The 71,808-nt window shown below is 47.7% G+C and overlaps 1 long non-coding RNA gene across 1 annotated transcript; it reads left to right on the top strand.

The window, feature by feature from the left end:
- The first annotated feature begins 32,792 nt into the window (after positions 1-32,792).
- LOC129627613 (uncharacterized) lies at positions 32,793-37,610 on the top strand. Its single transcript, XR_008702643.1, has 3 exons — positions 32,793-33,468; positions 33,805-33,897; positions 35,034-37,610. It is a non-coding gene; the product is annotated as an uncharacterized LOC129627613 (long non-coding RNA).
- Positions 37,611-71,808: the final 34,198 nt, after the last annotated feature.

Genomic DNA, 71,808 nt, shown 5'->3' with positions numbered 1-71,808 from the left:
AGTGTTAGAAACTTGCAAACACATTATGTAACACAAAAAAAGAGTCTGGGAGACAGAGGGCAATAAAGGTTTCATTGCCACTTGTTTAAGGAAAAGAAAAAAACCTCCACAGTCCCAAACTGAAAGGGGTTTCATGATCATATTTCTATTTTCTCTTTTAATTGCTTTCCCCATTGATGGCTTTCCCCCCCTCCCCCGCTTTCAGGCAGACCCTAGCAAACCACAGTCCAGGAGCCTTGCTGAACACATGACCAGCCCTGCAGTCTTGGTGTTCTTCTTACACGTCCTGTCATTTAAGTGTCTTCTCGCTCAGAGTCCCTGAAGCTTCCTGAGCATCCTGATTGCACAGGTATCATCAACCCTGCTTTTACTTCCTAATGTCAGGGCAAAGTAGAGCCAGAGAACAGCGGTATCCTCGCCACCTCTCCAAGGACTGTAGTCCTCATGCTGATGGCAACCCCCCTTGGGCTTACTTGGTCTCTTAATTCTAAAATCCTTGGATGGTGGGAGACTTCTACTTTTAGCCAAGAGAGAGTAAGAGATTCAGAACTGCCCTCAGGTTGAAAACATGAAAAAAAGAAAAAAAAACTGGGCAAAATATATGAAACAACTGTTTTTCGAACGTTGGACAGAAGATGATGTAGGACTGTGAACCTCAAGGGAAGAAGGGAAACAAATGAGGTGAGCCCCTTGATAGCCCAGCAAAATGCTTGGAGGCACTTTTCAGGGAGCAGAACAAGAGGGAAGGAATCTGAACGGAGCCCAGCTGTTTCTGCTGACTAGACGAGACAGAGATTGGACTCTGTGGAAGCTGAAGCCATTAGCACTTGCAGGACTTAACACAGAGAGTAAAAAGTAGGAGGGAGTGAGGGTGGGGGAGGGAGAGAGAGGGAGCTGCAGCTATCTATAGAGGGATGGTTCCAATATCTGGCAGAACACTGGTTTGCGAATGTGTGGGGTGAAACCCCATGCAGTTGGGATAAGTACCCCTGGAAAGCAGTAGGCAGAGAAATTCCCAGAGCTCAGGGAAGGCTGGGAATAGTTTATATTCCCCACTATCCAGAGTGGCTAGACCTCAAAATACATAGAGCATCAGACAGAGTCTTCTGAAATACTTAATAATAGAACTAAATCAGCCTTAGACTAAACACTTCCCTGGACTCATCCCAACAAGGCTTTAAAAGCAAGACTCAGAAGGATCAAACTGATCTCAAATGCTTTAACTTCATGCCTCAATATTCTTTAAAGAAATACAATAAAATCTGGCACCCCTAAACATAAAATTGACTATGTTTAACATCCAATGTGGTCTATTGCCCCTGAGAAAAACTAACCAACTGAAACAGATCTGAAAATGACACAGATAATGAAATTAGCAAGTGGTGATGTTAAAACATGTATTAAAATTTGCTCCATATATTCAAGAAGATAGAGGAAAACATGAATATAGGATGAGAAATGGAAAATACAGAAAGACACAAATGAAGCTTCTAAAGATGAAAAATGCAATATATGGGATGAAAAATACACTGAGTGGAACTAACAGCAGGTTGGAAATGGCAGAAGAAAAAAATTAGTGAAATTGAAGATAAAGCAATACAAGCTTAAATATAGCACAAACTTGTAAAAGATTTAAGAAAGAGAAGCAGAGAGGGAGGGAGAGGGGGCACTGGAGGCCTATGGAACCATGTTAAGCAGCCTAACTTTCGTGAATTAGAGACCCAGAGGAAGAGAGAAGAGTGGTGGAAATAGAACACAAATAGCATGATGGTAGATTTAAATTCAAACACACTGGTAATTACTTGAACTGTATATGGGTTAAATGACCCAATTAAATGGAGACATGATCATTTTCTCAAAAAAAAAAAAAAATCAAGACTTGGTTTTATGCTGCCTTCAAGAAGCCATTTTGGATGTACTCAGATTAAAAGTAAAAGAGTGGAAAAAGATAAACTATACATACACTTATCACAAGAAAGCTGGAGCAAATATATCAATAGTAGACAAGGTAGACTTCAGAGCAAGGAATGTTAACAAGGCAGCTCATCAGGAGGACACACTAATCCTCTATGTGCATATGAGAGAGTCTCAAAATACATGAAAATAAAACTAATAGAATTGAAAAGGGACAGAATGAAAGCTACATGTATAACTAGAGATTTCAGTACTCTCAACTTAGCAACTAAACAACAACTCTTAGCAATTGATAGAACAAGTAACACAAAGTCAGCAAGAATATAGAAGATCTAAACAACACTATTAAAATTGACTTAATTGATCTTCATAAAATACACCACCCAACAATATCAGAACACACATTCCTTTCAACTGAATATGGAATGTTCACCAAGATCAACCATATACTGGGTCATAACACAGGTCTCAATACAATTAAGAATGTTTCAGATCAAATCATTCGCTCAGTCATGTCCGACTCTTTGCGACCCCATGAATCGCAGCATGCCAGGCCTCCCTGTCCATCACCAACTCCCAGAGTTCACTGAGACTCACGTCCATCAAGTCAGTGATGCCATCCAGCCATCTCATCCTCTGTCGTCCCCTTCTCCTCCTGCCCCCAATCCCTCCCAGCATCAGAGTCTTTTCCAATGAGTCAACTCTTCTCATGAGGTGGCCAAAGTACTGGAGTTTCAGCTTTAGCATCATTCCTTCCAAAGAAATCCCAGGACTGATCTCCTTCAGAATGGACTGGTTGGATCTCCTTGCAGTCCAAGGAACTCTCAAGAGTCTTCTCCAACACCACAGTTCAAAAGCATCAATTCTTCGGCGCTCAGCCTTCTTCACAGTCCAACTCTCACATCCATACACGACCACTGGAAAAACCATAGCCTTGACTAGACGGACCTTTGTTGGCAAAGTAATGTCTCTGCTTTTCAATATGCTCTCTAGATTGGTCATAACTTTCCGTCCAAGGAGTAAGCATCTTAATTTCATGGCTGCAGTCACCATCTGTAGTGATTTTGGAACCCAGAAAAATAAAGTCTGACACTGTTTCCCCATCTATTTCCCATGAAGTGGTGGGACCGGATGCCATGATCTTTGTTTTCTGAATGTTGAGCTTTAAGCCAACTTTTTCACTCTCCACTTTCACTTTCATCAAGAGGCTTTTGAGTTCCTCTTCACTTTCTGCCATAAGGGTGGTGTCATCTGCATATCTGAGGTTATTGATATTTCTCCCGGCAATCTTTTTTTTTATTTTATTTTATTTTATTTTTAAACTTTACATAATTGTATTAGTTTTGCCAAATATCAAAATGAATCTGCCACAGGTATACATGTGTTCCCCATCCTGAACCCTCCTCCTTCGTCCCTCCCCATTCCATCCCTCTGGGTCGTCCCAGTGCATCAGCCCCAAGCATCCAGTATCGTGCATCAAACCTGGACTGGCAACTCGTTTCATACATGATATTTTACATGTTTCAATGCCATTCTCCCAAATCTTCCCACCCTCTCCCTCTCCCACAGAGTCCATAAGACTGTTCTATACATCAGTGTCTCTTTTGCTGTCTCATACACAGGGTTATTGTTACCATCTTTCTAAATTCCATATATATGCATTAGTATACTGTATTGGTGTTTTTCTTTCTGGCTTACTTCACTCTGTGTAATAGGCTCCAGTTTCATCCACCTCATTAGAACTGATTCAAATGTAGTCTTTTTAATGGCTGAGTAATACTCCATTGTGTATATGTACCACTGCTTTCTTATCCATTCATCTGCTGATGGACATCTAGGTGGCTTCCATGTCCTGGCTATTATAAACAGTGCTGCGATGAACACTGGGGTACACGTGTCTCTTTCCCTTCTGGTTTCCTCAGTGTGTATGCCCAGCAGTGGGATTGCTGGATCATAAGGCAGTTCTATTTCCAGTTTTTTAAGGAATCTCCACACTGTTCTCCATAGTGGCTGTACTAGTTTGCATTCCCACCAACAGTGGAAGAGGGTTCCCTTTTCTCCACACCCTCTCCAGCATTTATTACTTGTAGACTTTTGGATCGCAGCCATTCTGACTGGTGTGAAATGTTACCTCATAGTGGTTTTGATTTGCATTTCTCTGATAATGAGTGATGTTGAGCATCTTTTCATGTGTTTGTTAGCCATCTGTATGTCTTCTTTGGAGAAATGTCTATTTAGTTCTTTGGCCCATTTTTTGATTGAGTCATTTATTTTTCTGGAGTTGAGCTGTAGGAGTTGCTTGTATATTCTCGAGATTAGTTGTTTGTCAGTTGCTTCATTTGCTATTATGTTCTCCCATTCTGAAGGCTGTCTTTTCACCTTGCTAATAGTTTCCTTTGATGTGCAGAAGCTTTTAAGGTTAATTAGGTCCCATTTGTTTATTTTTGCTTTTATTTCCAATATTCTGGGAGGTGGGTCATAGAGGATCCTGCTGTGATGTATGTCAGAGAGTGTTTTGCCTATGTTCTCCTCTAGGAGTTTTATAGTTTCTGGTCTTACGTTTAGGTCTTTAATCCATTTTGAGTTTATTTTTGTGTATGGTGTTAGAAAGTGTTCTAGTTTCATTTTTTTACAAGTGGTTGACCAGATTTCCCAGCACCACTTGTTAAAGAAATTGTCTTTAATCCATTGTATATTCTTGCCTCCTTTGTCAAAGATAAGGTGTCCATATGTGCGTGGATTTATCTCTGGGCTTTCTATTTTGTTCCATTGATCTATATTTCTGTCTTTGTGCCAGTACCATACTGTCTTGATAACTGTGGCTTTGTAGTAGAGCCTGAAGTCAGGTAGGTTGATTCCTCCAGTTACATTCTTCTTTCTCAAGATAGCTTTGGCTATTCGAGGTTTTTTGTATTTCCATACAAATTGTGAAATTATTTGTTCTAGCTCTGTGAAGAATGCTGTTGGTAGCTTGATAGGGATTGCATTGAATCTATAGATTGCTTTGGGTAGTATACTCATTTTCACTATATTGATTCTTCCAATCCATGAACATGGTATATGTCTCCACCTGTTAGTGTCCTTTTTGATTTCTTTCACCAGTGTTTTATAGTTTTCTATATATAGGTCTTTAGTTTCTTTAGGTAGATATATTCCTAAGTATTTATTCTTTCCGTTGCAATGGTGAATGGAATTGTTTCCTTAATGTCTCTTTCTGTTTTCTCATTATTAGTGTATAGGAATGCAAGGGATTTCTGGGTGTTGATTTTATATCCTGCAACTTTACTATAGTCATTGATTAGTTCTAGTAATTTTCTGGTGGAGTCTTTAGGGTTTTCTATGTAGAGGATCATGTCATCTGCAAACAGTGAGAGCTTTACTTCTTCTTTTCCAATTTGGATTCCTTTTATTTCTTTTTCTGCTCTGATTGCTGTGGCCAAAACTTCCAAAACTATGTTGAATAGTAATGGTGCAAGTGGGCACCCTTGTCTTGTTCCTGACTTTAGAGGAAATGCTTTCAATTTTTCACCATTGAGGATAATGTTTGCTGTGGGTTTGTCATATATAGCTTTTATTATGTTGAGGTATGTTCCTTCTATTCCTGCTTTCTGGAGAGTTTTGATCATAAATGGATGTTGAATTTTGTCAAAGGCTTTCTCTGCATCTATTGAGATAATCATATGGTTTTTATTTTTCGATTTGTTAATGTGGTGTATTACATTGATTGATTTGCGGGTATTGAAGAATCCTTGCATCCCTGGGATAAAGCCCACTTGGTCATGGTGTTTGATCTTTTTAATGTGTTGTTGGATTCTGATTGCTAGAATTTTGTTAAGGATTTTTACATCTATGTTCATCAGTGATATTGGCCTGTAGTTTTCTTTTTTTGTGGGATCTTTGTCAGGTTTTGGTATTAGGGTGATATTGGCCTCATAGAATGAGTTTGGAAGTTTACCATTCTCTGCAATTTTCTGGAAGAGTTTGAGCAGGATAGGTGTTAGCTCTTCTCTAAATTTTTGGTAAAATTCAGCTGTGAAGCCGTCTGGACCTGGGCTTTTGTTTGCTGGAAGATTTTTGATTACAGTTTCAATTTCCGTGCTTGTGATGGGTCTGTTAAGATTTTCTATTTCTTCCTGGTAGAGTTTTGGAAAGTTGTACTTTTCTAAGAATTTGTCCATTTCTTCCACGTTGTCCATTTTATTGGCATAAAATTGTTGATAGTACTCTCTTATGATCCTTTGTATTTCTGTGTTGCCTGTTGTGATCTCTCCATTTTCATTTCTAATTTTATTGATTTGATTTTTCTCCCTTTGTTTCTTGATGAGTCTGGCTAATGGTTTGTCAATTTTATTTATCCTTTCAAAAAACCAGCTTTTGGCTTTGTTGATTTTTGCTATGATCTCTTTTGTTTCTTTTGCATTTATTTCTGCTCTAATTTTTAAGATTTCTTTCCTTCTACTAACCCTGGGGTTCTTCATTTCTTCCTTTTCTAGTTGCTTTAGGTGTAGAGTTAGGTTATTTATTTGACTTTTTTCTTGTTTCTTGAGGTGTGCCTGTATTGCTATGAACTTTCCCCTTAGGACTGCTTTTACCTTGTCCCACAGGTTTTGGGTTGTTGTGTTTTCATTTTCATTCATTTCTATGCAAATTTTGATTTCTTTTTTGATTTCTTCTGTGATTTGTTGGTTAATCAGCAGCGTGTTGTTCAGCCTCCATATGTTGGAATTTTTAATAGTTTTTCTCTTGTAATTGAGATCTAATCTTACTGCATTGTGGTCAGAAAAGATGCTTGGAATGATTTCTATTTTTCTGAATTTACCAAGGCTAGCTTTATGGCCCAGGATGTGATCTATCCTGGAGAAGGTTCCATGTGCGCTTGAGAAAAAGGTGAAATTCATTGTTTTGGGATGAAATGTCCTATAGATATCAATTAGGTCTAACTGGTCTATTGTATCGTTTAAAGTTTGTGTTTCCTTGTTAATTTTCTGTTTAGTTGATCTATCCATAGGTGTGAGTGGGGTATTAAAGTCTCCCACTATTATTGTGTTATTGTTAATTTTTCCTTTCATACTTGTTAGCATTTGTCTTACATACTGCGGTGCTCCCGTGTTGGGTGCATATATATTTATAATTGTTATATCTTCTTCTTGGATTGATCCTTTGATCATTATGTAGTGACCATCTTTGTCTCTTTTCACAGTCTTTGTTTTAAAGTCTATTTTATCTGATATGAGTATTGCTACTCCTACTTTCTTTTGGTCCCTATTTGCATGGAAAATCTTTTTCCAGCCCTTCACTTTCAGTCTGTATGTGTCCCCTGTTTTGAGGTGGGTCTCTTGTAGACAACATATGTAGGGGTCTTGTTTTTGTATCCATTCAGCCAGTCTTTGTCTTTTGGTTGGGGCATTCAACCCATTTACGTTTAAGGTGATTACTGATAAGTATGATCCCGTTGCCATTTACTTTATTGTTTTGGGTTCGAATTTATACACCCTTTTTGTGTTTCCTGTCTAGAGAATATCCTTTAGTATTTGTTGGAGAGCTGGTTTGGTGGTGCAGAATTCTCTCAGCTTTTGCTTGTCTGAAAAGCTTTTGATTTCTCCTTCATACTTGAATGAGATCCTTGCTGGGTACAATAATCTGGGCTGTAGGTTATTTTCTTTCATCATTTTAAGTATGTCTTGCCATTCCCTCCTGGCTTGAAGAGTTTCTATTGAAAGATCAGCTGTTATCCTTATGGGTATTCCCTTGTGTGTTATTTGTTGTTTTTCCCTTGCTGCTTTTAATATTTGTTCTTTGTGTTTGATCTTTGTTAATTTGATTAATATGTGTCTTGGGGTGTTTCACCTTGGGTTTATCCTGTTTGGGACTCTCTGGGTTTCTTGGACTTGGGTGATTATTTCCTTCCCCATTTTAGGGAAGTTTTCAACTATTATCTCCTCAAGTATTTTCTCATGGTCTTTCTTTTTGTCTTCTTCTTCTGGGACCCCTATGATTCAAATGTTGTAGCATTTAATATTGTCCTGGAGGTCTCTGAGATTGTCCTCATTTCTTTTAATTCGTTTTTCTTTTATCCTCTCTGATTCATTTATTTCTACCATTCTATCTTCTAATTCACTAATCCTATCTTCTGCCTCTGTTATTCTACTATTTGTTGCCTCCAGAGTGTTTTTAATTTCACTTATTGCATTATTCATTATATATTGACTCTTTTTTATTTCTTCTAAGTCCTTGCTAAACCTTTCTTGCATCTTCTCAATCCTTGCCTCCAGGCTATTTATCTGTGATTCCATTTTAATTTCAAGATTTTGGATCAATTTCACTATCATTATTTGGAATTCTTTATCAGGTAGATTCCCTATCTCTTCCTCTTTTGTTTGGTTTGGTGGGCATTTATCCTGTTCCTTTATCTGCTGGGTATTCCTCTGTCTCTTCATCTTAAATTGCTGAGTTTGGGGTGTCCTTTCTGTATTCTGGCAGTTTGTGGAGTTCTCTTTATTGTGGCATTTCCTCGCTGTGTGTGGGTTTGTACAGGTGGCTTGTCAAGGTTTCCTGGTTAGGGCTCTAGGTTGTTCTGCCGGGAACAATCAGAGGCCGGCCCTGGGCTGACCTCCCAGGTCCAAGCCGCTCAGGTTCAGGCACTCAGGTAGTCCTCAGAGGCGCAGATTCGGTTGGGCCTGCGTTTTGTGTTCTTCCCAGGTCCGAGCAGCTCAGGTGATGAGGTGTTTGGCGGGCGCCAATGCTGCGACTTATCGCCTCCCCGCCACTCGGTTATCTGGGTGTAAAACCGGCGCACCTTCTCAGGCAGATGTTGACCGTCCAGACCCCCAAGAAGTTTTAGTTATCAAAGAAGCCTGCTTACAGTTTTATAGATAGTGTCTCTCTGGGGCTACGATTGCCCCCTTCCAGCTCTGGCTGCCTGTCACTGGAGGGGGAAGGTCTGCAGCCGGCTATCTCTGTTCAGTCCTTTGTTCCGTGCGCGGGCCTGGCGGTGTCTTAGGTTAGGGCTGGCTTTTCGCATGGTAGATATCCCACAGTCTGGTTTGCTAGCCCAAATTATTTCGGTCAGATAGCGCTCAGGACATTCGGGCCAGATTCTTACTCGAAGGGACGCAGCCCGTGCAGCGCTTCCCTGCCCAGCCCCTGCTTGCTAATGGCGTGTGCAGGCATCTGCGCTGCTTCTCTGCTGGGGGAGTTACCGTAGGGCTCACAATCTGCGATTTTTAATTGTTTATTTATTTTTTTCTCCCTTTTATGTTGCCCTCTGTGCTTCCAAAGCTCGGCACAGATTCTGCAGTGAGAAGGTTTCCTGGTGTTTGGAAACTTCTCTCTTTTTAAGACTCCCTTCCCGGGACGGAACTCCGTCCCTCCCTCTTTTGTCTCTTTTTTTGTCTTTTATATTTTTTCCTACCTCCTTTCAAAGAGTTGGGTTGCTTTTCTGGGTGCCTGATGTCCTCTGCCAGCATTCAGAAGTTGTTTTGTGGAATTTACTCGACGTTTAAATGCTCTTTTGATGAATTTGTGGGGGAGAAAGTGTTCTCCCCGTCCTACTCCTCCACCATCTTGGCTCCTCCCTCTCCCGGCAATCTTGATTCCAGCTTGTGCTTCTTTCAGTCCAGCGTTTCTCATGATGTACTCTGCATATAAGTTAAATAAACAGGGTGACAATATACAGCCTTGATGTACTCCTTTTCCTATTTGGAACCAGTCTGTTGTTCCATGTTCAGTTCTAACTGTTGCTTCCTGACCTGCATACATATTTCTCAGGAGGCAGGTCAGGTGGTCTGGTATTCCCATCTCTTTCAGAATTTTCCACAGTTTATTGTGATCCACACAGTCAAAGGCTTTGGCATAGTCAATAAAGCAGAAATAGATGTTTTTCTGGAACTCTCTTGCTTTTTCCATGATCCAGTGGATGTTGGCAATTTGATCTCTGGTTCCTCTGCCTTTTCTAAAACCAGCCTGAACATCAGGAAGTTCACGGTTCACATATTGCTGAAGCCTGGCTTGGAGAATTTTGAGCATTACTTTACTAGCATGTGAGATGAGTGCAATTGTGTGGTAGTTTGAGCATTCTTTGGCATTGCTTTTCTTTGGGATTGGAATGAAAACTGACCTTTTCCAGTCCTGTGGCCACTGCTTTAGATCATGTAAAATATTCTCCTTGACAACATCTTCAAATGTTTCAAAATTCGAAAACACATTTCTAAATACTTCATGGATCTAAGAAGAAATCACAAGCAAATATAAAAATATTTAAAGCTGAATGGAAATGAAAATTTCCATTGATATTATGTCAGTATTTGTGGGATGTAGCTAAAGTAATGTGTAGAGTGACATTTATAGCAACAAATGACTACGTTACAAAACACGAACGATCTCAAATCAAAGATCTGAGCTTCCAACTGAAGAAGCTAGAAAAGAAAAAAGCACAAACTAAATGCAAATAGGCAGATGCTAGAAAATACTAAGGATAAGAGCAGAAATCAATGAAATTGGAGAAATGAAAACATATGCTCACAGAAACACTTGTATGCAAATGTTAATAGTAGCTTTATTTATATTAGCCCCAACTGGAAACAACACAAATAACCACTAATAGGAATGGATGGGCTTCCCTGGTGGCTAAATAAAGCATAGTGTATCCATAAAATCAGATGCTGTGCTCTGCTTAGTCGCTCATCGTGTCCAGATCTTTGCGATCCCATGGACTGTAGCCCACCAGGCTCCTCTGTCCATGGGATTTTCCAGGCAAGAATACTGGAGTGTGTTGCCATTTCTTCATCCAGGGGATCTTCCTGACCCAGGGATTGAACCTGTATCTGCTGTGTCTCCTGCATTGAAGGATTCCTTACGTGCTGAGCCATCGGGGAAGCCCAGATGGGGTGCTACTTAACAGTAAAATTGAATGACTTACTGATATACGCAAGACATAGATGAATCTCAAAACTGTTATGCTAAGAAGCTAGTCACAAAAGGGTACAGGCTGATTTCATTTATATGGTATTTAGGAGAAGTTAAAACTGTAGAGATAGATCAGTGGGTGCCATGGGCTGGAGAGGGCAGGGGCCTTACTGCAAAAGAGTAAGAGGGGACACGTGGAGGTAAAGGAAATGACCTTAACTGTTGGTAGTAGTTACATGACTCTATTTGTCAAAACTCATTGAATAGGACACTTAAAATTAGTGAATTTTATTATCTGCTCACTAAACCTAAACAATACTGATTTAAGAAATCCTATAATGGTGAATCTGGAAGAAATCTTGGAGACTTTCTAGTCTAACACACTCTTTTTAGAAGAGGTGACAGTGACCAGGGAAGTGGATGGGGCTGGGAGTGTCAGGAAGCTCTCAGACGAGGCATGTAGAGAGAGTGACACCTATTTGGCTGGAGCCCCGGGGGTGGGAGAAGGGGGCCATGGGGCGGATGGTGCTGGGAGACAAGGCAGGTCACGTGGGGAGGGGGCCGAGTGTCCCAAACATCAGACTGCTGTTAGTGCTGTGACTTCTTGGTGCAAATTAGATAAAATAGGAATCCCTCTGGGTGGATCGGTTAGACCAGAGTCACCTACCTCCTCTGGGTTGCCCAGTTAGGAAAAGAGGGCAGATGAATCAGTGAATGGCACCAGAGCACACAGCTTGGGAAGCAGATGTCACTCCCTCTAGTAACCTCTCAGCCAAATGCCCACATGCAGGGCACGGCTGTGAAGCAGGCCTGTGAATGCCTGGTGATGTCACCTGGGCAAGCGTCACTCAGCAGCGACAACAGTTTTCTGAGCAGTCGCCCCATCTATACACACTCAGCTGCCGTCCCTCCCATGGGGTGTGGCATGTGGCTGAACCCCTGAGCTTGCACTCCAGTTGTTTGTCTTCCAAGTGTACATCTCCCTGTTCACATGGCAGGTAAGAGTATTTCTGGCAGATACACAGCAGTGTGTGAACTCTACAAGGTCTCCCTCTATGGCATGTGTCCCTTTTAGCAGGGGTCCCCAACCTCCAGCTATGAGGCTTCCCTCATAGCTCAGTTGGTAAAGAATCCGCCTGCAATGCAGGAGACCCCGGTTTGATTCCTGGGTCGGGAAGATCCCTCCTGGAGAAGGGATAGGGTGGGATAGGCTACCCACTCCAGTATTCTTGGGTTTCCCTTGTGGCTCAGCTGGTAAAGAATCCGCCTGCAATGTGAGAGACCTGGGTTCAATCCCTGGGTTGGGAAGATCCCCAGGAGAAGGGGAAGGCCACCCACTCCAGTATTCTGGCCTGGAGAATTCCATGGACTGTATAGCCCATGGGGTTGCAAAGAGTCGGACACGACTGAGCGATCTTCATTTTCACTTTCACTTTCTTTCCAACCTCCAGGCCACGGACAAGTACCTCCTGTCAGATCAGTGGCAGCATTAGATTAGAAATAAAGTGTACAACAAATGTAATGCACTTGAATCATCCCTAAACCATCCTGTATCCCCACCTCCACATCTCCACCCCTGACCTTCACACCCCCCATCCTCTGATCTTCCATGAAACTGGTCCCTGGTGCCGTTACAGAGTCTCCCAGCAGAGTGCTTAGCTAATGTCTGCCCCTCTAGGAGCATAACAACATTCCTGGTCACACATACCTTACACCAGAGCGCCCCTCTATCGTGTACACCCTAGCTGCTTCCTCCTTTCTCCATGACATACACAAACTAGAGGTTTCCCTATAAACTCCCGTCATGGCAGACACTGTGTTGTGAAAAGCCAGTGTGTAACAGTGGTAAAGAACCCGCCTGCCAATGCAGGAGACACAAGAGATTCAGGTTTGATCTTTGGGTTGGAAAGTTCCCCTAGAGGAGAACATGGCAACCCTCTCCAGTATCCTTGCCTGGAGAACCCCCATGGACAGAGGAGCCTGGTGGGCTATAGTCCATGGAGTCACAAAGAGTCGGACTCGACTGAAGTGACTGAGCACCCACTCATCATGCACAACACAGATTAGTTTCCCATTTCAATCAGAAGCCATTTATTCTTTTGAAAAAGCAGCCAGTGCCTCATTTTGCTCATCACTACCAACGAACATTTGAAGAGTCTCTTCTCTTTTCCCAGATCTGCCCGTAGATATCAGCCTCTGTTCCAGGAGCTGAATCTGGGGGGTGCGGAGGGTGGGGGGTGGCAGGCAAAGGAGATCTCAGAAGCCCTCACTCTCACCTTAGTCCATATCCCAGGTTCCCTGGTCTCAAGAGAGATGCCAGCCTAGGGTCCAGAGTCCTCTCTCTGCTTTAGCTGCAGTAGGAAGAAAAAATTCAGGACCACAGACCTCCAGATAGATAGATGCTCAATAGAACCATGGAAACCAATTTTCCAGGATTTCCCCAGGTGGGCTTTCTACTGACTCACAACAGGCAGGAAGGCCTCACTACAGTTCCAGTCATCAGACAGTCCCTTGCCCTTTTATGTCAGCTGCCTGGGAAGACAGGGGTCTTCTTAGTGAGAGCTGGGCCAGACTCTGCTGTCTGAAGACCAGACCTAAGGTGAATGGTCCCCATAGGGTTGGCCTGTGGGAATTCATTTATCAATTTAGCCAAGATTTACTGAGTACCTAGCATGTGCCAGGCAGTACTCAAGATGAGAGTATACAGCAGTGAAAAGAACATACAAAAACATCTCTGCATGAATGGAACTTCCATTGTAATGAGGGAGAGAGAGAAAGAGGAAACTGATAAACAAATCAGCATCTGTCAGTTGACAATAAGAGCTATGGGAAAAAACCAGATCAACGGGGACTTCCCTGGCAGTGCGATGGTTAAGACTCTATGCGTCCATTTCAGGGATCACAGGTTTCATTCCTGGTCTGGGATCTAAGGCATGCTGCATGGTACAGCCAAAAAATTAAATAAAAAATAATAAATGTGTAAAAAAAAAAATAGATCAACTTAAGGGAGGGCACTATTGTTCTTAATAGAGTGGTCAGAGATGCCTCACCCAGGAGCTGACATTTGAGCAAGGCTGGAATTAATAGAAGTGTGTCAAGCTAGTGTCTAAGATAATAATATTCCAGATATAAGAAACAGCAATTGCAAAGATCCTGGGATCACAGCCTGCCTGGAATGTTTGAGGAACAGCATGAGGGCTAGTGTGTCTGGAATGAAGCGAGCAAAGAGAGTGTAATAGTTACTCCCTGTCTAATCCGTCATCAACTCCTGTGAAGTATACCTCTAAGATATATTCCAAATCTGTCCATTTCTCTCTCCTTCTAGTGCTATCCCTGAAGTCAAGCTACTGTTCTCTCTCACCTGGACCAGGCTCTCCGCCTCCACTCTCACCCCTCCCCATTCCATCCATCCTGCATACAAGAGCCACAGTGATCTCAGAGAGAAGTTATTTGTAAATTGGATTATCTTCCATCATCTTTCATTTCCTCCCTGTGAGAACCAGATACCCTTTGCAATACGGATGTACAGTGCCTCCTATTAGAGTAGACGCAGTGTAATTCCTTGTCCTGTTGATGATGGGCTTGGTCAGGTGCCTTGCTTTCGCCAACGGAATGTTAACGGACATGATGAAAATTGTGCAATGGCTTTAAATGAGCTTGTATGGTTTGGCTTGCTCTTTTATGTATCTACTGTCTTCCATGAGGAGAGCATACCTTAGTAAATAAACACTGGTCCCAGAAGGAGAAATGTACGGAAAAGATCTAAAATAAGATAATTTCTGTGACATACAGCCACGCCAGCTGACTTGTAGACTCAGTGAGATAGAAAATTAACTTGTTGAGAGCCACTGACATTTGAGAGGTTGTTTGTTAGGGAGCAATATTGTGGAAATAGCTGACATTCATTTGTCATTATATTTAATATTTAAAATAACGTCCAAACTCTATACCATGGACTACATGCCATACATTATCTGACTCTACCCTGTCCACCTCTCAGGTCTCATCTCATGCCATCCTCTCTCCCTTACACATGACATTTCAGCCACTTTAGCCTTTATCTCCTGAACACACTGCTGAATGTGACTCCCACCTCAAGCCTTTGAACATGCTGTTCCCTCTCTGCCTAGAACTCTCCTTTCACAGATTTCTACATGGTTGACTCTTGTTTTTTAAGTCTCTGTTCGAAGATCTCTGTCTTAGAGTAAGCAGACAATCAACAATTGCTCTGGATTGCTCTGTTTTCTTCTTGCTGCTTATTGCAATTTACTAAAACCTACTGTTTGCTGAAATTACTTTTTAAAATTATGTTAAAAAATAAAATTATTTGGCTTGTTTATGGCCTTTTTATCTCCTCCAATATGTAAAATACATGGGAACAGTTGCAATGTTATGTTCAACTTTTATGCCCAGCGCCTACTAGAATGCCCAAGAAAAGTTAGCTCTTGAAGGTATTATTAAAATTGATAAGCCCCTAGCAACACTGAAGAAGAGGAAGAGAGAAAGCACAAATACTGCTATCTGAAATGAAAAAGGGACATCACTACACATCTTAGACACTTAAAAATAAATGAGGATATCTTGACCAGTTTTATGCCAATGAATATAAAAATCCTAAAGAAATGAACAATTCTATGAAAAACACAGCTTACCAAAATGGACACAAAAAGAAACAGAAAATTTACATAGTACCATAGCTATTCAAGACTGAATCCATAATTAAACATTTTTTTTTCACCAATGAAACTACATGCTCATATGGCATCACAGTGGAATTCTTCCAAACATCTAAGGAAGAAGTACAAAGTCTTTCAGGGACTAGAAAAAAAAAAGAGAGAGAGAGAGCACTTCTCAGCTTCTTTTATGATGTCAGCATGACATTCATTGCATAATGGATAAAACATCAAGTGTTTTATAAAATGGACAATATAACATCATGATATCATCATGTATTATATAAAATGGACATCACAATCCAGTTGGCTTTATTCCAGGGCTGTATCTATTGAGATGATTCAGTAGTTCCCTTTCTTTTCTTTGCTCTCTTAATATTATAAATTATAATATTATATGTTATAAAGATTAAACCAACCTTGCATTCCTGGAATAAGCTGAGACTCAACTCCACACGGCCTCACAGCTTCGTTACCTCCTCTCACTCTCCCCTGGTTCACTCTACGGCAGTCACGTGGTCTCCTACTACCCCAGGAACTCGCAGGCATGTTTCTGCCTCAGAGACACCGTGCTTCCTGATCCTCTTCCTGGACGGCCTTTCTCCCAGATAACCACCTGCCAAGCTCCTTCACTTCCTTTTCTCAGAAGCCACCTTCTCAGGGAGGCTTTCCTGACTACACTATCTAACATGTCTATCCCTCTCCACCCCTGATAACGTCTAGCCCTCTTTATTGCTTCATATTTTTTACCCTTAGCACATAACATACTGTACATCTTATTCATTTTGTGCAATGGTGTATTTTACATGTCAACTTGACTGAGCCGTGGAACGTCCAGAGAGCTGGTGAAACGTTATATATGGGCATGTCTGTGATGGCGTTTCTGGAAGAGACGAGCATTTGAATTGGCAGATTGAGAAAAGCAGTTGGTCCTTTCCAACACGGGTGGGCATCATCCAATTCATTGAGGGCCTGGATAGAATAAAAAGGTGGAAGAAAGTTACATTTACTCTCCACCTGATTGTTGAGTTGGAACACTGATTGCCTTCTGCCCTCAGAAATCCTGGTTCTCAGACCTTCCGACTCCGACTGGGATCTACACCAGTGACTCCCTGGCTTTCTGGGCTTTGCACTGTGACACCAGCTTTCCTGGGTCTCCAGTTTGCAGATTGTAGATCACAGAACACCCCAACCTTCATGGCATGTGCCAATACTTTATAATAAATTTTGTTTTTTATATAGCAATTTTTATTGTATGTATAATACATTTTGTTATATATATATATTATATATAGGTTTGGTTCTGGGCTTCCCAGGTGGCACAGTGGTAAGGAATCTGCCTGACAATACAGGAGATGCAAAGGCCACAGTTTTGATCCCTGGTTCAGGAAGAGCCCCTGGAGTAGGAAATGGCAACCCACTTCAGTATTCTTGCCTGGAAACTCTCATGGAAAGAGGAGCCTGGTGGGCTACAGTCTCTCCATGGTTGCTGTCTCTCCATGGTTTAAACTACATTTGGTTTTCTATCTTCTCTGAAGAACACTGATGAATACATTTCACCTATTGTATATGTTCTCGAAGTAGAATAAAACCTCCATGAGTGATTTTTGTCTGATTTTTACTGCTGTATTTTCAGCATCTAGAACTGTGCCTGACACATAGTTGGCCCTCTTAATAAATACTAGCTGAATGAATGAGTGAACAAATGAATGTTCTCAGTGTCCACAGCAAGACATACATTCAGGAAACACTAAGGACTTATTACTTTCCTCGGGGTACTGGGAATATATAGAGTCGGGCCCTATCTGTCCCCTCCAGCATGGGGTTCTGGGTTGGGGTGGGAGAGACTCAGATATAGAAACAATTCAATTCAATGGGTGAAACAGAGTGGATTTTCATTAGTTGAAGTAGTTATGCTCTATAGTTCAGTTCAGTTCAGTTCAGTCGCTCAGTCATGTCCGACTCTTTGCAACCCCATGAACCGCAGCACGCCAGGTCTCTCTGTCCATCACCAACTCCCGGAGTTCACTCAGACTCACGTCCATCGAGTCAGTGATGCCATCCAGCCATGTCATCCTCTGTTGTCCCCTTCTCCTCCTGCCCCCAACCCCTCCCAGCATCAGAGTCTTTTCCAATGAGTCAACTCTTCACATGAGGTGGCCAAAGTACTGTAGTTTCAGCTTTAGCATCATTCCTTCCAAAGAACACCCAGGGCTGATCTCCTTCAGAATGGACTGGTTGGATCTCCTTGCAGTCCAAGGGACTCTCAAGAGTCTCCTCCAACACCACAGTTCAAAAACATAAATTGTTCAGCGCTCAGCTTTCTTCACAGTTCAACTCTCACATCCATACATGACCACTGGAAAAACCATAGCCTTGACTAGACGAACCTTTGTTGGTTCGTCTCTGCTTTTGAATATGCTATCTAGGTTGGTCATAACTTTTCTTCCAAGGAGTAAGCGTCTTTTAATTTCATGGCTGCAGTCACCATCTGCAGTGATTTTGGAGCCCCCAAAAATAAAGTCTGACACTGTTTCCACTGTTTCCCCATCTATTTCCCATGAAGTGGTGGGACTGGATGCCATGATCTTCGTTTTCTGAATGTTGAGTTTTAAGCCAACTTTTTCAGTCTCCTCTTTCACCTTCATCAAGAGGCTTTTTAGTTCCTCTTCACTTTCTGGTGTCATCTGCATATCTGAGGTTATTGATATTTCTCCCGGCAATCTTGATTCCAGCTTGTGCTTCTTCCAGCCCAGCATTTCTCATGATGTACTCTGCATATAAGTTAAATAAACAGGGTGACAATATACAGCCTTGATGTACTCCTTTTCCTATTTGGAACCACTCTGTTGTTCCATGTCCAGTTCTAACTGTTGCTTCCTGACCTGCATACAAATTTTTCAAGAGGCAGGTCAGGTGGTCTGGTATTCCCATCTCTTTCAGAATTTCCCACAGTTGATTGTGATCCACACAGTCAAAGGCTTTGGCATAGTCAATAAAGCAGAAATAGATGTTTTTCTGGAACTCTCTTGCTTTTTCCACGATCCAGCAGATGTTGGCAATTTGATCTCTGGTTCCTCTGCCTTTTCTAAAACAAGCTTGAACATCAGGAAGTTCACGGTTTATGTATTGCTGAAGCCTGGCTTAGAGAATTTTGAGCATTACTTTACTAGTGTGTGAGATGAGTGCAATTGTGCGGTAGTTTGAGCATTCTTTGGCATTGCCTTTCTTTGGGATTGGAATAAAAACTGACCTTTTCCAGTTCTGTGGCCACTGCTGAGTTTTCCAAATCTGCTGGCATATTGAGTGCAGCACTTTCACAGCATCATCTTTCAGGATTTGGAATAGCTCCACTGGAATTCCATCACCTCCACTAGCTTTGTTCGTAGTGATGCTTTCTAAGGCCCACTTGACTTCACATTCCAGGATGTCTGGCTCTAGGTCAGTGATTACACCATCGTGATTATCTGGGTCGTGAAGATCTTTTTTGTACAGTTCTTCTCTGTATTCTTGCCACCTCTTCTTAATATCTTCTGCTTCTGTTAGGTCCATACCATTTCTGTCCTTTATTGAGCCCATCTTTGCATGAAATGTTCCCTTGGTATCTCTAATTTTCTTGAAGAGATCTCTAGTCTTTCCCATTCTGTTGTTTTCCTCTAAAGCCACCTCAAACACCAAATTAAGGAACACTGGATCATTCCTCTAAGTAAAAATGCAGGGTTAGTTTCCTGTAGGCCTCTGGTCACAACATTTTTGTCAACATTCAATATCTTATTTTATGTGTGTTTCTGTTTAAAGATAACCTACCTAGCATATACTGTTGATTCACTAACATTGTACTGAGGGTCAACAGAACTGTAATTCATGTCTTAATGAAACATGTATCAGTTAGTCAGTTCAGTTGCTCAGTCTTGTCCAGCTCTTTGCAACCCCATGGACTGCAGCATGACAGGCTTCCCTGTCCATCACTAACTCCCAGAGCTTACTCAAACTCACGTCCATTGACTTGGTGATGCCATCCAACAATTTCATCCTCTGTCGTCCCCTTCTCCTCCCACTTTCAATCTTTCCCAGCATCAGGGTCTTTTCCAGTGAGTCATCTCTTCGCATCAGGTAGCTAAAGTATTGGAGTTTCAGCTTCAGCATCAATCCTTGCAATGAATATTCAGGACTGATTTTCTTTAGGATGATCTGGTTGGATTTTGTTGCAGTCCAAGGGACTCTCAAGAGTTTTCTCCAACACCACAGTTCAAAACCATCAATTCTTTAGCACTCAGCTTTCTTTATAGCCCAACTCTCACATTCATACATGACACTACTGGAAAAACCATAGCTTTGACTAGATGGGCCTTTACTGGCAAAGTAATATCTCTGCTTTTTAATATGCTATCTAGGTTGGTCATAACTTTTCTTTCAAGGAGCAAGCGTCTTTTAATTTCATGGCTGAAGTCACCATCTGCAGTGATTTTGGAGCCCCCCCAAAATAATGTCTGTCACTGTTTCCATTGCTTCCCAATATATTTGCCATGAAGTAATGGGATCAGATGCCATGATCTTCATTTTCTGAATGTTGAGTTTTAAGCCAACTTTTTCACTCTCCTCTTTCACTTTCATCAAGAGGCTCTTTAGTTCTTCTTTGCTTTCTGCCATAAAATAGTGTCATCTGCATATCTGAGGTTATTGATATTTCTCCTGGCAATCTTGATTCCAGCTTGTGCTTCATCCAGCCCAGCATTTTGCATGATAAGTTAAATAAGCAGAGTTACAATATACAGCCTTGACGTACTCCTTTCCCGATTTGGAACAACTCTGTCGTTCCATGTCCGGTTCTAGCTGTTGCTTCTTGACCTGCATACAGATTTCTCAAGAGGCAGGTAAGGTGGTCTGGCATTCCCATCTCTTGAAGAATTTTCCACAGTTTGTTGTGATCCACATAGTCAAAGGCTTTGACATAGTCAATAAAACAGAAGTAGATGTTTTTCTGGAACTCTCTTGCTTTTTCAGTGATCCAGCAGATGTTGGCAATTTGATCTCTGGTTCCTCTGCCTTTTCTAAATCCAGCTTGAACAACTGGAATTTCACGGTTCATGTACTGCTGAAGCCTGGCTTGGAGAATTTTAAGCATTACTTTGCCAGTGTGTGAGATGAGTGCAATTGTGTGGTAGTTTGAGCATTCTTTGGCATTGCCTTTCTGTGGGACTGAAATGAAAACTGACCTTTTCCAGTCCTGTGGCCACTGCTGAGTTTTCCAAATTTGCTGGCATATTGAGTGAAGCACTTTCACAGCATCATCTTTTAGGATTTGAAATAACTCAACTGGAATTCTATCACTTCCATTAGCTTTGTTCATAGTGATGCTTTGATGCTTCCTAAGGCCCACTTGCTTTCACATTCCAGGATGTCTGGCTCTAGGTCAGTGATCATACCATCGTGATTATCTGGGTCATGAAGATCTTTTTTTGTACAGTTCTTCTGTGTATTCGTGCCACTTCTTAATAGTTTCTGCTTCTATTAGGTCCATACCATTTCTGTCCTTTATTGTGCCCATCTTTGCATGAAATGTTCCCTTGGTATCTCTAATTTTCTTGAAGAGATGTCTAGTTTTTCCCATTCTATTGTTTTCCTCTATTTCTTTTCATTGATCACTGAGGAAAGTCTTCTTATCTCTCCTTGTTATTTGCAACTCTGCCTTCAAATGGGTATATCTTTCCTTGTCTTCTTTGCCTTTCACTTCTCTTCTTTTCTCAGCTATTTGTAAGGCCTCCCCAGACAACCATTTTGCCTTTCTGCATTCTTTTTCTTGGGGATGGTCTTGATCACTGCCTCCTGTACAATGTCATGAACCTCTGTCCATAGTTCTTCAGGCTCTATCAGATCTAATCCCTTGAATGTATTTGTCACTTCCACTGTATAATCGTAAGGGATGTGATTTAGATCATACCTGAATGGTCTAGTGGTTTTCCCTACTTTCTTCAATTTAGGTCTGAATTTGACAATAAGGAGTTCATGATATGAGCCACAGCCAGCTCCCGGTCTTGTTTTTGCTGACTGTATAGACCTTCTCCATCTTTGGCTGCAAAGACTATAATCAATTTGATTTTGGTATTGACCATCTGGTTATGTCCATGAGTAGAGTGTTCTCATGTTGTTGGAAAAGGGTGTTTGCTATGACCAGTGCATTCTCTTGGAAAAACTCTGTTAGCATTTGCCCTGCTTCATTCTGTACTCCAAGGCCAAATTTTCCTGTTACTCTAGATATCTCTTGACTTCCTGCTTTTGCATTCCACTCCCCTATAATGAAAAGGACATCTTTTTTGGGTGTTAGTTCTGTAAGGTCTTGTAGGTCTTCATAGAACCATTCAACTTCAGCTTCTTCAGCATTCTTGGTAGGGCCATAGACTTAGATTACTGTGCTATTGAATGGTTTACCTTGGAAATGAACAGAGATCATTCTGTCATTTCTGAGATTGCATCCAAGTACTGCATTTCAGACTCTTTTGTTGACTATGATGGCTACTCCATTTCTTCTAAGGGATTCTTGCCCACAGTAGTAGATACAGTGGTCATCTGAGTTAAATTCACCCATTCTAGTCCATTTTAGTTTGCTGATTTCTCAAATGTCGATCTTCAGTCTTGCCATCTCCTGTTTGATCACTTCTAATTTACCTTGATTCATGGACCTAACATTCCAGGTTCCTATGCAATATTGTTCTGTACAGCATCAGACTTTACTTCCATCACCAAATGACATCCACATCTGGGTGCTTTAGCTCTGTCTCTTCATTCTTTCTGGAGTTATTTCTCCACTGATCTCCAGTAGCACATTGGGCACCTACCAGCCTGGGGAGTTCATCTTTCAGTGTCCTATCTTTTTGCCTTTTCATACTGTTGATTACCTTCACCATAGTTTGGCCTCAGGTCAAACAACAGGGAAGGAACACAGCCCCACCCATCAACAGAAAATTAGGTTAAAGATTTACAGAGCATGGCCCTGCCCATCAGAACAAGACCCAGTGTCCTCCTCAGTCAATCTCTTCCATCAGAAAGCTTCCATAAACTTCTTACCCTTATCCATCAGGAGGAGGATAGAATGAAAACCACAATCCCAGAAAACTAATCAAACTGATCACATGGACCACAGCCTTGTCTAACTCAATGAAACTATGAGACATGCCGTGTAGGGCCACCCAAGACGGATGGGTCATGGTGGAGCATTCTGACGTAACGTGGTCCACTGGAGAAGGGAATGGCAAACAGCTTCAGTATTCTTGCCTTGAAAACCCCATGAACACTGTGAAACATGTATAACACAAACATTTTCTCATTAAGGCTCCCCATGGCCTTCCTGCACTCAGGAGCACAACTAGACATTGTACTTGGGGGCCATGTTAAATGGCAAAATCATCAACAAACTGCACAGAAATGTGATGAACATGGCACAAAGCAGACCACGAAAGGATGCTTGTTCGCAGCATGAGAGCTGAAACAAAGAGCATTTCACTGTGGCACCGCAGGTGAGAACGTGGGTGCTGAATGACTCGAGTCTTCCATGACTCTGTGCATGTCCGTGAACGACTATTGATTCGAGGTTAAGTTTCAGCAAGGAGGTGAATTCACAGATGCAGAGTCTGCTAACAATGAGGGTAGACTGTAATTAGTGAAAGATCTGCAGCTTACTGGACATGAGCCCAGACCACGATAAGGATGCAAAGAGGAGCAACGAACATGGTGGGACAGGGTGGTTGCTGGAAACCTCATCTTAGGAGATGAACACATTCCCAGAGTCCCTCCCTGAGAGAATCTCTCCCCCACCAGTCTCTGCCACCTCCTTTTTACAAACATATTTGCAATCTTCTAATCACGGCTGGTTTGAGTGACTTGAGTTGTCAGGTCTGATTTTGTTCTCTGAAAGTCAATTTTTATTTTTAATTCTTCCAGTCACTCCACGGAGCTGACAGCTCCCTGCAGCATGTGAGATGTGCCACAGCCAGGGAAGATCTTGGGGAAAAAAAGAGGACCATTTTCAGGAACGAAGCAGCTTGTGTGGATTTCCTGACAGCCTGGACTAATTGTCTTTTCCTCTGTTCTCTGCGCTGGGAGTATTTACATGAAAACAACCCGAGGCTGTAAGTTTCCAGGTCGGTTCCTCTGGCTGATTAGCCCACCTGAAATCCTCATCGCGCATTGATGACGCCACAGTAGCTTCCGCAGCAAACGTGGGGATGTCAGAGCGTGGGGGAGGGGTTCTGGTGGGGAAATCAGAGCTGGAGCCCTTCTTGAGTCCTTTTTCTAGTTAACCCCACAGCAAGAGTCAGGTGAGAGGGAGGCAGGAAAGGGGAGAAGGGTATGTGTCCCATACTCAACACTCACTTGTTCGTCCCATTTTTCAGTAGTGGGATGCACTATTTTTTTTTTTCCATGTGGTCTGCAGGATGGCTAAATGTTGATAATGCTCAGAGAATATGGGTGGTTTCTGTATTATTTATTATTGTCTATTATTTATTTTCTTCTTTATCCCCAAGGTCTCATACCATGAAAGCATTCAAGCGTTCAGCCCATCAGTCAGCAAACATTTACTGAGCATCTACTATGTGCACCAGCCCTATGCTAAGTACCAAGGACATAGAAGTGAACAGATTAGATATGGCTGCTGCTCCTGTCAACATTCTAGAAGTAGTGAGTAAACAAATACTCCGACACATAGTGTTCCAGCTGCCATCAAGACAAGAGTCATGAAGGAGACATTTGGAGGTGGGATATGGTAAGAGAACCTCATCTAGGTTGGGGATTCCAAGAAAGCTTCCTGGTGGAGATGGTACTTACATTGACAATAGAAATGTGAACAAGAACTGGCCAGGTGGAAATTGAGGGTTCCAGCTGAGGGGAGTAGCTTGTACAAAGGTCCTGTGGCAAAGAGGCAAACTTATGATCTTAAAGATTATCTTTACATACCCTGTTTCCTATTTTATAGATAAAAGATCTGAAGGGGAGCGATTTGCCCACAGTCACACAGAAGCAAGCCTGGGAATGGATTCTGAGAGCCCATTCCCAATTTAGGTCTTTATCACAGACTCCCATCAAGCCTGTTGGCTCTAAGCTTCTCCCAATTTCTTTCTTGGGTCACAAGTGATCTACTTGACTTCTCTTCCCTCAATCCCCAGCCCTGGATGTGACTTGGAGGTGAGCCATTGAGGACTTTTGAAATAATAAGAAACGTATATGTTGGTCTCTGTCCCAGGTCCTGAAATAGGGCTCTAGTAATTTTCTAAGTGATAGGAGTATTGGAAGCACCAGTTTTTCTCTAATAGTTGGTCTGTGAACCCAGTCCTTGACACAGGGTTCCTAAATCCTAGGTGATAGGATTGTCTTTTGCTCTAATGAGGTGACTCTGGATGGGCTCCTGGATAGCTCCTGAGTGGGACTGGTCACCAGAAAGAAAAGTTTGGGACTTTCATCCCTACCCTCCATGTTCCATGAAGGGAAGTGGGATTGGAAATGGGTATAATAAATGATCAAGCTTACATGATGAAGCATCCATAAAAATCCCAAAAGGATGATGTTTGTAGAACTCTCCAGGTGGTGAACAAATCCATGTACCAGGAGGGTAGCACATTCCAACTCTATGGGGACAGGAATTCCTGCATTCAGGACCCTTCCAGACCTCACCCAATGCATCTCTTCATCCAGCAGTTTATCTGGATCCTTTATCATATCCTTTATCATATAATAAACTAGTAAATGTAAGTAAGAATTTCCCTGAGTTCTGGGATCTGTTCTAGCAAATAATCAGATTTAATGGGAGTGCACCATGAGAACCTCCAATTGTAGTCAAGTTGGACAGAAGGTGTGAATAACCTGAGGAACCTACCAGTTGCCATTGGCATGCAAAGTGAGAGGTAGTTAGGGTGAATCTTGTGGGACTGAGCCCTTAACCTGTGGGATCTGGGTTATCTCCAGGCTGATAGCATCAGAATTAAGTTGTAGGACACTTGGCTTCTCTGCTTGGTATGGGGGGAAAAACACCTACTCATCTGGTGTCAGAAGTGTTGTGGGTATGATTGCAGTGTAAGAGAAAAGCAGAAACACATGATTTTCTTCATGTAGGAATGTTCTTCAGGGGTAGGCAAGAGAGGAGAGAACTTTGCCCCTGGACTTGTGCTGTCCAAGGCCACGCACATTACCAGGCTGATGACAACGTGGGAATTGGAACCAGGGGTGCATGTGAGGCCGTATTCTCACAGCATCTAAGCTCATCCCTCCCTGCCCATGGCCTTACTGAAGGCCCTGTGGGGGCCAGGGTTCCCAGGTGCAATTTCCTTCAGTGAGAAGTGTCAAGCCCCTTGGTTGGAGGCCTTGCCAGAACAGTCCTATGGGACTGGTGGTGAGGGGGTGTGGTTCTAGAGGATGAAGGTCTCCAGCAAAGGACAGACACAGATTTCAGGGGAGTCATGGAACCCCTTAGAAGATTCTGCTAGACCTTAGACATCTTCCAGTCCTCCTTGGTTGTTCTATGGATGAGGAGCCTGAGGCCCAGAGATTGGGAGAAGTTTATCCAAGCCCACACAGCAACTCAGAGTCAGAGAGTCAGCACCAGGGTCCTGCATCCTGCTCTAGGACTCTTAGCATCTTTGAAGCAGAGGACTATGGGAGACCTTGGAGACTCCATTGACCATAGTTCTGAGAGTGATGCCACCGCCCCTCAGTACATGCAGTAGATAGAGGCGGGCCATTCAGCACTTCAGTCAGATTCTGATCACACTGGAAGAGCAGAAGAGGCAACAGAAAACAAAAAGTAGACTTAGGAGATAGTCCTACGGGCAGCTTCCTCAGTCTTTCTCCATGGAGACAAATATTATCCAGGGACAAGGAGACACTGAATCACCATCTGTGTGTCCCTGAGACACACACCATCTGCGTGTCACTTATCTCAGCCTCAGTGTCCTCATCTCAAAAATGGGAAGGGACCCTGATACCACAGTGTGACTGTGAGGATGAAATGAGATGTGAGCTTCTTTTGCTTCCTTGCCACCATTTGGTCTATAACTAGCAATGCCTTTCAACCTCCCTCTCTCCTTCCCTCTGTGGTCATTAACTCTATGTATCATTCCATCAGGCCATCAGGGATCTGGACATAGGGTCAAACATTCTGGGTGTCCATGTGAGGGAGTTTCTGAATGAGATTCACATTTGAATGGGTAGACCAGGGAAAGCAGATTGCCCTTCCTATGTGGGTGGGCCTCATCCAATCAATTGAAAGCTTAAATAAAACAAAAAGGCTAAGCATATGGGGGGCTCCTCCTGCCTGGCTGACTTGAGTCAGGACGTCAGTCTTTTCCTGCCTTCAGACTTAAACTGGACCATCAGTTCTTCTTGGGCCTCAAGCCTGCTGGCTTTCAGATTAGAACTTACACTGTTAGCTTTCCTGGGTCTCTAGCTTGCTGATGGCTGATCTTGGGACCGTTCAGCCTCCACAATTGTGTGAATCAGTTCCTTATAATAAAATCTCTTTCTATCTGTATATATCCATCTTATTGATAGTGCTTCTCTGGAGAACTCTGCCTAATATATCCTCCTCTTGTGCCTCCTCCCCCACCCCAGTTCAGTAACTTGGAGGTTTCTGGCCTCCAGTTATGATACCTGCCAAGAGGCCTGACCTGCCTCTACATGGCAAATATCCTTGCACTCACCCACAAGGGAAGAGAGATTTTGGTGAAGCAGAACCATTCCAGGTTCCTGGTTTCAAATCCTGACTCTGGCATTGACTTAGGGACCCAGGCTTGCAGTCCTCATCTGATAACAGGGCTGATGGCCCTGTACCCTGTACTGCCCGCCCCCATCTAGACTCTAAAGTGTGTATCTGCAGCTTTTTATTCCTGTCCCAGCCCCCTGGCTCAGGACCTTGCTCCCATCTTGTTCCTCATGAATGTTTGATGACTGACTGAAGGAGCGTAGGAGGAATCTCTGTGTAATTACAGGAGACACCCGTCAGAGGCTCAGAGACCCAGAGATGTCCAAAGACATTCTATTAAATGAGATGGAAATTAAATGACAAGCCAGCCCTGTGCACTGGAGGTGGAGGAGGAGAGCACTCCAGAAGCCGGGGTCGTCAGAGAGCTCTCTTCCAAATGTGTTTTCACGCAAACGGTGGAGCCCAGTGAACCTTGGACATGAAGCTCTTTCCAAATGAGTCTTTAATAATGTAGTTATACAAACTGAGCCTAATTAAATTGTACCCGTTGAAAATGCACTGTTGTACATCTGAATGATGAAATCGGGATCAAAAAGCAATCCAGAAAAGATGTGAAGGTAATTTTCCACTTGTACTAAGCAAGCTGGGATCTTCAAATTGCAATTGCTTTGAATGCCCACCTGGGATTATTAAAGGGCCAGTCCTACAGGTCTATGGCTTCTCAAATCCAGCCCTATCTCTCTCTCTCCCTCTCCCTTGGCTGCTGGCCACTTGGCCTCCAGATCAGGAGGCAGAGGCGGGCAGGACGGGCCTGCGGGCCCCTGAGGTCATACCAGCTTCTCTCTGGTCCTTGAAAACCCCAAGCCTGCTCCCTGCTAGAGGCCTCTGCTCCTGCTGGCCCCCCTGGTGTGGCTGCCTCACTCTCACCAGCCCTGTGATGGGCTTACAGAATAGCTCCCACTGGACAAGCTGCTGACTCTATCCAAAGTCATCTGCTCTGTCCACTTACATCACTCTCTCACCATCCTGATTTGTTTGCTTCAAAACACATCACAACACTCGGCAGCACTCCTGATCGGCCGATTTTTCCACTGCCCACCCCCATCCCTATCCCCAAGCCCAGATGGAAACTCCAAGAGCTCAGGGACCATTTCTGTCTGTCTGTCTGCTCTCTCCCCAAGCCCTTGACACAGAACAGATGCTCAGTGAGCAGGTGTCGAATAAATGGACGTCAGAGCTGGACGGTCCTGAAAGCTCAATAGCCAGCCCCATGTTGAAGTCCAGAGGCTTGGGGCAGCTTTCTGCGACTCACCCAGTGAATCTGAAGGTGGCAAGGGAGGCTCTGGGTCATGGTCAAAACGCCCTTCTCATTTCTCCTCTAATCTTCCAGGATGGTGAGGGAGGTCTCCTCGACCACCTGGGGGGCGGTGACCGCTCCAGAGCCTGACCACCTGCACTTAAGTCCTCTTGTCTGACTTTACGAGATGTATTGACTCTGGGCAAGTGCCAGAACCCCAGGTTTCTCTTGTATAAAATGGAAATAACGCTGGTACCGCCTGGACGTGGTCATGTCACCGCCCCAGCAAGATGATTTTATTGTAGTGTGCCCCAATCTGTGCTTGGGCACTCAGGTCTGTGCCCTTGGCCCCACCCCAGGACTGCTGAATCCCTGCCTCCTGGAGTCCTCCACCCTCCGCGCCCCCCACCCCCCACCCCTGCAACCTCCCCATGGCCTGATTGATAAGAGCCGGACTGCTGACTTCTGCTTTCCAGTCTCTCTCCTGACACGGCTGCCTCGTGTCAGGTCTGAAAGGCAAGTTTACAAGATAGATTTTAAAAGCCTCCCGGACAGGGGAGCTGGTTTACATGCCTCCAGGGCCAATTCAGCATTCGCCTTTTAATGAAAACAGACTCCTGGTTCCCGAGCGAGCTCAGAAGAGACACTCAGCTCATAGCAGTCAGTCGGCGAGCATTTGCTGCCAGGATGCACTGCGTCGTCCTCAATCTTGGGGGCTCAGGACTTGTCCCCCCAGGACCCCGTCTATTTCCTCCTTTCTACCTGCTCTCTCTCCTCTTTCCAAAAATGCCAAAATAAGAGTGCTAAGTTTGTGGGGGTGTGAGTCATTCTGGGTCTAGTAGATGAGATGACCCCAAGTAGTGATTTTTAAAAAGAAGTGAACCAACATTTAAAAGTCAGATGATTTTTTATTTTTTTAAAATTGAGGGACTTCCATGGGGGTCTGGAGGCTAAGACTCTGTGCTCCCAATGCAGGAGGCCTGGGGTTTGGTCCCCGGTCAGGGAACTAGGTCCCACATGCTGCAATCAGGAGTTTGAACGCCGCAACTAAAGGTTCCGAGGGCTGCAGCTAAGACCTGGCAAGCCAAATACATTGAAAATAAATATTTTTAAAAAATTGGATTTCCAGTCTGAAGATTTGCTAGCAACCCCAGCATGCACACACATGCACGAACACACACACACACCCTGCATCGCAACAGCAGGCTGGGGCAGAGCAGCAGCCCCCTCTCTGAACGAGCTGCGTTTTCTCAGGTTTTCGACAATTCCCACCTCTCCTGTGCTCAGCTTGTTCTCTGTGGGCATCTGAGTTTGAGAGCCCCATCCTGCTGCATACCCGGCTGGGGTCTTAGACCAGTGTACTCGCTTTACAGATGAGGACACTGAGGTTCAGAGAGGGAGAGTGACTTGCCCGAGGTCACCCAGAAAGTTGATCATGCCGCCAGGACCAGAGCCCAGAGTGCAGCCTCCCAGGGAGCCATTCGCTGCCCTGACCACAGCCCGCACCCTTGGGCTTCTGGGGGTTCCCCTCTTCGATGTCTGAAGGCAGCTGTAGCCTCCTCCACGTGGCTGCCAAAGAGAGATTTGAACACTCAGATCTGTTCTCATTATGTCACTCACTTCTCCGCTTTGAGGAAAAAGAACATTTTTCCCAGTCTCAGGATAGAGTCAGCCTCCTTGGAATGACATTCTGAGCCCGCGCTCCGTGGCCCCAGCCCACCTCTCCTGCCTCACCTGTCACTTCCACCACCCTCCCCGCAGCCGGTCTTGACCATTCACTCTTCCCCAAACACCCCACTGTGCCCTTTCCACAGGCTGCAGGACCTGCCCTTCTGCAGATGGAATTCTGCTCAGCCTTCAAGGGCCCTCGCCACATCATTTCCACTGAGAACCCTTCCTGGACTCCTGATCGCACTGCAGGGTCCCCCAGCCAGAGCTAACGACACCCTCCTCTCCTCCACCCTGGACTCCTGATCACACTGCAGGGCCCCCCGGTTAGAGCTAACGACACACTCCTCTCCTCCACCGCTCTGCTTATCCCTCTTTAGCACAGGTTGCTTTGTGTTCTTGCCCCAGTTGCTGCATTTGCCTTATTATCAACTACTGCCAGACAGTAGATAACTTACTGAGCCCTTAATGTGTCCCAGGCTGAGCCCTTCCCCTGGATTTGCTCATACATTCAATAGTCCTCAGTTCAGTTCAGTTCATTTCAGTTGCTCAGTCGTGTACGACTCTTTGCAACCTCATGGACTGCAACAATGCCAGGCCTCCCTGTCTATTACCAACTCCTGGAGTTTACTCATACTCATGTCCATTGAATTGGTGATGCCATCCAACCATCTCATCCTCTGTTGTCCCCTTCTCCTCCTGCCTTCAATCTTTCCCAGCATCAGGGTCTTTTCTTGAAGAAATGAGTCAGTTCTTCACATCAGGTAGCCAAAGTATTGGAGTTTCAGCTTCAGCATCAGCCCTTCCAATGAATATTCAGGACTGAGTTCCTTTAGGATGGACTGGTTGGATCTCCTTGCAGTCCAAGGGACTCTCAAGAGTCTTCTCTAACACCACAGGACCAGAATGAGCTATTGGAATTTCCCCATGTACCCCACCCACCTCTGGGCCTTATCTCATGCTGTTCCCTCTGCCTATACTGGGAACTCTCCACACCTTCCTTCCCCTCTTCCAGAAGGTGCCCTGCCCTTTTAGAGGTACACTCTGAACCTGGCCTGCCTACCCCTCTGAGCCCAGCTCAGTCCACTTCTCCCCTCGCTCACTCCACCTCAGCCACACTGGCCTCCCTCTGCTCCTCACATAAAGCCAAGTCCTTTCCTGCTCCAGGACTCTTGTTCTTGCTGTCCCCTTGGCCTGGAAGGCCCTCTCGCTGTCCTTGCTCCTCCTCGTCATTCAGGTCACAGCTCCAATGTCACCACCTCTGGGGTGACATCTGCCCTCTTTGCTCCTGCATGGCCGCGACGAGTGAGTGGTCACCTGTCTCCCAGGAGTTGAAGCCTCAGGGAAGCAAAGTCTGCATCTGTCTTGGTCACGGTAACCCCAGCACCTGGCGGGAGACCTGGCACACAGTAGGTGCTCAATAAATCTTTGAGTAGCTGCAAGGAAGGGAGGGAGGGAAAGAGAGTGCAGACGAAAGGAAAGAAGGAAGGGAGGGGGTAGTGGGAGAAGGGAAAATAAGAAAGGAGCGCCCAGTTCTCCTAGCTCTTGCTGTCTTGCAAGGTTGCACTTTAAAACTGACAAAACATCTTGTCCCTGGCACAGAGTGTGGGCGGAAGCGGGGGTGGAGAGGGAGGGGAACCAAGGACAGGAAGGGACAGACGTCTCTCTTTACCCTCCAACGGCAGGATCTGAGTGAGGTTCTTAACAATTTTTGTCCCACTCAGAGCCTCTTTCCCCTCCCTTGTCCTGGGGGCAGGGGTAACATATAAAGACAGGCACCCCTAGATGTCAAGTTCACTGGGAAGGGCCAGAGGAGTGTCAGAGATTGGGCCTGACCAGAGGCTGAACTGGGGACAAGAAAGATTAGAGCTTGAAGAAGACAGGAGTCCTGGTGAGCAGGGGACAGGAGGGGAGGCGAATGTCCGCCCACGGCCCTGAAGCGGAGAGTGAGCAGCCTTACCGCTGCCTGATATATACAGCGGTTACCCAGGCCGTAAATTAGAGTCAGGGTCCCAGATTAGCCCTGGAATTAAGTACTGTAAGAATCTGAGGAGAAAAAAAAATCACATAAAATTCAATTTAAAGATTAAACAGTTATGCTTTCCTGTGAAGCCCGCCTCCTGAGATGATTAAATCGCCCTGCATTAGGGCAGGAGCTCTCACCTGAAGGTCTCAAGCTGGCAGCAAGTTACACAGTGGGTTGAAACAGGGTGCCCCTGGTCCCTAAGGCTTCAGGTCCTTGGGGAAGGACCAGCTATGCCTGCTTGTCCCCCACCCATCAGTCAAGCCCCCTCCAATCATCCCCTGCTCTTGGGTCACAAAGAAGGAGAAACCAGGAGGAGAGGAGGGCTGCCAGGGAAGCCCATCCCCATCTTGGGAGCTGAGAGTTTGCAGACTGCCGACATGACCATGCACAGCACTCGGAGTATGCAGATTGTGTCCAGGATGGAAGGTAAGACCCCAAAGGACCTCATGTCCACCCTTCTTTGGATGAGGAGAACAAGATCCAGAGAACAGAGGGATTCACCCAAGACTACTTAATTAAATGTCAGGGCTGGAGCAAGACTCTGGGTCTCCCGACATTTGGGGTTCATTTCTTAGTAACGGCACACAAGCCATTCAAGCAAGGCAGTTACAGGCAAGTAACACCTGTCCCAGGACTTTGGTTGGAGTTGTCAGGAATAAGGCACTTTCTTTCTCCTGAGGTTGCCCAGCTGGTCAGATGTAACCCTAGATATTGTGAAACTCATCTTTGTCATCAACTAGACAGAGGCTACCTGAAGGTTAAGCCAAAGGGATGGAGAGAGATTTCAGATGATCTTGTTTAAGCACCTGGATCCAGCTATGCCTGAATGCAGTAACATAAAATGGTTTCAGTGACACAAGTCAAAACCTTCCAAGTCCGAGACCATTTGAATTGGGTTTCTGTCACATGTAACTGTAAGAGTCATTCAATTGTCCTCTTCTGAAGGAGGGAACCCAAGCTTCTAAGAACAGCCTGCCAGACTTGGCAGGACTCGGCACAGCTGCTCCATACCAAAGTGTTTATAGGGCCCACACTTGTTCTACCCAATCTTTGAGCCTCCAAGAGTGCCTCTGTCTAGGATGTGTTTTCCGCTTGTGTGCCTGGAAGACTCCTTTTCATTCCCCCAAATCCTCCCAGCAGTAACTACTTTTCTGTTTTTTTTTTTTTTTTTTTCTCCCCAGTCTTCTCCAGATGAATCATTTCTTCCCTTACTATATCAAGCATTTGGTGTATTTCTCTTATGCTTTCTCTCTTGGTTTGCAATCATCATTTATTTATATATTTGCTTCCCCCAGAGGTAAGGAACCAGTTTTCAAATGCCCTGGTATCTCCCAAGCTTAACACAGCTCCTGGTATGTAGGATGGAGTAGAACTGAACAGAATATGGGACAGAAAGGCCCTAAACATATATAATTGGCTGATATCTTTCATAATTAGCCAACGGGAGTCCGTGTCTCCAAATTTCTCCTAAAGTCTTCTGCCAAAACTGGCCAGGGAAGCCTTTTGGATAGATAAGCCATTTGTTTGTTTGTTTGTTTTTTAGATAAGCCTTTTGATACACTTCTACCAAGCCCTGACTTGGTTACGAGTTTTGGTTCCAGACTCTCATCCCTTGGCTTCTGTGTGTCTGTAGGAAGGAGCCTTAACCTCTCTGGGCCCCAAGCTTCCGGGTTGGACAAAGTGACACGGTGCTGTGTAAAGAGCTTGGAACGGCGTCTGGCACAGGGTAAGCACCCAGTAAATCTTAGGTGTCATTACTCAACACAGAGGAAACAAAAATTAACAGGAACTTTGACGAGGACATTTTGTACTTTTCACTATCACTCTGTTTCATATTAAACGGTGTTTGTGGGAGCGTGTACCGTGCCACCCTGTTTAATTGATTTAGAAGCACTTCTGAAAGCTCACCGCTGCCCCAAGCCCAGGTATGAGGTTTCAACGTGATTAACAAAGATGTCTGTGGTCATTTTATAAAATTGTCGAGCGTCAGGTACTTAGTGAGGAACATCATCACATCGTTTCTGTGGGAGAATTAGATCAGATTTAGATCATTTTGGCTAATAAGTGCATTTTACAAGCCCAGGCTCTCCCAGGCCAGGTGGAAAAAAACAGCTCAGAAATGGAGGAATTCACTGCAGACCTTGTTCACTTCCTGGCGTTGCTCACCAGAATCAGCATAGAGGTTTCACCTCCCACCGTTGTGTAGCTAGACGAAATTCTCAGCTCCCAGGAAAATAGCGTGTTCCCACAGGGCTCTTTCTGATGATTGGAAGGCTAGCCCACATACGCACCGAGTTTCCCTTATCACAGAGTTTCAAGAAGGGTGGGAGGAGGGCCAGGGAGAGCTCAGTTACTGAAAGCCTCCTGGGAGCAGGCATTGTGCTTGAGGCCATTATCTCATTAAATCCCACAGCATCCCTGGGAGAAAGGTACTGTGATTACACCCATTTTGCAGATGAGAAAATAAGGCCCAGAGAGGTGAGCTGACTTGTCCAAAGTCACCCAGCATTCTAACATGGAGTAGAGGCAGAGCTGTCTCACCGCAAGGCCAGTTTTCCTCCATGCCTCACCTGCGTCCTGGGGTGTCGTGTCCAGGAGCCCTTCCCAGCCTGACTCTGAGCCCATTTCTGCTTTGGCTCCCAGCCTGTGTCCTACTGACTAGTACTGTCAAGCTTGGCAGAAGATTTCGGCACAAGTTCTCTCTTGGGTAATATACAGATGACCACTTATGTAGTTTTTAAGCTATTGGAACCAGCTTCCAGGAGGGTCCACGCCATGGATACACCTGTTTCTAAGTAAGGGAAACCTGTGTCCTAGAGAAGAACAACTCACAATTCATATCCTACTGTGATTTATTCTCAGTTAATGACGATGGCAAGTGACCTCCGTGACCACCGGCATGCTCCTCCAAGACTGACTTTAGGTGAACTTGGGACATAGAGTTCAGAGACCTGAGGGACCAAGGAGGGGCCTGGGTACCTTTGGATTGGCTGCATATTCGGGATTTGGCTCACCTTATGCAGAAGAGGGACTGTGCTGACGTCAAGATGTCGGGAGAGCCCCCGGGGACACTGAAGGTGTGGATGATGAAGCCACGGGCTGGCTCGGGCTCCACTGCCCCTCAGAAAGAGAGGAATTCAGCCCCCTATCCTAATGCTTCTACACTGACATGCCAATGTCCAGAAGAGAGGGGACTCCTGGGCTGGCTTAATATCAATAATAACACCAGTGTCCTCTCTTTCTTCAACTTCCTTCTGGATGGTGAGGACTTTGAAGACCTTGAGGGGAGGCAAGCTACAGGATGGAGGGGGCCTGGGTCCCTGAATGACTGCATGGAGCAGTGCTCTCTCTCCTCCACTGACCTGCTTTGGACTTATGGCATGAGTAATAAACCGACTCTTCTGGAATTAAAAGCCTGAGACTTGGGGTTGTTTGTTACAGCAATGATCCCACAGTGACTGATACATTCTTCCTTCACAGACTCAGTCTTGAGCCTCTCTCTCAATTTCCTCTTCTCCCTGAACCTTGGGTTTTCCTATCTGTTTCCTGGCTTCTGACCTCTCCTCATCCTGGGGCAATTCTTCTCCTGCTACCCTGACATCTATGCTAGAGGTCAATGCTTCTCTCTGGTTCTTCAAGGCCTCCTGGGAAGTGACCAATCACCTGTAAGGAGCAAGGTCAGGGGGAAAAAACAGACCACATGTCTGGATTGAGATGTGAGCCTACAACTCCAATCTGGGCTCTACTATAAACCTGCTGCATGACTGTGGGTAAGTCATTCCCCCCCTCTGAGTTTCCATTGCTTCATCTATGAAATGTGGAAGAAAGAAGTTTCACCTTTAACAGTGGCAGTCAAGTTGGATTCAACTGCTAAATCTGACAGACTCACAGGATCCCCAACGACAGTGCTCACTAACCTACAGTTGCTTACAGGAAGAGGACTCATCAGGATGGGCTTTCCGGCTAGGCACCAGAGAGGCAGGTGCGGGTCTTCAGCACCCTCCCTCTGTAAGGGATGTAGAACACCTCCAAACTGGGGAGGAGCCTCATTAGGCATTTGTACATTTTGCTGGTCGTGTCGGCATTTTTCCGCTACGTTACCAACCTCAACGGCAGAGCCGTCAGGGGTCTTGCCGAGGCCAGGTGCAAACCATCAGTCTCACTGCTTCCCATAAACAGTGCCGACAGGCTGGTCGGAGTTGCCCTGAAACTCCTCTGCCCCTGATGACAGAGCAACACCCTTGCACGGTGTGTTTCATGCCCTGACAGGCGATCAGGCCATATGGGGGCTTCAGCAAAACAGCTCATAGTTCACCCCCCATTTCCCCCCATCCTCAGCCCTGTCCTATGGGCCAGACCTTTTTGTGAAGAAATGATCATCCTTAGTCTGACAGCAATTAACAAACTCATGTCAATGTCAAACATTTGCTATAACCAGTGGGGGATTGGAACAAATCTGAAAAGGTGACTGAATCTTCCAATAAGACCAGCACAGATTTTCCCATACTTTAGGACTGACTCTATGAATCTTTCACCTCCCTGATCTACAAGCCATCTGCATTTAATGAATGATTAAGGACTGTAATCAATCTATCATTAATCAGATCTAAATCTTCTTCAGGCTGCTTCTCCTCCATTGGTATAATGTCCTGAAGGTGTTCTGAGTCATTCTCCCAGTATATTTGATCACAGGCATCAGTATCATCATAAATTCTATTGGTTTCTACAGTGTTAATTAGATCTAGGAATCCCGTATAACAGCAGCTAGCAGTATCAGGTGCTACCCTAGATATGTGATCACAGGATAAATGAGACATAATCACAGTATAATTATTTTAGCTCTCCCAACAAAATCTACCTTTTCCCGTAGATTTCTTAAGTTAGAGACCACGTCTCTGTTATTTCAGGACTCGGAACCTCTTGAGAACACAGCCAAACTCTTCTGCTCAGTTTGCTTGATTTGACAGCTACTGGTTCCCAGAGACAGGGATCCCCCAGGAGGGCTCATCTATCTCTCGGGATGGGGATGTTCAAAGTCCTTTGTTCACAGCTTTAAGTTCTACTGTTCTTGGATACTTCAACTTGAAGAGAGGCAAGATTCAGGGCTGGGAAGGTAAGCTAAATCAGTAGATTGGGCAGGCTGCTATTCAGACCTCGGAAGAGCAATTATTTCTTCTTCTTTTTGTGCAAGAAGCCTCAGATCATAAACACATTGATTTCCTATCAGTCAGACAAGCCGGGCTGAGGCATGAACAAGCTGCTCAGCATAAAGGGGAAGCTGGGCTAAGACCCCTGGTTTTGCTGAATCATCTTGGAAAATGCTAATGCCAGCCTGGAAAGGCCTCATCTGGCAGGGAGGCCGAAGCCCCCCTGTTTCCACCCCCTGCAGTGGGCTGTACCACATCCCAACTTGCCCTTGACTGTGTAACTCGACACCCGGTACCCTCGACCTTGATGTTCCTGTGGCTTAAACCTGGTGCCCAGCAAGCATTTTTCCTAACACTTACAGTGTGCTTGGTCCTTCCGCGTGTGTTACCTGGCTCAGTTCACACATCTCAGCAGGTGGGGCAGGACTGTTTAACCTCCTTGGAGGATGACTCTGGGCACCCAAAGGGGACGGGACTCACCCAAGCGACTGACTTTGCAGGTGCTGCAGCTGACACCCAGCTCAAACCCAGGCCTCCTGACTCCACGTAAGCTCCCATTCTGCAGGCCATCCAGGCCTAGACGGGAGGTTAAGGCCTGCCCCTGACACCAGTCCAGACTGTGTCAGCCTGGGGCCTGGGAGACCCCAGAGCTGGCAGAAGGATTTCCTGATGAGGTTTCTGCACGCTTCTGATGCTAGAGAATCCTTTCTGATGCCCAACTTCTGTCAGCAAAGGCTTTTCCAAATGATAACACTCTGTGGCAGGATGGGCAGCACATCCTCCCATTTTACAGATGAACAAATGGAGGCTGTGGGAAGTTGTGGCTTCCCCATGGACCCAGGTCAGGTCCAGGGCTCTTCAGAGTGGCTTCCCCAGTGCCTGGTGTCCTTTCCACATTAGCAGACCCTCAGTTTTTTCTTTTTTTTTTTTGTCAAATGAATAAATGAACAAGGTACAGATTTTCCATTTCTTTATTTCTGAAATGATCACATCAAAGTCTGTTGCCTGTTAGAGCAGGAAGGGGCCTTAGAGTTCATTCAATCCCCTCACTGTCCTGATGAAGCAACCAAAGCTCAGGGAGGGCTAGTGACTTGCCCACCCTCACACACCCAGACAGAGGCAAAGCAGGCAGTAGACTCCCTGTTCAGCGATCAGGGTGACCTGACTCATCTCAGAGGCTTCCCATGGAAGGAACAGTGTTCCTGGGCTTTGCAAACAGCCCTTTTGGGTGGCAGGGGGCCAATGCAGAGAGGTGACACCTTCTCCGAGCTACCTGCACCCCTCTTTCCCTCTGACCTGGATCTGACTCTGCCTCCTGCAGTCGCTCCCCTTCTTCTCTCTCCTTTCTTTCCCCAGACTGGAGCCAGAGCCGTTGTTCCCTATGCCCATCTCCCCCTGGAGGGCCCTCCCTGCGGCTGTGAAAACACAAGGGCCTCATAACCTGAAGGGCAGGATTGATGAGAAAATAAATTCCTGATTAGTGTTTTAATTTTAAGGATCTTTAGAAGGGACTAAACAGCAAGGGAGGCTGGTGGAGAAAGCCTGGATTATTAAAACCATAAATCCTTGCTGGGAGGGGCAGGGAAAGGGGCTGGAAGGAAAGCAGAGGAGGGCAGACAGGGCTTCCTTTGGGATGCAGGGGTTGGGGCGGGGTGAGGGAGTAGGAGGCGAAGGCCAAGGGCCTGGTTGTCCCCTCCTTCCTCCACCCAGCCTTCCCTGGGGTGTGGGCTAGAGGACCCCCGTCCCCTGCTCCCGCCAACCTTGGCTAATCTCCCTCCTCTCTGAGAGGGCTGGGCCACCGATGAGGTTGACAGCTCCTGGGGTGGGGAAGGTGGAAGTCTGCTAGTTCAAGCTTCTCTCCAACTGATCTGCACAGCATCTGGCAAAATAAGTGCCTATCAGTTTCCTGAGCAGTGGGAGAGGTGAGAGAGGACAGAGGAGAAGCACCCTGGGTGGGGATGGGGTTAGACTGCCCGCGCTGAAAGCCTGGCACTGCTCCCTTCCTCCGCTGGCCTCTCTGTTGGATGGAGAAAATTGTAGCCGCCCCCTGGCCCTGCCACCTCATCGGTGTGTGTGTGACAATGAAATGAGATCATGCACGAAAGGTGTTGGCACCCATTAAATGTTAGCTTTTGTTTCTATTGCTGGCAGGAAGAAGCAGTTCCCTTCCACCATTTCAGTTTGATTCTCATCCCATTTTACAGGCCCAGAGAGCCAAGCCCTTTGCCCAAGGCCACGAGGATTTGAGCTCAGCTCTGCAGTCAATTTCTCTCCAGGGGTCTCTGGGTCTGCTCTCAGGAGGGGGTTTAGGGATACAGGGGGCTGGGAGGGAATGAGGTCCAACCAGCAGCCCTGCCTGGCAGGTGGGGAAAGCATGGCCAGGAAGTGGGATGGCTCCAGATCACTGACAAGGCCCAGGACCTGCGGTCCAGGTGGCCTGGGGTGGGGGATGGGGAAGTAAGTGGTCTCTCCTCTACTCTGCCCTTGAGCAGGCACAAGAGGCCCTCAGCCCCAGACCAGCAGCCAGCAGGTGAGGAAGTGTGATAGGTGTCATGGGAACATCTCCCTGTGTACTTTGTCCCCCTCTTCAGCCCTCCAGCCTCTCCATCTGCTTTTGGGTGACCTCTAAGTCCCAGGGGAGCTGCTGACATTGCACACCCCCAGGGGGCATCATTCCGGCTGTGCAGAAGGTAGACTGTATGATGTAGTTCAGGGAAGGCGGGGGAGTGATAGGTAATACATCACCGGGATGAGGAAGCTGACTCTCCCGGGAATTTCTCACCGTGGGTCTCCGGGCCCCACTTCAGAGGCAGAAGGGCTGTTCCTCTTGAGAAGAAAGCCAGGCACTCCATGAGGAATTCAGAGGAAAGGGCTTGGCAGTCATCTTGGGAGGAGGCGTGGGTGGCCCCTAAAGGTGAAGGCTGGATGAACTGAGCCACTTGAGCCCAGCTGTGACGCAAGAGGAATGCCATGGCTCATAAAGGAAAGAAGAGGAGGAGAAAAAGTCTGGTCCCTACTGTCCCCCACCCCAGGAAGACGTCTCTGGTTCTGGGTGGCCTCTGCCCTCCCCTCCAGGGCAGAGTGGCTCCTTACAACCAGAGCCGAGCGACCTGGGCCGGAGTCTGGGAGCCCCTGCAGCGCCTTCTCGGCTTGCTCGGCCCCAAATCCTTTTAAAAGCTGCCCAAGCCCACATACCTTGGTCTATTTTAATCAAGGGAGGAACTGGGGCCTGTCACCAGACCCGCCTCCACACGTTTTAAGGGCCCAGGCTAATTGTTTCCTCTCTTTCTTGTTAGGAATTGTCTTTGGAGCTCTATCTTCTTTCCAGCCGCCCTGGGGGGTTGGGGTGGGGGAGTGGTCAGAAAGAGGAAGAATTTGGCTGACCATTGGCCTCGCCTCCATTCCTCCCTGGGGACTCCGACCACATCCTGGCTCAGCTGGGAGCGCGCAGTGACACGGTAGGACTTTGCTTTAAACCGATGGTGAGCTGGCGTGGAGAGTGTTTGGTTAACAGGCTGCTGGGTTCTCATTCTGGTTCTGTTTCTTTCTTGCTGGATCAACTTGGGAAAGTTACTCACCCTTTCTGGGCCTTGCTTTCCCTGTCTGTAAAGTAGGGATACGAAACTTCCCTCAGAAGGCTATTGCGACTCTTTCCCCCAAACTGAGCCTGGTGATCAGGCCTAGTACGGTGCCCACTGCCCACCCACCTCTCCCAACCTGCTGGGTTCCTCCAGGCTGGGCCCCACCCCTCCACCCAGTGGGGCACTCAGCCACCTTCCCCTAGGACTCCAGCCGCTGCCCGCTGCCTAGAATGCCTTGTTGTCTGATGTCGCTTAGATACGGTCCTGGTCACCCTTGGGGGTCCTTGCTCTAGCGCCCGATCCACGCCATCCTGATTCTGCGCTGCCCAGGCCCTCATCCTGCCTTTGGTCCTGTTAGCAATCACCGCCACCCCCATGCCACCAAAATCACCACAATGCAGCATGTTTTACACATAGTAGCTCTTCTCATCCCCCAAATAACCCTCCAAAACTGGCATTATCAGCCTTTTTGCAAAGGAGTTAGGCTTAGTAAGCATAGTGACTTGTTCAAGTTCACACAGCTGAAATAAGGTGGGGAGGAGCTTGAATTTTCATCTACCAGCAAATAGGTAGGATTCTGACAGGCAAGGATGAGGGGAGGAGTCCTGAACGCTATGGGGATGATGCAGGTGGGTGATGAGTGATGAGTATTGGATGAATGTTCTTCCTGGCTCCACTGCAGGAAAAACAGGGAGGCAGAGAAAACAAGGAGGCTGGGTCGGTGGCGGGCACCTTGATCTCACGATCACTGGCAGCTTGAAATGGTCGTGGACCCTTCTGATGGGCAAGTCACTGGCCCTCTCTGAGCCTTGGTTGCTTCATCAGTACAGTGAGGGGACTGAATGAGCTCGAGGCCCCTTTCTGCTCTAATAGGCAACAGTGTTTGATGTGATCATTTCAGAAATAAAGAAATGGAAAATCTGTACCTTGTTCATTTATTTGACAAAAAAATAATAATAATAATAAAAAAATTGAGGGTCTGCTAATGTAGAAAGGGCTACTCCAGGCATTGGGAAAGCCACCCTGAAGAGCCCTGGACCTGACCTGGGTCCATAGGGAAGCCACAACTTCCCACAGCCTCCATTTGTTCATCTGTAAAATGGGAGGATGTGCTGCCAGTCCTGCCAGAGTGTTATTATTTGGGAAAGGCCTTTGCTGACAGAAGTTGGGCATTGGAAAGGATTCTCTAGCATCAGAAGCGTGCAGAAACCTCATCAGGAAATCCTTCTGCCAGCTTTGGGGTCTCCAAGGCCCCAGTCTGACACAGTCTGGACTGGTGTCAGGGGCAGGCCTCAACCTCCCAGTCCAGGCCTGGATGGCCTGCAGAATGGGGAGCTTATGGGGGAGTCAGGAGGCCTGGGTTTGAGTTGAGAGGCTGAGGGATGGAGCCATGAAGAGGAAACCCAGATTGATGGATTAAGTAGAAAACACCGTCCCCGCACCCTGCCCCTGCTAGGTTTCTTGGGTGGTGGCGGTGGTAAAGAATTCAGCTATTTTATAGGTGGGTGGCCCTGGGCCCATAGGCTCAATCTGCAGTAACTGATGGTGCAACAAAGACAAAAGAACCTTGGCTTAAATCCCTAAACCATTGCTTTCTGTGTGACCTGAGGTAATCAAGTTTCCTTTTCTGTGCCTCAGCGCCTCCATCTGTAAAATGAGAATAGCATCAACCCTGCAGGTTAAGAAATAGAGTATTTCCTGCTGTATCAATAAACCAGGACGTCACAGCCCTCAGAGATTCCAACTCAGGAAGGCGAATACCTGAGCAATCAGACAGCCATCAGGTTACAGCCCCTCCCAATGGTGAGCACTGAGGAACTCAGGATACTCCTGAAAAAAATTGCGGGATACTGGCCCCAGATAGCTGAGATGCATATGAAAGGAATGACTTCAGTGAGCTCAGATCCTTGCATCTTCCCATACATAGAAAAGCACTAAAGTCCTTAACTTGGAGTATCTGGTTCTCTTTAATTCACAAAAATACTTTTGATGTTCAGACAACCTGCCCTTTGTTACAAACTTCTATATAACCTGGCTTCTCCTCCCACCTCCTCTGAGCAGTTCTCTCAGGGCTACTTGAGATGATGCCTCCTGGGCCTTAAGTCCTAAAAATGTCTGCCAAATAAAACATAACTCTCAAGTTTTAGGCTGTGACTATTTTTTAGGTTGACACAGGGCTGGACTGAGTATTGGATGAATATCAAGCAATTTGCATAGCTCTTTGCATGTCCTAAGGCACTTCAGTGGGGACTGTTTCCAAGGTTTGTCCTGACCCGGCTTTGAGCTCAGTGCATTTGGGCAGAGCCCTGCCCCATCTGTATCTTCATTTCCTGGTTTGTGCAGAGGGTTGGGGGTAGGACAAACTGATCCCAACAGTCCTCCCAGCCGGGACAGATGACTGCAGGCTAGGCCAGCCCGCCTCTAGAGCTACAGGAATGTGGACAGGGTGTCACTTGGGGGCAAACGTGCTTCCTGTACTTTTGGCGGCATGTTTTCTGCGCAAGCACAGTGCAGAGAGGAATTTGTCCTGGGCCTAAAGGGACATGGACTGGACCAGAACAGCAGGAAGAAGATGCCTGGGGCAAAGGAATCGGTGGGAAGTGAGGCAGTGGGGGGTCACTTTGACCTCTGAGCTGAGAAGAAAGCTGAGGCAGAAGGCCAGGTTGCTGGGGTCCCTGCCTTGGCCAGCACCCTGAGATAACTGTGTGGACTGTGGAAACTAGGTAACTAGGTGGGACTATGCAGGGACTCTGGAACCCCAGGCCTCGTTAGACCCATTTCCCAAATAGCCAGGGACCTCTCAGCTCAGGCCATGAAGTCAGGACACAGCCCACGCTTCCCTGTTTTTAAATCCAAAGGGACCCCCTAGGAACAATTTACCGAAGGTATGAGCACGAGTTCTGTAGCCCTGCTGGGGCCAACACCGTTCATCCACCATCAGGTGCTGTGTGACCCTATGCAGTTTGCTTGACCTATCTGAGCCTCAGTTTCTGAGTCTGTGAAATGGGGATAATAGTAGAAGCTACTTCACAGAGTGGAGTTCCCTGCATGATCCATGGCAAGGGCTTAACAAACATGAGCTAAGTGGTCTCATTTCTTCCTCCTCATCTGTGCATGCTGGTTGCTGTCCCCCTGAACAGACTCGAAAACCAGGGCTAGAAGACGAGCGTGATTGCCCAAGGACAAGGAGCTTATGAGTGGTGGAGCAGGAGTGGGACCCAGGGCTGGCTGAATCCCAGGTCTGAGACCCATGCCCTCTCCATCCTTACTCCTATGACAGGTTCCTAGGGCTCTGAGTGTGGGTAGGAAAGGGAGTTAAGTTCAGTTCAGTTCAGTTCAGTCGCTCAGCCATGTCCGACTCTTTGCGACCCCATGAATTGCAGCACGCCAGACCTCCCTGTCCATCACCAACTTCCGGAGTTCACTCAGACTCACGTCCATCGAGTCAGTGATGCCATCCAGCATCTCATCCTCTGTTGTCCCCTTCTCCTACTGCCCCCAATCCCTCCCAGCATCAGAGTCTTTTCCAATGAGTGTATCTTAAAGAGGTTTTTCAGGGTCTTGGCTGCCCTGGGGCTGCCCTGGCGGTAGGACATTCACCCAATCTCCTTTCCCCACCCCCCCCAACATTTTAAAAATGTAACTTTTCCAATTTCTTGAACCCCATTGTACATAGAAAGCATGCTAGGCATGCCACTCATGTCTCATTTACTCTTCACAATATCCCTATGGGGAAGGTGTAATTTGCCCCATTTTCCAGTTGAGGAAACAGAGAGGGGATTCCCATGCCCAAACCACAGAGCAGGTTAGAGCAAGCAGGGCTGTGACCAGAGACGCCTGCACCTCTGCATTCCGCCCCGCTGTTGCGCTGGAGTGTGAGGCCCACAGCCGATTCTGCACCTGCTCCATGCCTCAGTTTCTCCATCTGTAAAGCAGGAGGGATACAGATAGAAGCTACGTGTCTTCTAGGAATATCATGAGGATTAATTAGTGTACACCAAAAACACTGGGAGCATCTGACTCTTGTGAGTTCTTCATAAGCAACAAGGATCTGCGGTCAGCTCTCTTGCTCAGCACAAGCCATGACGGCAGAGGGTCAATGACACCGGGCACTCCACAACTCTTAGGATTCCTCAGCCATGCGTGGGAGGGCTCACGTGGGTGGGCCTACCCAACATTTAGTCAACCAACATCCAGGGGACATTTATTGGATGCAGGCACTTTACAAACAGCTCATTTATCCTCCTGACCCCCTTCCAAGATTGGTAGGGATTGTTCTAATCATCCCCCGTTTACAGATGAGCAAGCCAGAGCACAGAGGGATTAAGAAACTTGCCCAAGGTCAAGCAGGATTAGAACCCAGGCGCCTGGCTTCTAAGTCTGTGGTCTCCGACACTGTGCTCCACCGCTGCCTCTCACAGCCCTTCTCCCCACAGAACCTAAGAACCTGGGGAAGAGAGGTTCCCTTGCAATCACCCCCAACTATTCACCATATAATTAGTGATTATTCTCTTATCTCTTGGATATGAAAGAGACACACCACGACTGTGAAGCCGGTTATTCTAGACATGCATGCTCTTCTGGAAATAAAGGCTGAATAGGCTGCAACCAAGGTGGTGATCTCTACATTTCGTACAGGAAGGAGAATTCGGGAGCAGTAGAAGACTGCTGGCCCAAGTGTGTCGATGGCCCTAACTATTTTCCACATTGTTTATTTTTAAAACATCTAAACCAGGGTCTGCCTGGAGAAAGGGGACCAGGCCTGGTCATCGTGGGTCCCCAGCAAGATCCACGGCCAGAGCAACCTTAGCGGAGACCTACTGAGCAAACCCCAAGAGGGAAAGCCCAATACTGGACTCACCCAGGGGGTCAGGGGTCATCTGGTCCAGCGTTCCTCTCTTTAAAGAAACAGGAATCCAGGACTAGAGAGGGGAAGCGGCTTAGGCAAAGTCACACAGCAGACTGATGGAGATCAGAACGTCAGGCTCCCTGGTCACTCCTCATGATCTTGACATGGACAGGATGCTTCCCTTAGGCCTGGTCTGGACCCCAGAGTAACAAGGAGAGGGTGTGGGGATGGATCAAGGGAACGCTTCCAGCTCCTGAGACTAACTCCTTAACGATGGGAGCCCACTGTGTCTGATTCTTTGCTGGATTCCCTAAAGCCCTGCACAGAGCTGGGCTCATGCTAGTTGTTCATTGAACGGTGAAAGTGGATGACAGAGCACCTGTTCATGTCCTAGGAGGACAGTGGGCATCCTTGACCAGCGTGGGAGCTACTGATGGTTTGGAAGACTTCACCCTGCTCACTGTGGTTTCTTTGCTGGAGCCGGCTGGGCCCCTGCTGCTGGGACCCTCAGAGCTCTCATCTGGGGGCACAAAGTGAGGGCCAGCACCAGCTTTCTCTTCTGATAGGAAACCCCACCTTTTCCAGGGTGGATCAGGATGAGCCAGCAGGCCCCCAGGAAAGCCAGTCCCTGATGACTGCAGACAGAGTGCCAGCTCTGTGCACCCCTTGTGCTCCCAGCTCCCCGAGTCCCATCACAGTGGTGTTGGCAGCTGTCACTTTTTATCAGAGCTGCTTTTGTATGAGCGTCTTTGCTCTCTGTTCTATGTATATGATCTCATGTAACCTCTCACCATTTACAGGGGTGGGAAATAAGTACTGAATATTCATTGGAAGGACTGATGCTGAAGATGAATCTCCAATACTTTGGCCACCTGATGGGAAGAACTGACTCATTTGAAAAGACCCTGATGCTGGGAAAGATTGAAGGTGGGAGGAGAAGGGGACAACAGAGGATGAGATGGTCGGATGGCATCACCGACTCGATGGACATGAGTTTGAGTAAGTTCCGGGAGTTGGTGATGGACAGGAGAGGCCTGGCATACTGTAGTCCATGGGATCACAAAGAGTTGGACACGACTGAGTGACTGAACTGAACTGAAAGCACCATTACACAGATGATGGACTTGAGGCCCAGAGACATTGCAAACACCCTGTCCAAGGTCACATAGCCAGAGGACAGAATAAGGGCTGAATGCAGTTCTGTCAGACCCCAGAGCCCCAACTCTGGACCTCTCAACCTTGGACATGGCACTGGGGGCAGGGACCCAAGACCCAGCCCCAGGACCCAGGATGACCCAGCCAGCCCCAGGCAGGCCCTTTGTCCTGAGGAGGCACAGGAGCTGCCTGGGCCCCCTGTGAGCCTCGCCACCTCAGCAGGGGAAGCGTCTTGGGAGAGGAGACACCAGGGAGTACCACATCCAAGGCAAACCACTGCTTCAGTCCTCATGGGTCTCACTGCTCAACTGGCCCAGGGTTGGGCTGCCTGGTGGATTGGAAACGGGAGCCAAGAGACCTGATTCTAGTCTCAGTATGGCCATTTTTTAAGTTCTGAAACCTTGGTCTCTTCAAGGAGCTTTGGCTTTCTCACCAAGAAAGTATCAACAGAGGCCTAGGACCTCCCTGCATTTGTAACCTTGGAGTTAGCTGAGATTATCTAGAACCGCAGGAGGGGAGGGACATGAATAACTTGGATCTTCCAAGTCCATCTCTCAGCCCCTTCTCTGGCTCCAGCTCTGGGTCTGTGTATCAGTCAGCTATTGCTATGATAATGCTACAAAACAAACATCCCCAAAGTCAGTGACTCACAGCAGCAGGCATTTAGTCTCACATTCGTGGACCTGCAGGTCAGCTATGGTTCTCTGAACTTAGGATAGGCTCAGCTGCGTGCTGTTTCAGACTGCAGGTTGGGCTCAGGTCACTCCACATAAAGTCATTCTATGACTGCCGCTGAAGAGCAGCAGCCTCCCAAGGGAACCTCTTCTTACGGACACCACCAGAGTGCAAGGGAGCAGGTCATCCACAGAAGCACATCTCCAGCTTTCGCTCTGCCATGTCTGCTGACATTTGTCTTGCTTAAAAGTGAGTCACATGGCCAAGCCCAACTTCAGTGTAGGGAGAGCCCCCCCCTGCACTGTGGGAGGGTGTGTGTGTGTGTGCACACATTCAGTCGTGTCCAACTCTTTGCAACCCCATGGACTGCAGCCCGCCAGGCTCATCTGTGCATGGAATTTTCCAGCCAAGAATACTGGAGTGGGTTGCCATGTCCTTCTCCAGGGGATCTTCCCAATCCAGGGATAAAACTCATGTCTCCTGCCTTGGCAGGCGGGTTCTTTACGAGCTGAACCACTGGGGAAGCCCAGTAGGAGGGGAAGGTGATAAATATTTGCTGGATAATAAGCCAGTCTCTCATGGCTGGAAGACCCCCAAGTTAAATTCACAAGTAGAGAGAGGCTCATTTTGGCCACTGCTGGCTCCAGGTCCCTTTGGCTCAGGGTTCAAGGGCAGAGTAAAAAGGCAGCAGGAGCTGGGACAGGGGCTGCAGAGGAGGTCTGAATATGCGGTGTTGTCTTCACAGCGCAGGGCTGGGCAAGCCACTGACCTCTTGGTGCCTCTGTTCTGCACGCTCTCCCAGGCCCCTTCCAGTGGCCCCGACAGGCCTGGGCCCTTCTCACTGTTCTGTCCCCACCCATGCCTCCTCCTTGTGGCTGGCATCCTTGGAGCACAGAACAAAAACAAGGCCTCACACCACACCCGACTGGCTGGCATTTCAGCTCACAGACACTTCATCCTGAGAAGCCGATCTAATTTCCACCCTGTGAAAAAAAACAGTTGTCTCGCACCCAGGCAGCCCGCACCATGGGACAACCAGCTGCTTCCATGGTGGGGTAAAGGTGGGTAGAAATTCGGATCAGGATCAGCAGCAGACACACAGAAGCCGACTGGGGTGGAATAATCCTTCTTCGTGCTGTGGGAGGAGTCTGGTAGGTGAGAGCTGTGGGCAGGCAGGTGGAAAGGCCGTGACTGAACAGGCAGGGCCAGGCTGCTCTTTAAGGCCAGAAGTAACATCCTTTCTCTGGGCCTGTTTCCTCATCTGTGGGTTCTGGAAGGCCCTTCCTAGCTCTTAAGTCCTACAGCTCTCAGTGGCTCTACCTTTGTTCAAAGATGGATTTTTGTAACATCAATGTACATATCAAATTCCCAAGCCGTATCCTTTCCTCCCTTTCTCTGACCCTAGACATAACAGGACCGGAGCCGTTGTTCCTCTCCCCTCTGTTCCCAGGCAGGTCCTCTCTGCAGCCACCTGGCTGCTGGGGCTGGTGGTGCTGTTCTGGAGTCCGACACAGGTGACAGGTGGGGCGGGTGGGGTCCTTATTCCCCAAAAGGCATCCTTCACGGGGGCTGGCTCCAGAGGGCTCAGCCAGCCAGGGCCCTGGGGTGGAACAGGCTTTTCAAAGAGAAGGTCACTCCATTCCCAGCCCGAGTGTCCCCTGATAATCCCGAGGGAGCGTCACATGGGCCCTCTGAGAGCCCAAAGCCAGGGCTGCTGAATGCACAGCTGGGAGAAACCCCAGGAGGCAGGGCTATGAGCCCGACCAGCTGGGGGACTTCACCTCTAGGGAGGGCTAGAGCTGCCTCCAGAGACTAGCAGACCTCATTTCACAGTGCCCTTTTGACAAAGTGGACAGAATGAGTAACAACGTGAAAGGGAGGCTCCAGTGCCATCAAGTCTTAGCCGCCCTGTTGGCTGCCCATCCTCTGAGGACTTGTAAATGTCAGCGTCCCCCAGAGCTTGGTCCCTGGGTGTCATCCTCTGCTGTCTTCCAGGAAGCTCATCCACCCCTGTGATGACCTTACCAGTGCTGGTTATAAGCTGCTGCCTGCTGCCCTCTCTCCTGAGGTCCAGACCCTATAGACGGTTTCATTTGTTAAAAAACCAGGGTGACAGAACTTCCCTATGGCCCAGTGGTGAAGAATCCACCCTGCAATGCAGGAGACTCGGGCTCGATTCCTGGGTGAGGAACTTAAGATCCCACACGGCGAGGAGTAGGCCACAACTACTAAGCCCGTGAGCTGCAAATACCAAAGCCCACGCCACAAGCAGAGAGTCCAAATGCAGCATCCAAAGGTCCTGCATGATGCAGCAAAGATCCTGGGTGCCATGACTAAGACCCAATGAGGCCAAATAAATAAACAAATATTAAAAAAATAAAACAGGGTGCTGTCACCACCCCCAGGCTTGAATGGACAAGAGTGGGAGCAGCTGCCAGAACCTGGAGAGAGCTGACTGGAGAGGGCAGCTTGAGGAGCCAGGCTGTCAGTAGAGGGACACAGCTCGCCCGAAGCAGAGAGGCAGCAGGGAAATAACGTCTCCCATTCACTCTCCTCCTCCCTCTGCTCTTCTGCCCCACCGATGGACCCAGCCAGACCGGAGCCCGTGGGTGTTGCCCACACAGCATTCTCCCAGGACACTGGACAGGTAGAGGCAGAGGGCAAAGTGTGGATCTGGAGGGGCCAACGGGAGATGCCCAGCTCAGGGCCGCTGAGGATGGAGAAGGTCATCTGCGCCTGCTACATGGCCCCCTCTCCACCTTGGGGTCTTCTTGACTTTGGGCAAAAGGGTCTGGCAAGTATCAGCGTTCTGGATTCGGAGAGCCCAGGATCTGAATTCTAATTTTTCACCTCCATGACACGGTTACATAACCTCTTACACTCCAGTTTCCTCACCTGTAAGATGAGAACAAGAACACCTAACTCAAAGTGCCGCTGAAGGCGATGGAGGTGTCCAGAAAGTGCTGGAAACGTGGGAAGTGCTCAATGACTTGGTCTCCTTTTATCTAGCTCTGTCTGTTCTTTATCTCTTGGCTGGACCTGCACAACTTCTGAGCTGGTCTCTGTTCCCTATCATAGCCCCTTTAATTCATCCCTCATGATGTCCCCAGGACCTTTGCCAGAGCATGTCACAACTGTCCTCAAAAAATGGTCACGGCTTCCCCGTGCCCAGAGTATAAAGTTCAAGTCCTCTAGTGCAACACCCAAAGTCTATCAGGGGCCTGTCCTGATTCTCCCACCCGACCAAGAGAAGCCAACCCCTCTCTCGGTCTCCTTGCCCTCAGGCATGGATCTACTCTGCCCGCACAGTTCCCAGAGATCCTTTAGGTCTCCAAGACTTTTAGGATGCTGTTCTCTTCCCCGCTACCCCCTGGATGTCCCTTCTCCTTCTACCCCACTGGTGGGACTCACATGCCCCTTCTTGGGGGAAAACTCCCTCACACACCCAAACGGAACCGCTCACCGTGCATTCTTATACTCTCACATAGATCTTTTCTCATCTGCCCACCAGTAGAAGCAGCTGTGGGATGTCTGACCCTGTGCAGCCAGAGCATTTTGAACGCAAGCGTTGCGGCACCTCATCCGGCTTTCCGCGATCTCTACGCCAGGGGTGCGCTTGCGTGGAGGCGGGCTCTGGGCAGCTGAGACCTTAGCGCACGCGCACTGATCCTAACGCGTCTGCACTGATCCTTAGCGGAGCCTCACGATAAGCGGCGGGTGTCCTTATGTTGTTTTTAAAGTGATGAGGGAATCGAGGCAAAGCAATTTGCCTAAGAGTTCTTGGCGAGGAAGAGGAGAACCGGGGTATCTGGGTGCTGAGATCTGTGCTTTTCTCACTCCCTATGGAGTTCCAGAAAATGGACCAATGAATGAATGCATGCATGAATAAATGAATGAAAAGAAGACAGCAACAGCAACATGAGTAACAGCTGAAAGCAGGAAAGACTTGGGTTCAGGTCCAACACTTCGACCATGGGGCAACTGCTTATCTTCTCTGGAGCAGAGAACAGGTGCTCAGGGGCTATTTCTTTCCTGCCCTTCCCAGCCGCCCCTAACACCCTGTCTTTCCTCACGATCCAATTCTGGGCAGCTCTGGGTTCCTCCCCACGGCCTTCTCAGTGGAAAACAGAGAACCCTGTGGCTGAGACTGTTGTGGGGAGGATCGCGGGCCATGGGGGAGCCCAGACAGCTGCTCAAACAGCCCTTCAGCCCACGTGATGAACATCTCAGGACGGCTTTTCCAGCACCCAGAGCAGGGAGAGGGGCCTGTTAAAACTATTTATATCCCGCCACCAGCCCACGGACAGCTTAATCGCAATGCCTCCTTCCTATGAATTTTATTTGTCAACCACATTTGCACCCCTTCTCAAGTGGCAGGAAGAGTGACTCCAGGTGGCTCGTCTGGATAGCCTGGCTCTCCCAGTGTAGACTGGAGATTTACAAGATGCTCCAAGGAGCCCACCATGGCTGTCCCCCTGCCGGTGAACCTCTAGCCCTGGTTGCCAAAGAAACCTTTCAGGAAGGTTCTGGGCAGCTGGGGTGGGTGGGCGTGGGTAGGGGTCTACACTGGGTCTGTGCTTGCAGCATCTGTGGCCTGGGCTTGGTCTGAGTGTCTGATGGCCTGGCAGAGCCTCAGTAATAGAACAGACTGTCGATTGGCCTCTCCTGTGAGAGGTACCATCGCCTGGGCTATAAATCAAGCACTTTAATTCTCATCAGGGACGAGTTTGGCAAGAAGGTTGCTGGCTCCAGTGTAAATGGGATGAGTGGTCAAAGAGCAAAGCTGGTTTAAATGGTGTCCTGCTCTGAGGCCCAGAAGTGCCTATTCACAGGTCCTAGGTCACCCCGTGGAATGTTCCTGTTACTGATGGAAGATCCTGATGGAAGTTATTTAATATGTGAGACTTTGGCACTGCCGTTGTTCAAGCCTCAAAAGGCGCCATCGGCAGCTGTAAATCCAGACCAAAAGATGGATCTGTTCTTCCATTCATTCATTCAGTGATTCCTCTGCTGACATACTCTGCCCTGACATCTTTGCCCGTCTCCTTCTCAACATTCAGGTCTCAGCCCAAAGGGCACCTCCTCAGAGAGGCTGCCCTGAGCACTCTGTCTAATGGAGTCCCTCTCTCTCCATTCCACCTGGATGCAATGACAACTCTGTGTTTTGTTTCTGTCATGGTGCTTCCCAGGAGCCGGAGTTCTCTTGTTTATTTGTTTCTTGCTGCTTTGTTGTCAGCCGTGCCCACTGGAAGTAAGATCCTTGTGAGGAGGGATCTTGCTTTCCTATCCGCTGCTATGTCCCCAAGTGGCTAGCACTATGCCTGGTCCACAGTAGCTCCTCGTCCATCCAACATTTGCCCAGAGTCCCCCAGTTGCCAGGCCAGTGCTGGGGGCTCCACCATGGCCTGGTTGCTGTCCGCAGGGGAGTCCGGCATTGGGGTAAGAGCCCTGAATTAACCACATGTTTCTGATGCTTAGACTTTTGGGGCCTTGCTGACCCTGGAGAGACTCCCCCCACCCCACCCCAGGGCTAGCCAGTTACTTGCAAGAGTGAACAACTTGCCTATGAACGCTCTTTTCATAAGCAAACCAGCCAGACAAACCTCATCCGCCGTCTTTATCCCTCGGTTCAGCCCCAGTCCCGGCCCCCACACCGTCCAGCACCCCTACCCTGCCCCAGCTCTTCGCTGAGTCACAGAAACAGCTGCTCTTCCTGCTGAGTCACACCTGCCCATATGGTCCCATCTCCCACTCTCCCCACCTCCAGCTCCCAAGGTGGGGGCCGGTGGACCTGATCTGGCAGCTAGTAGACTCCTCCCTGCGTGTGGCACCCAGAAGCTCAGCTTCCTTCGATTCTGACTTAAGTACTCATTTCCTGAGAGAAACTAAGGTGGGGCTGCTGTGTGGAGCAGGGCCAGGCGGCAGGGGTGGACAGCTGTGGACACCCATCTTTCTTACCATCCATCCTCCTCCCCTACAATCTCCTTGTGGTCCTGGCCTGGGATCTAAGAACAGAGAAAGAGGCCCCATTTGAATGGGCCTGGAGGGAGCACAGAATGCATGGAAGGAGGCCCAGCCCCAAAGGAGAAACTCCCACGGCTGAGTGCCTTCAAGCCAAGATCAGGATGGGAAAGGAATCAGACCTCCTGTTTGACTGTCTGAGCCTTGGCTTGGAAGAAAATAACACAGGCTCTCTGGAGAGAGTGCTTATAGCTGCGAACGTTTATTGGGCATTCGCCCAGTTTCTTCCTTCCTTCATTCATTCACGCGTTCAACCAGTATTTTTCTACTGCTAAGAGTTAGTCATGTTCTAGGTACCAGACATACAGCAGGGCACAAAACATCCTCGGCCTCTGTCATCTGGGAGTCTAAATTCTGTCTGGGGATACAGCCAATAAGTGAACAAGGAAATATAGTGTTTATAAGTGCTGAATATTAGGGAGCAAAATGAGGGAAGTTAAAAAAGAAGAAAGTGAAGGGAAGGTTGGGGAAACAAAAGGAAGGGCTTAGAGGGGGCTGTGTTAGATCCAACAGGGCATAAAGTATTCATCTTTCTGTGATCCATCAGTAGCTGGAGGAAAAACCAGGTGCCATGGCAGATAAAGAGAGGACTAACTGAGAGGCGATGCCCCCTCCTGAGGGAGTGAATGGCCTGGCCAAGGGGGAGGTTCTTAACAAATACAGTGGTCTCCATTTAATGGGAACATGTTATGTCCCAGCTCTCTTCACATGCATTATCTCATTCAATCCCCACAGCCATCTCTTGATGTAAATATAATTATTCCCCCATTTTCTGGATGAGTAAACTGAGGCTTGGCACCATCAGCTCACTTGCTCAGGGTCACAGCAGTTGCAAAGTGAGGATTCATCAGTTCAGCGTCTCTAGCAATTTAACAGTTGGGGCACGTGGCTTGACCACGGTGCTACAGCTGGGGCATGAAATACAGAAGTGCTCTTAGGTAAGGACCAGCAGGAGCCACTTCATTCAGAAGACAGAGCAGTCCAGAAGGGCTGTGTGACCGAGAGGACGGATAGTGGGGCTGGACTTAGACAGGCCGTGATGGAGCCAGTGCATCCCAAGAAGAGGCGCAGCAGGAGCGAAGGTGCAGAGGCTGGTGGAGCAAGATGCGGTGGGCTGCAGGGAGGGGCGAGAGATAGGCTCCTGTTGGAGGTGAGGGTCATTCTGCGGTGACCTGGACTGTGGGACAAACCATGCCTCTTCAGACATTTAGCAGTGGGAGCCTCCAAAGGGGTTTGAACAGAGGACTGGCTCCAAATGAGGTCAGGACCCTAACTTGGTGCTGACGGGCAAAATGGTGGAAGGGAGTCACGTGATAGCCCTAAGAGCGGCAGGCCACCACATCAGAGCCGAGCCTGTGGTTAAGGGTGTGGGCCCTGGACCCACGCTGCCTGGATTCCATTCCAGCTCTACCTCTATAGTGGGCACTGTGGGTTCCCTGCTCTGCACCCTTGACCCTGACTTTTGATTTCATAGGTCTGACTCCCAACTCCTAGCTCCAGCATTGCTTTGAATTAGGGCTTTCTCAGACTGGCAGATCACCTTCCACCTGTACCAGGAATGCCAGGAACTTAATGCCCCCAGAAACTGCCCTCAACTGTGGACTAACTTCCTCAACTGTGGAAGTTGGTGTATCAATAACCTAGCTCCCTAGTGCATGTTTCCCAGGGTTTCCAGAGAGATTAAACTCCGGTTTCTGCAGTGATAACTTGCTTGCTAAGACAGTTTTTACTGCCTGCCACATCTTCCCTGTCTCACTTCTTCACTCCCCTACCAATGTTTCCTGGACTCACTGCCCAGATATACTTCTCACAATGAAGCTTTTACGTGGAGTTGGTTTCTGGGGAAATCAGAACACGACAATCAGTTTTTAACCATAGGGTCTTAGGTGAATTATTTCACCTTTCTATGCTTCAGTTTCCTCATCAATCAAGTGGGGATGATGATAATAATTCATCAAAGCGTCATTATGATGAGTGATTGAGTTCATAAGCACATAGAACTCAGAGTCTTGCATGTAGTAAGTTTTTAGCAAGTGCCTTCCAAGATTATTTTAAAATCAATGAAGTGGATGAGGGAAAGAGACTGGTTGGCTGAGACAAAAGAGAAGAGGGCGGATGTAAGGGAGCTGGCAGGCAAGCAGGGAAGAGATGGAATCAGGACACAGCCAAGTTTGGAGCCTGGAGAGCTGGAGAGAGGCGTGGCATTTACAGTAGCTGGCAGCCAGGAAGAGAGCTGGGTTTGGAGAAAGACCGTGAGTGCAATTTTAGAGTAAGTGCTGTTGGGAGCCAGACAGCCATGTGCAGACACCTAGCAGGCAGCTGGGACAGTGGGGCTGGGTGGGAGAGAGGGCATGGTTGGCAGCCATGTGGGTTCGGGAGTTACTTGGAGGGAAATGAGTGCTGTTGCTATGGGAGCTGGGTGGGGAACAGGTAGGATGCGTCCAGCAGTGATGAAGGTGGCAGGGAGGGGAAGGCTGGTGAGGCCAGGTCCTCGGGGGAGTGGGGAAGTGGGAGGGGATGGAAACCAGTTTACACGTAAAGCATAGGGGAGGGGAGCTCTTCTTTCTGAGATTCTAAGGCAGTGGACATTTCTGAGATAGATCATGGAGAACCTGTATCTTGGGTCTGGTTCCTGGGAAGCAGAGCCTGAGCCAGGGATTCAGTCATATAACTAGTTGGAAAAAGAGAAGGAAAGTGAGGGGAGAGGACCAGGGCAGGAAGATCTTAGCTGGAGAAGGCTCACGTAGGCCTCATCCCATGGGGAATCCTGCAGTACAAACTAGAGCACTTGGTTGGTGCCAGCTTGAGGCAAGGGGACCAGCCTCTTGGATTCACAAATCCGTCAGCCATTGGCTACTGTTTGGGCCAAGGGTGAGACTCCAGATTGGGGGACATCTGTGAACCATTACTAGGTCAATGAGGAATGGGACATGGGCCCCACCAACATCTGCAGAAATCTGGCCCAAGTTTCACTCAACCAGGTCTACCCTAGCCTGACTGAGTTCAGTTCAGTTCAGTTCAGTCGCTCAGTCGTGTCTGACTCTTTGTGACCGCCATGGACTGCAGCACGCCAGGCCTCCCTGTCCATCACCAACTCCCTGAGCTTACTCAAACTTATGTCCATTGAGTCAGTGATGCCATCCAACCATCTCATCCTCTGTTGTCCCCTTCTCCTCCTGCCTTTAATCTCTCCCAGCATCAGGGTCTTTACCAGTGAGTCAGTTCTTCACATCAGGTGGCCAAAGTATTGGAGTTTCAGCTTCAACATCAGTCCTTCCAATGGATATTCAGGACTGATTTCCTTTAGGATGGACTGGTTGGATCTCCTTGCAGTCCAAGGGACTCTCAAGAGTCTGAAGTTTGATCTTCACTAAGATAGTTTGACCAAGTAGGGGGCTCTGTGTGCTAAGTTTGACTAGGACCAGTGTTCCATAAGCCCTGGCTACACAGGCCTCTGGGCATCTCTGCTGTCGGTTTCCTCTGCTTAGGATACTCTTCCAGTGATCTGCAGATTCGCTCCTGCGCACTCAGGTTGCTGCTCCCATGTCCTTTCCTCAGAAAGGCCTTCCCTGATCACCCATCTGAAAAACAGCATCCCCATGTCTGGTCCCCTCCTATTGTTTGCTCCTATTCCCAACTGGAGTAATATATGTGTATTTTTTTTCTTTTTCTCTCTCTCCCTTCACAGACTAGATCTCCTTGTGGGTAATAGCTTCATCTCTCACCACGTCCCGCAACCTTTCAGCACCTCTCCTGCACTGCTACATGACTATTTCCCCTGAACTCACTGAATCCTCGTGCCTCTGTGCCTTTGCTGCTGCTGTTCCCCTACTACGGAGTAACCTTTTTATCCTTCTAAACCTTCACCTGGCTTCTCAGGTGTCTCTTCCTTTGGATGAAGTGTTGTCTCTCTGCTCCTGTAGCACCCCGGGCACCCTGGTAACAGCACCCTCCGTGGAGGGATAACCAGAAGCTTGGCTGTGATCCTCCAGAGTCTTGTCATGCCTGGGCTGGCCCCAGAGAATGAGCAATCACAGAAAACAACATGCAGCCCCTTCTGGGCCCTCTTGGTGGGTGATGGTGGCAGCGGGAGCTACTGGCTCTTGATTCCAGCCAATGGTGGCTGAGCTGAACCGGAGGTTAAGCTGTGGTTTGCATCCCAAACAAAGCTGTTTCTCCCGGTTGTCGTCCCATGCAGGGAAGCCCCATGTGACGTTCTCTCTAGAAAGGATCTGGGGTCTCATTAACCATCTCATGGTTCATAGGTGATTGGTGAGGAATGAGCTGGTGAGCGATTGCTGGATGCTGACCAGAAGAACGAGGTCTAAGATGACCGGCAATAACTGGACAAAGCCTAGGGGAGCCTTGGGCTCAGCAAGAGAGCCGTGCTGCCAGTTTCTGCCCAGCCACGGACCAGCCGGGTGACCTTGGTGAGGCCACTGCATCTCTCTGGGATTTGGAGTTTGCTTTTGGGCTTCAAATGCAATCTTTGTACAATAGATTTTTGCCTGACCAAAAAAAATGAGATATCTGGAGTTGGGGAGGATTCTGAGGTAGACACTGAGCTTGAAGACAGTGCTGATTGATTAGTAATGTCTGTTAAGGAGACGATGTGTACCATTCCTGGTCCAGAGTATCTTTCGTATGCTGACATTTCATGATTCAGTGACTCCACAGCACTAACGATGAAGAATATGTGTGTATGCATTAAGGAAAGAGGGGTTTAAAGGTTAAAAAAAAAAAAAAGGAGGTTAAGAAATTTGGGTCAGACCCATAGAGAGCTCCAGAAAAGATGGAGAATGGAAGTAGCTTCACGCCCATACACACACAGCACACTCTAGCATGGTAGTCTGTTTTTTCAAAGGGAACCTCACACCATTAGTGAATGATGAAATCAATTTAGTCAGCCAAAGCAGTATTTTTAGAATGCACAGGGAACTCCTTGGAAGTCCAGTGGTTAGGACTCTACATTTTTACCACCGAGCATCTGGGTTTGATCCCTGGTCAGTGAACTAAGATCTTGCAAGCCATGGGACTCGGCCAAAAAAAAAAAGAGTGTACAGAGAATAGAATGAGTAAAATGAAACTGAGTGGAATACGTCAGATTTCAGTGTGGAGTGGTTCAAGACAATAGGCATCTTGGCATACTGCATACTGTAGGCTAAAGGAAATGGGAGAAGTAGGAAGCTCGCTCTGAAACCCCTCCTCCGCCTTCTCCCTGAAACAGGTTATGAAACCCTCATGTGAGAGGTGTCCATCTTATGCTCGGAGGAAAGGAACATCCTTATCTTTGAAGGAAAGGGATCACCTAGAGGAATCCTAAGGTTTCCCTGTTTCCTACATCACCTCCTACTCCTTAACACATCACAGTCCCCCCACAGCTGTCGACTCTCCATCGCTTGGCATAAAAATGCATAGGTCTGACTATTTCTTTGGGTCTTCCTTCCCTTGTGAAGTCTCTTGTGTCCTGTAAAATGTATATGACATAAATATATATCCTTTTCTCCTGTTATTCTGTCTCCAGCAGTTTAGCTTTCAGATCCAGCCAGGGATCCTCAGAGGGGCTGGGAATACTTTCTGCTCTCCTAAAAATGCACATAAGAAGGGTAAAGGCTGTTTTGTGAACTTTTGTTTCAGTTATACATGTATATTTGAAGAAGGTCATGATGGATTTTTAAAAATTAATTTTATGTATTTATTTTTGGCTGTTCTGTGTCTTCATTGCTGCATCCAGGTTTTTCTCTAGTTGTGATGAGCAGGGGCTACTCTTGATTGCATTGCACAGGCTGAGAATTGCAGTGGCTTCTCTTGTTGCAGAGCATGGGTTTTGGGGCAGGCGGGATAATACTTGTCACACATGCGTGAGTTGCTCTCTGGCATGTGGGATCTTCTTGCACCAGGTAAGGAACCGATGTCCCCTGCATTGGAGGTGGATTCTTTTACCACTGGACCACCAGGAAGCCCATCATGATGGATTTTTTAGCTTGGTTCACCATCTGAATATTTGAGAGGCCATGAAAGAGTTGGGTCAGCAAGTGTGCTTTGTACAGGACAGTCCTGGTTCAAGTCCATCATCCTGGTGTGATTAGATAGCATCTCCTGTCACTCTCTGTGGTGATTTTATCTGTTAACACATTTTTGGACCCTCTTTCCTTCAGAAGGTGGGGTCTGATTCTTCTCCCCTTGAGTACATGGCATGGACTTAGTGACTTGCCTCATGAATAGCATATGGTGGAAGTGGGAGGGTGTCACTTTTAGGAATGTGTCACAAAAGGCATTGTGGCCTCCTCCTTGCTCTTTCTTGGATCACTCACCCTGGTGAAAGCCCAGAGCTGCATCAAAATGTAAGTCAAGCTGTCCTGCAGAGAGGCCAAGGCAGTGAGAAACGGAGGCCTCCTGCTCACAGCCTGCTGGCTCTTTCAGCCCAAGAAAGCTTCAGATGAACACAGCCTGGTCAGCATCCTGCCTGTAACTTCATGAGAGACCCAAATCCAGAATCTTTTACCTAGGAGCCTCCCAAACGCCTTATCCAACAGAAACTGAGATAATCAATGTTTGCTGATTTAAGCAGCTAAGTTTTAGGGTAATTCGTTACCCAGCAATTGATAACTGATACACTCTGAAAGTTATCTCTTTTGATTGAAAAATTACATGGTTACTCTCTGCAGGAAAGATTTCCAAGATCCTGTGGGGTATCCAAGAATTGGCTAGAATGAGAAAATTCCAAGGAGACCAAAGAGGTGCAAAGCTACCTTCATTTGCCAAATAGCAGGGAAGGTGGAAGACTGAATTCTGATCACAGCAGAATCAGCCCTGACTGGCTGACTAGGCAGAAAGTTCAGAGCATCCAGAAAAGAAATGTGACGTGGTCTAAGGGCCAGACGGGGCTCATCAAAGTCAGCTTTGCCCCAGGGAGACCCCTCTTTTCCTAGGGTGACCCGATTAGCAGATCAGAGAAGACAGAGTTGGATCGTGGTGGTTGTTTGAACAGCCCCTACGCAAGGAGTCTGTGTAGAGGGGAATGAACTGGGAGAGTGGCTTACAGTTCAAACATTGCCAAGCTCCAACCTGTTCAAAAATTTTGCCAGAGACTTGGATGAAGACACAATAGGTGTGTGCATCGGAGCCTCGAAAGCACAGGTTATTCTGATACAGTTGATTTATGATCTAAAGCTTTCTTCCTAAGCAGAATGCTGTGCCAAAATCAACAAGAAGAAGTTTAACAGTAATCGATGTAAAGTCAGGTACTTTCAGATCACAAAGGAGCAAGCCAAGGGTGGGCAGATAGGGCCGGCTTGGCAGAATTCCACCTGAAATGATCTGGTCGTTTTTCTTTGACCCCACAGGGTCAGTGTACGCATAAACAGTGTGATGTGGCTGCTAACACTGTGGCCCCCGAGGTGGTTCCTAACTGAATGGGGCTTTGGTGGTGGAATGGACTGTCTTCCAGTCCCCGCTCTCTGCTCTGCTCAGCTTCAGTAGGTGCTGTGGGTTCAAATCTGCACCCCACAATTTATAGGCACAGAGTGTCCAGAGGAGGGACCCAGACAGGGGCAGTGGGACCTAATGTCCTCAGGTGAGGACTGATGAATAGAATCTCAGGGGAAGGCTTAGCGGGGACAATCTGGCTGCTTTGGAAAGACCCAGGAAGGCGAGAGGAGCCAAGATCAGTGGGTGGAAGAAACAGGGCAACAGCTTTGGGGTTACTCAGAAAGGGTGTTCTCCTGGGAGGGCTTGTCTGCGGGTGACAGGGTGCCATGAGCCTCCCATCACCGAGGTGAACAAGCAGAGGCCAGTTGGTGCTCAGTCTGGCCAAGTGGGAGGCTGAACCGTAGGAACCCAGAGCCCTCCCTCTCCTCTGCCCAGATGCAGCCTTGGGTTTTCCATGGGGGCTTTTGCCATGGTAATGGATGGTCCTTGGTTGGGCAAAGGGCAGGTGAGCAGAAAAGAGGAGGATAGAAAGTGATGGCAAAATCTCCCTGGGCTGCCCTGCAGGGCTACAGAGACACGCCTCAAAGCAGGTAACATTGCTTCCTCCCACCTCTTACAGGCCAATTAATGAGAGGAAGGGAGAAGCTGCGGAAGGGGGCAGCTGGATCTCCTGCAGCCTCAAATGTCATCTCCCACAAGGCTCTGCAGAGCTGCAGTGAACACACACACCATATGCACACACACACACACAATCTTATTTACACGTGTTCAAACATCAGCCCTCACACAAAGGTTCACACACCCATGTTCATGCAGTCACGTTTGCCCACCTAATGTTCATCTGCCTTCACACTGACTCACTCTCACCTATGTACACACACAATACACACACACACATGTGCACACATGTGGAGACCCTGGCCAGCAATCACAGAGAGATCAGGGCAGGAAGAGGGGAACTTTTTCACCAGTCCCATCGGTCCTCCTAAGGAATCTCCCTTCTTTGTATCCTTGATCTGGCTAAGGAGCCCAGGAATCTCGGAACCAGTCCTCAAAATTATCCTCTGTGAAATCTCAGCCTCACTCTCCCTGGTGTCGGATATCTCTCTTGGTGTCTCCCAGGCCAATGCTCAGTCACAGTTCTATTTTACTATCTGGTTGCCCCAGTATGGTTTAGAGCATGTCTCTGAATCAAGACTAACTCCATTCAAATGCTTCCTCTGTCCTCTCTGCAGGTCCTTGGTCGGGTTGCGTGATGTCTCAGGGCATCATTCGCCCCATCTGTAAAATGGGTAACAAGCTTACAGGGTCTATACCATCACCCGTGCAGAGCTGCCTGGAAGAGTCAGTGTTCCACGAACTTCATGCCGTGGTTCTCCTCCAGCCCCTCCATCATCTTGCTTAGCGTGGCTTGGAGTTCTCTCCTTCCCCACCTCTCCTTTTTGTCCCCTCCTCACCCCCAAGGCTCTGCTCCTGGAATAGATCTTGACAACCGTGGCCTTAGTTGTGTGTGTTTGATAAATAGCTCTGCTGGGTGTATTCAGGATGCAGGTGTAGACCTGAGTCAGGATGGAAATAGCCAGGAGGCAGGTCGAGAGTGCGGAGTCCAGGCTGGGCTGACAGCGCAGGGACCTGCCCTGCCCTCCTCGCATCTGGCACACTGGGGACCAGGTGGTCCACTCCCTGCCCCTCTGTAGCCACTCTTAGGGGTGGTTGTGGAAGGGCGACATGAGAACCTACAAGGATCCGTGGAGACTTGCCTCCCTAACCCTTCTTTTCACAAATGAAGATATCAGATATTGAGGCCCAGAGCTGCTGGGGTACTTGCTCAGGGACACCCAGCTGGTAAAAGGCAGACTTGAAAGTTTACTTTGGGCCTGAACACGCAGGCCAATGCCTGCCACTGGTCTGCCCAGCCTCATTTCATAGCCCCCAGCCAACGTGCTTCCTCTTCTCTGCGGATGTGATTTGCTGGCAATGTTTCACCACCCTTTACCACTCTTCCCTCTTCTGAAATACTGTGAGTGGGAGACATTTCCTGTGGCACCAATGATGGGAGCCCTGACCTGGACCTTTCGTTTATTTGCTATGTGGCTCTGGGCAATTTGCTCAATATCTGAGCCCTCGGTTTTCTCATCTGTAAAATGGGAATGATGCAGACTATATCTACCTCACAAGATTGACGTGGAGAAGATAGTGCAAGCAGCATATTTAGCAAAGGGATGGCTCAGAATGGCTCAGACGGTAAAGCAACTGCCTCCAATGTGGGAGACCTGGGTTCGATCCCTGGGTTGGGAAGATCCTCTGGAGAAGGAAATGGCAACCCACTCCAGTACTCTTGCCTGGAAAATCCCATGGATGGAGGAGCCTGGCAGACTACAGTCCATGGGATCGCAAAGAGTTGGACACGACTGAGCAACTTCACTTGGTCACGGCTCAGAGTAAACTAAATGTTGGCTGTTACTATTCCTGATGCTCCCCTGGAGGAGGAAATGGTAATCTCCTCCAGTATTCTTGCCTGGGAAATCCCATAGACAGAGGAGCCTGGTGGGCTACAGTCCATGGAGTCACAGAGAGTTGGACACGACTGAGTGCACACTCACACACACATTCCTGATGCTGAAACTTGGCCTCTGTGCATCAGAGCCGAACTGAATCTCGGAGACAGAGTTTGAGGGGGAGTAGAAAAAAGAACTTTATCGCTTTGCCAGGCAAATGGGGACACAGCAGGCAAATGCCCTCAAAACTGTACAAAAATTCTGACCTAGAAGGGGATTTGGTGGAGTTTTATAGTAATGGTCAAGGGCAGGGTTGCTGATAAGGACCAGAGTGTGACAGGGCCGTCTTGTTCAGTTGCTAACTTGTGTCCATCTCTTTGCGACCCCATTAACCGCAGCACACCAAGCTCCCCTGTCCTTCACTATCTCCCGGACTTTGCTCAAACTCATGTCCATTGAGTCGATGATGCCATCCAACCATCTCATCCTCTGTCTTCCCCTTTTCCTCTTGCCCTCAATCTTTCCCAGCATCAGAGTCTTTTCCAAAGAGTCGGCTCTTCTTGTCAGGTGGCCAAAGTATTGGAGCTTCAGCTTCAGCATCAGTCCTGCCGATGAATATTCAGGGCCTGTACTTTTTAAATCTGGTCTCAGATGGTCCTCCTGATGAGCTTCTGTGGGTCTCGGGGTTATCACGCTGTGACCTGCTCCCTGGAATGAAGAATGCTTCATCAAGTCCTTAACGTCTTGTTTGTGGATTTTAGTTCTGCTCAAAGGTAGTGTCACCAGTATCCCCTGAGGCCGAGTCAGGACCCCGCCCAAGGCTGCACTATTGTTTCTTGACTCCTCCCTGGTCTCTGCATCCCCTCCCTTCCCTGGTTCAGTTCAGTTCAGTTCAGTTCAGTCGCTCAGTCATTCCGACTCTTTGCGACCCCACGAATCGCAGCACGCCAGGCCTCCCTGTCCATCACCATCTCCCGGAGTTCACTCAGACTCACGTCCAGCGAGTCGGTGATGCCATCCAGCCAGCTCATCCTCTGTCGTCCCCTTCTCCTCCTGCCCCCAATCCCTCCCAGCATCAGTCTTTTCCAGTGAGTCAACTCTTCCCATGAGGTGGCCAAAGTACTGTTTCAGCTTTAGCATCATTCCTTCCAAAGAAATCCCAGGACTGATCTCCTTTGGGATAGACTAGTTGGATATCCTTGCAGTCCAAGGGACTCTCAAGAGTCTTCTTCAACACCACAGTTCAAAAGCATCAATTCTTCGGTGCTCAGCTTTTCTCACAGTCCAACTCTCACATCCATACATGACCGCTGGAAAGACCATAGCCTTGACTAGACAGACCTTTGTTGACAAAGTAATGTCTCTGCTTTTTAATATGCTGTCTAGGTTGGTCATAACTTTCCTTCCAAGGAGTAAGCGTCTTTTAATTTCATGGCTGCAGTCACCATCTGCAGTGATTTTGGAGCCCAGAAAAATAAAGTCTGACACTGTTTCCACTGTTTCCCCATCTATTCCCCATGAAGTGATGGGACTGGATGCCATGATCTTAGTTTTCTGAATGTTGAGCTTTAAGCCAACTTTTTCACTCTCCTCTTTCACTTTCACCAAGAGGCTCTTTAGTTCTCCTCCACTTTCTGCCATAAGGGTGGTGTCATCTGCATATCTGAAGTTATTGATATTTCTCGCGGCAATCTTGATTCCAGCTTGTGTTTCTTCCAGCCCAGCGTTTCTCATGATGTACTCTGCATAGAAGTTAAAAGAGCAGGGTGACAATATCCAGCCTTGACGTACTCCTTTTCCTATTTGGAACCAGTCTGTTGTTCCATGTCCAGTTCTAACTGTTGCTTCCTGACCTGCATATAGGTTTCTCAAGAGGCAGGTCAGGTGGTCTGGTATTCCCATCTCTTTCAGAATTTTCCACAGTTTGTTGTGATCCGCACAGTCAAAGGCTTTGGCATAGTCAATAAAGCAGAAATAGATGTTTTTCTGGAACTCTCTTGCTTTTTCAACTGTGTGAACCTGCGCTTTGGAACTCAGAGAACGTCCTGGAGGCTTGAAGCCTCCATCCTACAGACAAGATGCCTGGGGGGACTTCCATGCCCAGGAGCCCACAGGGTCCTGCTCTGTCCATTTCACTACTAGAGGGTCCTTGCTGCCGTCTTGTAGGGCCAGGCAGTGTGTGCGCTGTGCAAAGGCACTCGGCAGGAGTAAGTGGGGCCGAAATCTGGTTCTCACCCTCCAAGCTGAGTAGCCTTGGAGCTGTGTCTGCCCCCAAGAGGCGCCCTTTTCTCATTCACTTACGAAGAGGGGGCATCTTTTCCTAATTTGTGCAAAGAAGCTCTACATGCAGCCCCGTGTGCCCTGACGGTGATTGAAGGGTACAGGGCAGGATTCCAAACTACTCTTATCTGGGGATCACAGTGCCTGAATTCTACCACTCAAGCTTCCCCTTGGGTCCCATGGTCATTTTTGATGTTCCAGAAATCCCATTTAAAAGGAAACATCCCTGGAAATAATAACTCGCCCAAAGTAATAACACCTTATCATCATTTGCATTGTTATAATGCCATTATTTTAAACCTTGAGTGGATTAGCCTCCAAGTGCAGCTGAGATAAGCCCTCAGAAAGGGGTGGGGGAAGGAGCCAGGAGGGGCAAGTTCTCTGCACAGTAAGGCAGGCCGTGGCAAAGGCAGTCATTCCTGCCTGCGTCATTTTGTCCAGGCCCAGCGGGTTGAACCCAGCCGTCTGGTGCCACCAAAGCAGCTGCAACAGCGAAAGGTTTCTGATTTACTGGGAAACTCCACTCCAAGAAGCAGTATTAATGCCCGTAATAAAGCTGATCTCCCAGGAGCAACTCCATTTTAAGAGGAGAGAGGGACACATTCCAAGGGAATGACTCTCAAATGGGGGGATTTCAGAGGCACCCAGAAGAGATTATGGGGCCCTTGTTCCTTCAGATCCCTCTCCAGAGGCTCTGCTGGTGTCACTGATACAAAAGGTCAGCCTCGCAGGTGGGGTGCAAATGACATTCCAGAGGTGGGGTGTTTGTGGCCACAGCCCCAAGGGTAGACCTGACGTGAGGATTCCTGTGCAAGTGATTTATCAAGAAGGTGAAGCTGTTGCGAAAACAGGAAGGAGAGGTGAAGAAAGCATGCAGGTGCAAGTACGTGACTTCAGGCGTGTCCTGTGCAGGATAGCTTCAGCTGGTGGCGGCAGGGGGCCTCTGGGGTGTTAAGTTATGCCCTGAGGTAAGGATGCTGGGGTTTTCATACCCCAGAAGGCATCAGTGGAGGGTTAACTGCAGCTGAGGGAGAGGCTGGAGGATGTAAATTCCCAGGAATTTCCCAGGGATGTACATTTTCCTGCCTTTCAGCAAAGCAGCTCTAGGGGTTAGAGGACAGAGCAGTCCTCCAAAATGTCCCAGGCACTGGCTGGAAAGGAAAGCATATCAAAGCCCATCACTGTTTCCAGCTCCCATCTTCCAGCATGAACAGGGTGAAAGGTCACAGAGGATCCGGGCCAGGTGTCTACAATATCTGCCAGATAAGACAAAGGAAGGTAGAATCTTGAATGCCTCCTCCCACCTCCATGGAGGAGTCTTATCTCTAGGAGGAAACCCTTTTCTAATATTCCAGATCCAGCCCTCTACTCTCCATGTGCTATTGGAAACATCCCATTTGATCCACTCCCTCCCTGTAGAAGGGTCAGTGGGTAGATGGATACGTGGGCACCCTCAAGGGTCCCGATGCCTGCTCCCACTCCAGCCAGCAATTCCTACCTCTGACATCTGGGTCCTTGGGCTACACAGAGCTCCTATTGCTTTTCTGTTTTTTCATTCTAATGGCCACTTTTGCAAATATCGACTGGCCCTGGATTACTAATGCAATCCTACAAGATAAAAAACAAACTTACAACCTCACATCAGCGAAAAGGAGTATTGGCAAGTTTCAATCTCCCCGGGCCCCCCTGACTCATGAACTGCATTTTAAAATGCCAGCAGGCTCCCAGGCCAGCCGGGAAAGGAGCAGGATAAATGGAGCTGTCGAAGGTAAAGGATTGCTCTCCATTTGTCCTGGGGTTAAATTGCCCCCAAAAGCCCAACACAGGTTTATTGAGCCATATCGTCTCCTCCCCAGATTCATGTCCACCCAGGACCTCAGCACGTGATGTTTGGGACGCAGGGTCTTTGCAGATGTAATTAGTCATGATGAGGTCATACTGGTTGAGGGTGGGCTCTAAAACCCATGTGACCTGCGTCCTTATAAGAAATGGAGAAGAGACACACCCAGGAGAACCCACGACATGGCAGAGACAGGGACTACAGCGATGTGTCTACACGCCAAGGAGCCTTCAGAAGAGACCAGCCTGTCGGCCATCCCCTGGGTTTTGCATTTCTAGCCTCCAGAACCTGGAGAGAATACATTTCTGCTGTTTAAAGACCTAGTTTGTGTAATTTATTAAGGTAGCCCCAGGAAACTAGTACAAGAGGAACGCAGAAGGATGGAGGTGAGCCCTCAGCCCCGTGATGGACCCAGGCTCCCTCCTCCCAGTGGCACCATGGGCCCCTCCAGGCTCCAGGAGGCTGAGGAAGGTCAGTCTGGGTCCCCCTCCCCACCGTGGTACCCCTGTGTCAGAAGCTGGAGAGGATTTCACACACCCTAGGTGCCCCCCAGACCCTGAGACCCAGGGGCCAGTAATGGCTGTGCTTGGACGCCTGGCTGTGTGACTGCGTGGAGGTGTTTAGCTCTTCTCTGGATTTTCAGGGACCCTGAGAGCAGGGTGGGTGTGTTAGTTAGGGTTCTCCAGAGAAATAAGACCCGTAGAATGTACATAAGTTTACATACATCTAGAGAAGTATATCTAATATATATAAAAGTGTATGTGTATACATATAGAGAGAGGGGGAGAGAGAGTTTGGAAAATGGAAAGATAATTGGCTCACACAATTATGAAGGCCGACAAGTCAAAAATCTGCAGGGTGGGTCAGTAGATTGGAGACCCAGGAAAGAGTCACCGTTGCATTTTAAGTCCAAAGGCCACCTGCAAGCAAGATTTCCCCTTACAAGGGGGAAGTCAGTCCTTTGTTCTACTCAGGACTTCAGCTGATCGGAAGAGGCCCATCCGCCTTATGGAGGGCAGTCTGTTCCACTCAAAGTCCACTGATTTAAATGTTAACCTCATCCCAAAACAACCTCACAGAAATATCTAGAACAGTATTTGACCAAATAACTAGGCATTTTGGGCCAATCAAGCTGACACATAAGTCAAACATCCCTCTGGGCAAGTATTATGATCTTCAGTTTGCTGCTGCTGCTACGGAGAAGGCAATGGCACCCCACTCCAGTATTCTTGCCTGGAAAACCCTATGGATGGAGGAGCCTGGTGGGCTGCAGTCCATGGGGTCGTGAAGAGTCAGACATGACTGAGCAACTTCCCTTTCACTTTTCACTTTCATGCATTGGAGAAGGAAATGGCAACCCACTCCAGTGTTATGATCTACAGTCTAGAAAGAGGAAAATCATGGCTAGGAAGGGTGAGCGATTTTCCCAAGATCACAAAGGAAATTCGTTGCCAAGAGCAGTTGTGAAAAAGAGGCTGACAATGAGGAGAACTTGGATTCAACTCACATCTACCCTGGACCAGAGCTTTAGACCTTGTGGTACCCCTACACAGACACACTGGATAAGAATGCCTGTGCTCAGTTGCTTCAGTCATGTCTAGCTGTTTGCGACCCCATGGACTGTAGCCTGCTAGGCTCCTCTGTCCATGGGATTCTCCAGGCAAGAACACTGGAGTGGGTTGCCAACTCCAACTCTTATCCAGGGGATCTTCCCAACCCAGGGATCGAACCCGTGTCTCTTATGTCTCCCGCATTGGCAGGCAGGTTCTTCAACACTAGCACCACCAGACATATCCAACAGTATTTGCATTCATGTACGTTTCACTTATAGGTCTTACAAGGCAGTAAAAATATTGACTACCAAAGGATGAGTGTCTTTTGTGCCAGGAAGCACCCTTGTGACATCAAATCATCACAGTAACACTCTGAAGTGACTCTCATTGCCCCCATTTTACTGATGAGAAGACTGAGCCTCAGAGGACCAAGGAACCTAGCTAGGGTCACATAGCTAACAGTAAGTCTGCTGCCTTAACCACACACACTCTCTTCCTCAGCAGACCCTGAACAAGAGCTTCCATCAGAGCGTGGCAACACACAGACCTTTGGTTGTCCCTGTGAGGAAGAGAAATCAGTTCTAGCCTTCAGAGCAGGAGCTGAGGTGGAAAGGTGTTCGCTTACTTGTCCGTGTCACACAACTAACCAGTATCCTGCCCAGAACCGGAAAACTCTCCACAGCCCTCAGGCTAGGGTAAGAGAAATCTCAGCCCATCCCTTAGTTGGGTGTTTCCTGTGCTTGAGGCACACCTACCATCGTATTCGACCTTCCCCACCATTTAACTTTAATAACTAACAGATTTGGCATCTCTCTATGCACTATCCCATTTAATTCTCCCTACAACCCAAAATGGTAGGCGAAAACATCAAGAGGTCAAGTAACTTGCCCAAGGTCACACAGCTACCAAGTGTATGGTTGCAATTTTAATGCAGTCAGACTGATGCCAAAGCCCGGAGCCTCAACCACTGTTCTGGGAAGTGTTCATTCATTCATTCAGTTATTTATTTATTGGCCGTGCCACACGGGATGCGGGATCTTAGTTCCCTGACCTGGGATCGAACCAGTGCCTGCTGCAGTAGAAGCACAAAGTCTTAACCCCTGGATGCCAGGGAAATCCCTCAAAAATTTAATAAGTGCACCATGTGTCAGATCCCCTTCTACACATAGGTGACATGATATTGTGACTAACATTGTCATCTATTTTCTTTTCTTTTCCCTTTACCATTCAGAGAGAAATAAAAGGTGGAGACATAAACTTAGTTTTCAATTTCATCAACTTCAAAACTGTTGACTTCCTAGTCAGCAATACAAACAATAAACAAAAGTGTTCAGACAGTGGTAAAGGTGAAAGTGAGATAAACGTGGGAGGGCTGAGGGCAAGCCCAGCTTTTGGAGAGGCCTCTTTGGGGCAAAGCTCTCATGAAAAGGAAGACCTAAGATGTGGGTACCTGAGGAAAGAGTGTTCCAGGCAGAGGGAAAAGCAAGTGCAAAGGCCCTGTGGTAGGAACAGGAAGAAGTTTGAGAAGCAGCGTGATCCAGTGTGGAGAAGCTGAGTGAGAAATGAGGTGTTTGATGGCACAGGGTCTTTCTTCAGAGGTTCCTGGGGGCCGGTAGCATTTCTCTCCCCTTCGTGATGGCAGGAGCCTGTCCTTGTTCTGGTGGCCACTCTCATCACCCCACGGCTCAGGGGTCCACGCTGTCTCATCTAAGCCCGTCAGCAAACATTTTCTTTAAAGAGCTGGATAGTAACTCTTATGGGCTTTGGAGCCATACGGTTTCTGGTGCCACAGCTCAACTTAGCTCGTGTCCATACTCTGGAGGTCTAAATTCTGCCTGAAGAGAAACATTCCACTATAGGACTCTGTCTGATTTCCAAACCACACAGGAGCTTATAACGTAGGCTCTCAAATGCCTGACACGCAAATGACCCCGACTAGCACAAGAACAGTAAAGGTGATGCAGAAACAAATACGCGTGACTTTATTTCAATCAAACCTCACTTACACAAGTTTGTCAACCTCTAATCTAGATGAGAGAGAGGGATAGCTGATGCTGTGGGCAGGTGGGCACCTCTGAGAGCAAATCCTAGAGAAGGTGACTTCTCATCCCTTGCTCCACAGGTCTCCTCCTGCTCTCGGAGTATCGGGCTCTCTGTTCTCCCAACATCCCCACCAGATGTGAACGGCCACAGTGACTTCCTCTTTAGGAGGGATGGAGGTGGCTCCGCGTCACAACACTGAGGCCTCTTAGAAAAAGAGCGGCTGAAGAGGCTGAGCCCACAGGAGTGGGAGGGGAGGGCCTGGGGTCTGGGCAAGGATTTCTTGACATCCAAAGAAGTAGAGTGCAGGCTTGCATACCAGCACTGGGGGCATCCTTGAGACACATCTGCCCGTCCCCACTCTACTCACCCGCGGCCTCTCCCCTCTCTGAGAGGGAACAGCACAGAAGAACGAAGATGGGAGGGAGGGAACAGAGCCCCTCTCTAGGCTCTGGCAGCTCCTGCAGGGAACCTTCCACACATGACAGATGCTTATGGCTTTAGACAATGAAACGGATCATTGCCTTCTATCTTAAGCTGGGGTCATTACCCCTCAATTCTGCAGAG

Source organism: Bubalus kerabau, chromosome 15 (genome assembly GCF_029407905.1).
Source record: "Bubalus kerabau isolate K-KA32 ecotype Philippines breed swamp buffalo chromosome 15, PCC_UOA_SB_1v2, whole genome shotgun sequence".
Lineage (NCBI taxonomy): Eukaryota > Metazoa > Chordata > Mammalia > Artiodactyla > Bovidae > Bubalus > Bubalus kerabau.
The sequence above is the reverse complement of the archived record's forward strand: the minus strand, read 5'-3'. Positions and strand labels throughout refer to the sequence as shown.